Source organism: Falco biarmicus, chromosome 13 (genome assembly GCF_023638135.1).
Source record: "Falco biarmicus isolate bFalBia1 chromosome 13, bFalBia1.pri, whole genome shotgun sequence".
In the NCBI taxonomy this organism is placed as follows: Eukaryota; Metazoa; Chordata; class Aves; order Falconiformes; family Falconidae; genus Falco; species Falco biarmicus.
This window is the reverse complement of record NC_079300.1, coordinates 18,444,047-18,516,135: the sequence shown is the minus strand read 5'-3', so window position 1 is coordinate 18,516,135 and position 72,089 is coordinate 18,444,047.

The following is a 72,089-nucleotide window of genomic DNA, read 5'->3' as shown; positions in this document are numbered from 1 at the left end:
AGTCTCATTTTTTCAACCAAAAATCTCTTCAGTTTAAGCTGTGCTGGCAGAGCTTTTGGTGCAAAGAATCTGATTAAATATGGATAATCAAAAGGAAAAGCCAAACAAAACGGAACATAAAAATACAGTCATAATTGTTTATCCACATTTTAAAATCTTATACGTTTAGCTGTTTTTAAAAATCCCAACCAAAGGCAACACTTCAGACTTTTTGAAAAACTTTCCTGACCCGGAGTTTCCAAGTTTGCCTTTACCTGGCTAACAGGTGCCAGTGGTGCCCAAAAATCACTTAAAAAAGAAAGAAAAAGAAGCCTTTATCACAAAAGCCAAACTCCCACTTAGAAGCAGATTGATAATTTTAAGGAAAATACCAAAACAGGTATCTTTATCTCTGAACTAGAATCCCAACACAAACAAGAAAGAGATAGTTCCTCTCTTGCGGATTTCCCTATTAAAGACACTGGCAGTTTGTCTCCCAGTGAATGCATTAGCCCTTGTGTTCCTGTACCTTCTCACTTAGAAAATTCTTATTTTGTGTGTGTGCAATGAAGCTTGTGTCAGTACGGTTTATAATACATCCCAACCTACATGCCCCCTGTGCGTGTATGGGAACAGAGTCAAACACAGTTTCCCTGGGTCAGCAAACAATCCAGGCTAATCTTTGTGACTCATTCGACAAGAAGATATTACCAGCTAGTCTCAGTGATGGAAAGTTTTAATTATACTAAAATTGATTAAACCAAGCTCTGGAGAAGCTCCTCTGATCCTAGAATAGCAGCTGAACTGCATGAAGGGCTTTGGTTGAATAGATGTTTTCTCTCTCTTTAAAGCCACAGTGACCTGGATGTGGACACCTCTTGCCTGATGGCAAACGCTGTCCTTCCAGGGCTATGGTTTCAGGTATTCACCATAGGCTGTCTTAGCTCCACCAGCTTTGGGGTATTTGAAGCCTCTGGCTCATGTACTCAAGAAAAAGCTTCCGACATTGTCCCTTAAGAATATTTTTAAGGTTTTCTGTACCTTCTTTGGCCCAGTTCATACATGCTGCTACTAAAAGAAGTCTGTTAGATTTTTCTGGGTCTGGCCAGGATGGAAGGAGGTAATGCTGTCTGTACTATGGTGGTGTCTCTCTAAGGGAGGGAGCTGTTTGTCTTCTATTTGTGCTCAAAACATAAGTTATAATGTGCTGTAGATACTCAGGTGTATTTCTGAGGGTGTTCTCCCTGCTAGCTATGGTGGGTGTTCTTCATGTTAGAGAAGATGTCCACAGAACTGAGACTCTGGAGCGCTCTAAGCATGAATTAATGAGCAACTATTCATTTTCTATAGAGACTTTTCCTCTGGCATTATCCTTTCATTTGGTGGACTGTCCATATAACTGATTATGGCCCCACTCCCCTTCATTATGGGCAATCCTTCTAAAAAATGTTAGATAAGAGGCATTAGCATTAGAAAACACTTGAAGATTTAGTACAGTCAAAAGTGTCAAAACAGCTAATTGAATGCTTTCAACTCCATGACTAATGAAAGATTAAGTTACTGCAGAAATATGTCACAGGATTCTACAAACTGTAACTAAAAATAACAACCTTGTTAAATTTAAAGATAGTTAAATGTTAGCGCAGGAAGCGTCTCTGCAGAGAGCTTTGCACCTGCTTGACAGCACCACTGCTGTACATTTTGGTGTCTTAAAACATATAGACTGCTTCTAAGTACGTTCCTCAGAGTGGGACCAGACCCTCTTTGTCTGCAGGTATCCAAGTGGGTTTCCAGTAGGAACAAAGAATCTGTTAGGCATTAGGAGGTTTTATCCAAAGAAAACAATCCAGTGCATGTCAGCTGGTAGTGAGTGTTGTTTAAGAGGCGGCATGCTGCTCTGCTGCTCTGTGTTTATTTGTCCCAAATATTTCTTTCTCAGGTCCTGTAGGGTTCAATATAACCCAAATCAGAAAATGGATGTTGCAGGCATTCTTCAGAGGAATCATACACTAGTTGCAAATCCATGGCTGCAGTGGCAGCTGTGTAAGCATAGGAAAAAAAAAATTAAATCAGGCTTTCTTACGAATCAGCTCAATTCATTCATCCAATCTGGAAATCTGTCACCTTACTTTTACTGACAAATGTCGTCACCTTATCCCAATCCATTGCTCAGCTCTCTTCTCTTCACATGTTCCTCTGTTCTCTTAATTTTGCCAAGTCTCACTTTCCCTCTTTCCTGTCTGCAATGCCCAAAACTTGCAAACCGTATTTGCTTCTTTACTAAAAAAAAAAATAAATAAATAAAAAAAAAAAAATCTTTATCATCTTTTTTCCCTACAGAAATGTCTCCTGATAAAATACTGGAAAATCTCAAATTTTGTATCAGACCAAGCTCACATTCCTTTCTTACCAAGTGAAAGAACCATGAAAGTTGTATCATTCTTGGTTTTGTAGGAAAAATTGAAGTAGATTGTAATCTCTTTGGCTAAATCCAGGTTTCATAGAATGAGTGGTCCTCTTTGGAGGAAGAAGATATTTTAGGGTTCCAGAGGGAGGATGAAACTGGGAAACTATGTGTACCCTCTCCATGTCAACAGAAAACACATAATTCATGCAAATGCTGTATAAATGCAGTGGAAATGTTAAGCTTTTCTAAGAAATGTGCCCATACATGTAAAACAAATAGAAAACCTATGGCATAAGCCTATTTCCTATGCTTAGCTACTGCCTTAGTCTGTGATCCTAAGCCCACTCTGAATAGAACCAATATCCATGGCAAGATGAAATTTGGTAATCTGTTTTTTCACTGTTGGCATCGTTTTAGCTGCCCCTTGGAAAGTCACATTCTGATAATCAAGACATAGGCACAGATTTTAAGTGGAATTCTATTGTTTTCAGTGGATTTTTAATGAAGGCCATTGAGAGATGAAAGCTTTGGTGACATGGAAGATATAAAAGAAGGGTCAGAGGTGGAGATAAGAAGGGAAACCTTTTCCATTCCTGATCTACACAACTTTTCATGTCTTAAAAAAGGTGGAGATTCCTGGTAGGTTTCCTTTGTATTTCCTTTGTGCTGTTCTTCCTTAGGGAGATAAAGAGTGAAAAGTTTGAAAACAATTTTCCAAAAGTAGCTTTTTTAGCTATTGCTTGTTTGCAATAAGTGTACAAGCTTAGTTTCTATTTCTCAGTTATTGTTTAACTTGCCTTTCACCAAGGTACTTTGTCCAGCTGTTCTGGTATGTATGGCAAACACTCGTAATAGTTTTCTCGTAACAAATACGATTTTTTTCCCAGAAATCACTGCTAATTTTAGATCTGTGTTTGATTCCTTTTTATTTGTCATTCTGTGTCTAGTTGTCTCCCAGCTCAGATGTGACATTTCTGGAATTATGTTAATATAGACTGATCTTCTCAAATACACCCATGGCCAGTTTGGTTTCCTCTGCCTGATGGACAAAAATGCCTTCAGATCTGCTGATCTGGCAGAATCGAATTCGGATCATCAAGCAGTTTGGGACCATGTTATTGGGGCTCCACCTTACGGCAGTTCAGAGCAGAATGGCAAAGGCATAACTTCACCAGGTTGCAAGTTAGGGAGAAGAAATAAGATTGATAGTTGATATGAGGGAACAATAGCTTTTTTTGACAATCATATTGCCTACTTTTGTAGGGATATGAGTGCCTTGCATTTACTCTTCTAAATATAACACTCAGAGAAGAACATGGGAACTTAAATGTTTTAAACCTATTACAGAGTGGGGTATTCACCATACCTTATTCTAAAATTCCTTCCTCTTTCTTGGAAGAGGTCTTGTTTACCAGAGTGGATTGTAAAACAGTATAAAGTATTTGTTGCTGAGTAGGAAGTAACTTTAATTTCTGTTTAAAACTACAAGTAGGCATAGTCTCTGAGAGCAGATTGTTTGGATTTATTGAGGGGATGGCTTTAATTTCTGAGTAGAAATCAGAGTCACAGCATGTGGGTGCAGGTGTGTGTGTGTGTGTGTCAATCTACATTCAAAAAAAGAAACAGGTTACTTCTTGAATTTAACTGAGCTTTGGACTTTGGTTTGATGGGTTTAAAAGACCTAATGGATCAAAATTTTTGATGATTGCTGTAAATAAATGATAACATTTAAGTCACAGATAGTAGAGGAGGGCTGTTGGGCTGTCCTAAAAGCCAGAAGATTTCCTGTTGGAATGACAGCAGATCCACTGGCACTGGTGTCAACGCATCCTGTGTGACAGCTAATGACAGGAAAGCCTGAGAATGGGAAGACGCATCCTGCATTCCCAAGCTGTTTACATCTCTTGCCTGTGGTTTTCTGTACCTTAGCTAACACGGAGTTTATAAGGTGCCTCTGAAAATTAGATTCATTTTTAATTCAAGAAAAAAAGTGCGTGTGACACTGGTGAGGTGACTTTGGCCAAATTTTGCTCAGACTTAGTTGTGTGGCAGATGAACTTGCAAGAGCCTGTAATGTTTTCAGTAGTCAGTGATAAATTTTGCCCTTCATAATCTCACTTGGACCAGCAGCCATCAGCGTGGCAAATTCTCCATATAGTTGTACCCCAAGGTAGAAACTAGATTGGTGCATTTGCTTGAAAATCCAGTAGTAAACAATTTTGCTTTTGCAGGATGCAATTTTGCTTACTGCCCTAAGGTCCACAAAAAGTAAGAGTACTTGTAATAGTGCCATTTTAACAGCATCTTACATAATAACAATTTATTTGGCCTGAATATCACTGTGCAGGCAATTACCAAAAACCATCCCTTTTAAAAATAATTTGTAATTTACAGAGGATAGGAATGAGGTCTCGAATATAGCATTAGACACGTAAATGGTGAATAATGAACAAAGAAGATTCCAAATGTGATAGTGATGATAGCTGGGTACTTTTTGCACCATTATTTCCATGCTGGGTTCTTATTGAAGCTAAATCTGAGATTTTCGAAATTTTTCAGGCAATTATCATTATTGTTAATATCTGTAACTTCTCATGGGCTCCAAAGGTCTGTTTCTCCATTCTTCACCTATGACAGCTCTAGCCAGACTCAGAGTAACCAAAACCACTGTATGAGTAGCCAAGGTCACAAGGAGCTTTGCAGTTTTCCTGAAAGCTGTGTGCCAGGGATACAGATCTAAGAATAAAGCCATCAAACAAATGGATAATGGCATAGAAAACTGTAGTTTCTTCTTGAAATATTATTTTTTTTAATTTTCTTGCACTTCATTAATGCAGTTTTGTTCTACTCCTTTAATTGAGAATCATTTCTAGAAGATACATTTCCCTGAGGTTTTTGTGAAGACTAGGAACAAAATTAAATTCCTCTCAAATGCTGAGGTCAAACATAAGCAAGTTAATGAGAATTAGTTTAAAAAGTTGATGGTTGAATTCTGTCTTTAGATTCCCAGATGAGGTTCTTGGGACCTTCTGTGAGAGCAGTACAAATGTGGCTGTGCTCAGAAATGGTTTTGTCTTTTCTGTTCATGTTCTGCAAGCATCTGCCCGAGTTTACATACTTCATATGAAGTACAGGACAATATTTGGTTCAAGTGAAAGGGGCTAATATCACAGTATCACCAGCTCCACCTGAGACCTAATAGTGTTTTGTTGGTTTTTTTTCCTTAAAGCTTTAACTTCATTTTACTAGCTATTAGTATTTTGGGGGTTTTGTCATGTTGATAAAGTAGTATTTAAGAATGATATCCACTGAAAAAACATCCTCTGTTGCCTACTATAATTATTTACTATAATGTTCTGTGTGCACACACCCCCATTTTTTAATTAACTTCTTTTAAATAAATTAAAAGAAGTTGCTCAAGAGACACTGTGTGCTGCTGCAACCTGCTTTATATCGGCCCCAATTTGAGCAGTGGGTCAACCCACGAGACTGCCGTCCTGTATTGTGCTATGGTTTTGTGATTTCCAGTTATGCGATGTTCCTAATATCCCACTTTACAATGCAACTGATTAAATTACACTTGATTTAGTTTACTATAACCTTTAGTTTACTATATTCTGGTAAAAAAACCCCACCACATGCTAATACGAGGCTCAGTCCAGCCTAGAGAAGTCTGCAAGAACAACAGCTATAGAACATTAATTTATTTTTTTATTATTATTATTATACGATTTAGAAAAGAGAGGTCAGCAGTCAGACTATTTCTGGAACCCAAAATGGGGCAGAAAAAACAATTACACAATGAAAGGTTTCTACTATTAATAATTCAAACTGGAAACAGCTGTGCCTAGTCTCTTGCTTACCCTCCAATTTGCTGTTTGCACAGATCAGACATGCCATTTATTCAGTGCTTAGAGTAAATAGAAAAGGTTTCAGTGACTCTAGTCCTGACTAATGCTTGTGCTTTGTCTATTAGAGGAGCTCTCCTGGGTGTTCTAAATTGGAATAACTTTATTGAAATGATTCTGCATGAGGTTCTCCAAGAGTGAGGAAAGACCAGTTTAGTTGTTTTAGTGCTAATCCTGATAACATAGTTTATCACGTGTGCTGTGAATGACACTTTGTGCATATGTAAGCAGTGAAACAGTACAAACCCAAGGGAAAACAAGATTTTCCATCATCTGTGGCTTGCACTTAGGCTGAACTATGTATTTTAATAGTTAAAAACTCCTAAGGAAATAGAGATGCAAAGTTCAAGACGTTTTTCTAGTATTTTATGTTGACTATAAACCCTGGGTGTGAATGCCTGTAATGTTCAGCTTGTTGGTCTATATTTCAGAAATCTGGTAAGTGAATTAACTTCTGACTCAAAAAGCTGTTGAAACACAAAACTTCCCCCCCCCGCCCCCCGCATTTGTAATATAATTGTGTAGACTGACTTTTCCTGGGTGCTTGGGTTTTGCATCACATGATGTGTTTGAAGAAAGACCTTGACTTTCAAAACACTGCACAGGTTAATGCTCTGGGGACTCTGGCTGACTCTGTGGAGTTCCTGCTAAGTACCTAATCAGATTATGAGGTGGTGCTTTTAAATGGGAATATCTCAGATGAGAAATCCAGCTCTCTATTCATGGAATTGAATAGCTGGCTTAGTTTTCACTATTGCTCTGCAACTTCATTGTATTTATAGGATAAGAGTTCTCAATTCAACAGAAACTACTATGTTTCTCAAAGTTATATGCAGGTTTGAAAAATTTCTCATGGAAAGGTATGCCTTGAGAATCTTACTTTTTCACTTTAGGCAGAAGCAAGCAAATAAGATGGTGTTTAATAAGTAGTCTTCTGGACTATGTATGATCAAGCCCACTGTGGAAATGTTAAATCAAGGAGGGCCTGCCAATGACTGGGTATTCATTAGGAAGTGTGGGTACTCATCCATCCTGTTGCTGAAGTGCTGAGGCATGTACTCCCCTGGAGCTGGCTCCTGGGACCGAGAGGGTTTGCCAAAAGACTGGAAACAGCTGACCAAATTGTATTGCAGGCAATTCAGAACATTTTACAGGTGATAGCGTTGCCATATTTGCAGGACACCAGTGCAAAACATCTGGGTTAGTCATCTTTCTTTTCAAATGAAATGATCCTGTTACAAAACACTTGCTGTAGCTGTGTCTGCATATGGACATACTATGTATGTAGGTTGGTTTGCTCACCTGGCAATCTTTTTATTCTATAAATGGAGATAGTTTCAGTTTGAAAGCCTTTTTTTTCACATTAACATACAAAACCAACATCAACTGAGGAAGTGTAATCATGGAAGTCCTGTATGTACCTTTTCAGTATGGTAGCCTTTCTTAAAATACAGAAGCAGATGTTATTTTTTTTTGAAAGGCAGGGTATATGGCAGAAATCAGAGTAGATTCATATCCAGAGGTATAGATTTAGTTTACTTAATAATTTCCTCGTCTTCTTATTCCAGCAGAACTGTAATCTTCACTAGTGTCATTACATGGTGTTTTCCTGGAGTAAACTGTTTACCATCAGTTTCTTCTTATTTGTGCTGAAATACTGTTTTCTTGCTTTGAGGTAGATTCAATGTTTTTCTTGGGATCTGAATAAAAAATACTCTTGTGGAAAGGAAAAATGAGGACATAGCACATAGGTATAAGAAAGACAAAAGTTTTAATGCATTCTGTTAACACTTGCATATGATGCAAGGAAAACAGTGCAGTCCAAGTTGGTTAACATTTTCTCTATTTTTTTTACCACCAAGGTTAGAGTCATCCTTCATACAGGGGTTGAAGTTCACTTAACTATCTCGAATTTGAAAGTACTGTAAAAGTTATTCAGTAAAATATAAGCATTACTTCATATTGCCTAAAGTAATAAAAATTAGATAAATGAGATGTAGCTGTTAAGAGACTGGAATTTGTGTCTCTTGTGACTTCTGGTTGATATTTTTGGCAGCCTCCCTTGTCTTGTTTTCCTGCTGCTTCTGAGTCAACAGGGATTTGCACCTGCTATTGAAAAGGCATATTTATATCTTTCAGTCTTAGCTAACTACAGACGCTGTGACACCTTTGTCACCTACCTCATGGAGCAACCTCCTTTCCAGTTTGCATTCAGCTCTCGGCACAGAGGTACCGTTTGATCTCTCCTCTAGAATGCATGCGGTGCCTTTTAACAGTCGTGTGTGGCAGGGATGAACACGAACGTGCTGCTCACTGAGGACACAATGAGCACCGCAGGAGGGGAGAGGCACTTTGTTTGTATTCTCTTTTTCCTGTCATTCTGGGTTTTGTGTGACTCTAATGTTAGACCAGTGGCAGCTAGGCCATTTATAAACCCTTTTTCTCCCAAGGTTAATCAGGATATCCAATGTCTGTGCAGAATATTAAAAGTGAGTTCAAGTGAGGTCTTAATCTGTTTCCATAAACCACTGATCAGAGGTTCTTCCAAGAGATTGTAACATGCTGGAGAAGCAGTGTATGGGGTAATATGATGTAGTTTCCTGGTGGTGGAAACAATGATATTTTAATTGCTAATCTGACACAAAGTCAGTAAAAAAATCTCTTAGAAACTAAGAAAATATACCTACTTGATACTGACTTGTTCTCCAGAAAAGCTGAAGCGGGAGGAGATCCTTTATTCGTTCCTATTAATTCCTCACAAAAGCAGTCTGAGTTAATGCCACAGCGGTCTGAACAACCCAAACCAGGGTGCCTTCCAGACTACACAGCCCAGCCACAAGCAGAGGTGGCCCCTCCGGTGTGCAGCAGCAGCTGCTGGCACTCCTCTGCATCGCTGCCCCAGCACAGGGTGCCCCGGGTACGTTTGTTCTTCTCTGGGCAGAGATGAACATTTAAGGGGGAAATTGGTGAACCTGGAGCAAGCTGAATGGGAGTTAGGAAGAGCTGACAGGTGAAAAAACTACGTTGTGTGTCTCACCAAGACAGCTATCTGTTGCACAGGGGGACAATCCATTCTCCATAAGTAACAGAGGCAGATACGGTTCCAGGATACTCGGGACCAATATTTTTAATGTGACAAGACTCTCTTTTGCTTATGTTGTAGTTGTCAGCAGCAGATTGGCACATAGAGGATAGGATGAGATGCTTAATACTTTTAACCTATATATAGTTTGAAGTGTTTCTCTAATTTACTAAAGGTTTTGGATACCAGTTTAATGGTATTCCACACCCTAAAGAGAGTAAAGGCCTAAGGTGCTAAACACTTTTAAAAAATTAAATAGGATTTAAATGCTTGGTTCTTCTAGAATTAGAATAGATTATTTAGAAAAGCCTGCCTGTGTCTTAATTTTTCGTAAGCTGCTTTTGCTATGAAATATTTGATAACTGTATCCATTCTTTAATGATATGTGATTTCTGACTGGGAGTCTTCTCGCTGTAAGAAGCTGGGATATTATTTTAGTTCATCCTTAAAAGCTGTTGATAGAGAGATTTGCCCTCTTTATTGTCCTTTTGACTGGTTTTACCTGAGGGTCAACCAAAGCAAATAGGTGATGCATTGTAAGTCTAGCAGGAGCGGGATGTGGCTGAGAGCTGTGGAGCCTGTGGTACCTGCTTTGCAGATACAATAGAGGATTCGTTTTCCAGTTGGCCACTTCCAGCATCCTCCTTTTTTAAGCTACTACAGTTACTGTCATGCATTATATTTAATGCGGTAGATTCTTATGAGAGAAAGTACATCTGCCATTGTAGAACAAGGTAAAAAACCCAAGAAATTATATTTGCACGTCACACTATTTGCTGTATTTGCAAGACCTAAACTTTTTATCTAGCACGTCTTCCTGTGATGTACTACTACTCCCTTTCCTGTTTTCCAGAAAACCTCATAGAAAGAGCTCTTGAAAGGAATTAGAGGAACTAGTCACAAACATGCTCTTGATGTTTCTGCTTTGTAGTTCCTGGATGTTTGTTTGGCTTTTAAATTCCTCATAAAAAGAATAATGGATGTCTTCTATATGCAACATTTTTGCTATTAATCATTCATTGGAATTCAGGGATGTTCACACAGAATTTTAAATGCGATGTCTAGTCAGAGTTATAAAGGCATATAGCCAGGGGATGTAAAGCAAGCATACAATAAGAGTGAAAGATCAGACTGGCCTGATTTATTCTGGGTTTTAGGTTTTTTCTGTTAAGACCTGCTATGCATGCTCTGTTGGCCTACCATATAGGTTTTCGCTAGACATATGTAATACCATGTAAAATACATACATATAGGGTCAGCTGAAAAAAACTGCTAAAAATGAATAAGGGGAAAAATTGTTTTAAAGATCTTTATGGAGTTATCTTTGGCATTTGCAACTCACAGCTGCTTTTTATGTGCAGTTTTATATTGTTGTGATTCTGAAATTCAGTGGTTTCTAGTGAATGAGCCTTGAAAATACAGATTTATTCTTTAAGAATAAATTAGCTTAAGAAGGTGTGTAAATTACCATGTTTAGCAACATCTTCTTCAGAGTGCAGAAGTTCTGCATCTCCAAAGTAATCCCAGCCCTTTCTTCCAAGAAAGCTGTCACCTTTCTCAGAAATAGTGTTGCCATAGTGTAGTCATAGAAGGTATAAGCAAAATAGGGTTTTGTGGAGAGGCAGTATCCTGTATTATATATAGTTAGGGGAAAAAAAAAAAGACCAAAAAAAAAAAAAAAAAAGACAAGCTTTTTGGCACATTGTCTTTCCCTAGTACCAAAAACATCAGTGAAATGTCTTCCATGCAATAAAATCCCTGTTTCCAAAAGTCATCGATTCTAATGTGTTTGCCACTTTTCTGACGGAAAGCTTCTTCAGTAAGTAACCCAATTAAAACTTTTCTCCAGAGAATTTTGAACAATAATGATATATTTGGGGAAGGAGTTCCAAAAATGTAAAGTACAATCCTGGGCAAGCTGTAGGTTGGCTGGTGACACAACAGGTCAAAATCAAGCACTCGGCAGCCAGGGGATGGCAGGAAAGGTCCGTGTCTGGCAGGGACCAGATGAACGGTGCCAGGTGGGGAACATGAACAGAGTGAGCAGGTGGCCAAAGAAGCAGGAAAGCCACATCTGCTGTCAACAGCTGTGTGGGACAGCTGCTGTACCTGTTTGATACGACATTTCCCTGGATACAACATTTTGTGGTACTACAAGTAGTGCTTAAGGCTCAGCATACAGAATGGGGCCAAGGTTTCCAGTTTGAACAGAGGTGCAACCAGCACAAGCAATAATGAAGGCAGGGTCTTTGTGTTGCTGTTGGTGACATTTCATGAGCTCCTTATCAAGCTTTACCCTTTTCTGCTGTAGCATCTCAGAAAAATAAATGTTACCTGTCATTAAGAAGGTAAGACCTCTGCTCTACTTTCGGTTTCTCACTGTAGAACATTGTTAAAGGCAGAAGAGATGGTTTGGAAAAGTAACTGCTACTTTCTTGATGCTTTTAGAAGCCGCCACCTAAAAGTATCCCTCAACCTGTTCACTCAGGTGTTTCTCCCTATTGCTTTCTTTTAATGCCTGCCAGCACTTTGGCTGTCAGTGAATCGCCAGTGCCCACTCTACTGGGTACCTTTTCATAATTCCTCAATGAGGGCTTCTTCCGACAGCCCCAGAGAGTGAACCCATAGCTGTACTTTGAAAGCACTTCCACTTCTATGGTGAATAAATGCAGTAGGCTTTGTTAAAAAATGTTAGATATCTCCCTCCCAGCCCCAAACACAAGAGGAGGCTCTACTGAACGAGAGGCAAACTGGAGAAAATGGAAGGAGGGTCACTAGCCAAAGAGCCCTGCATGAGGTGGCAGTCTTGCTTGTGGAAAACCTGCAGGATGGAGTAGAACTACTAGTTTCTTAGTCATTATGGGTTCACTACATGTACCCTGTTTGTTTGGTTTTTTTGATGAAAGGATTATATTCACAATATTTAACTATAGTTTTCTAGTCTATTATTCAGTATATAGAAATGAAGGAATCTAACAGTGCCTTTATCCTGGTATTTGTATTCGGTTAACTGAAAACGGGCAGCAGAATGACTAATAGTATTATATTTAATTCTATTGTAATAAAAATAAATGGGACTTAGACGTCTGGTAATGTACCTCATTTTTCCTTTTTTCACCAAGTCAGCCAGATAAATATTCAGATATTCCATTCACATAGCTTCAATTTATTGTTCCAACCTTATATCAACACATTTTAACGCTGGAGTACTGGCAGGCTCCTTCTTGGTAATGTTTATCAGCCTTCATTTGCCTGTGCAAAACTTAAAATATTTTGCATTCCGAATCAGTTAGTTTTAGTTTTGGCTATATTTGGTATGCTAGAACAAAGGAACACAGATGATCAGTAATATTCTAAGAACTGTTTATCTGTCAACCAGTGATAGTCTCTGATTTCCTACAGTTGGAAGGGATCGATTAGTATGACAAAATGCTGCACTTCCAATAGGTTTTATCGTATGTGTGTTTCAAAGAGAATCTTTGGGATGAGTCACGCACACATTGTGCACTATTTATCCTTTATTAACTCATCTGGAATACCATAGTGAGTAATTGGGATTTTCAGTGGTTTATGATATTGATATTCAGTGTAATGTGCAAAAGCTTAATTGGTTTTAATTGAGCAGTAGTACAATAACCATTTCCTTTCAATTCAAAAGATCATTTTGGGCTAAAGGCAATCAGAAATCCGAAATGCTTTTTATGATTCATTTTCCTCTGTTTATTTCAGTTTTGAAATTGCAGCCTTTCTCTGTTGACAGGCTCTAAAAGAAAGAATTTTGTTGTTCTACTGTGGATTGTATTTCTTAACTCAGAGGAGGCATATCCTTATGTCATGATATCTATAGAACTAAGTAGCTGTGGTAATACTTTTTAATATATCATTTCAACCACACGCTGTTAAACCTTTACTTTGCACAGTCAAATGAGCTAGCAGAAGAATCAATGCAAATGGTAGAAAAACTGTTTTGCCTGTATAACACTATTAGGTAACAGCTAAATAGTTTATAGATCTTGTGGGATCACCAGCATAAAATATTGAGGAGCAGAATATCAGAAGTTTTATTTCTAGCAAGGTAGCTGGTGCATCAAGGACAGGTAAATATTAATCCTGCAGTTGCTGTAAAGCACAACTGTGTGCAAGGAAACAAAGGGAAAAGAACATTGCACTGAGACGTGCTAAAGGTGGGAGAGAGCATTAGCCTTCAAAGTGAAATATTTTGCAGGTTAGCCAGCCAAGAACAATATTAAATACCAGCACCAGGGCCTTAGGAGAGTGTACAGATGGGGCAGTCATACATGGAAATGGAGGCAAAACAGCAGCGGACTGGTTCTCAGTCAGTGTGCAGAAAGCTCAACAGAATGTTTATGTGCTGTAAGGTGTGCCTAGACAGGCACATATAACTACTCAGTTCAATTAGCTGATAAGCTTTGCCTTTGCTATGCTGCTCATGGCTACCGGAGCCAGTTTAAGCTGATGATGTTGAACTTGCACTAGAGACAGAAAACCAGCAGTTTCCAGGGCACAAAGTCTGAGTTTTGTCTGTTCATATGCTCTCCCTTGTCCTGGGAGGTGGTTTCCCAGGCTAGGTCTTGGTCCATCCCTATGCTGCATGGTCTTGAAGACACAGGCCTGTTCAGGTATTGGCCCATGGGACCCCATCAGGATGCTGCTGTATTGCGTATAAGCCATTTGCTTACGTCTTAAGGCAGGCTGAATAGGCATATTTTGGTCTTGATTGCTATTCCTTTAATTTCTGCTTAAGAAGCCTCACCTTTATAATTGAGAAGTATCCATGGTTCTTAAAAGTATCCACTGTTCTTAAAAACTTTCTGTTTAGAGAAGCGCAATTGCTATCTGGTTTCAATCTAGCCCTTGAGAGGGAAAAATGCATTACTAAATTGTAGTGAAAGCTGTTTGAAAAAGAAATACTGAATCAGGACCATCTGCATACAACATTCAGGAAAACTCATTCCTTCAGTCACATCTGAACAGTTGACTTATTATTTTAACACAATTATTCTTTTTTGAAGTTTGCTCAGTTAATGAGGACTGCTTCTAATTTTATTGGGATGTAAGTGTTCCAGCATTTAAATTTGGACTTTTAGAGTCAGGTCTGGTTTTAATGACTTCTTTTTTATGCTATTCAAGAGATGTGCAGATCTGAACAATAACTCATTTTGCTTTCAACACATGACAATCATTTAAGTTGAGCCCTTTCCCATGGACAAAGAAGGGGTTATTTTGTATTTGAAACTCATTTTTTAAGAAAATGCTAATGGATCTGATGGCAGTGAAAAATATAAACTTCAAACAAACCAAATTTATTCCTTACAGAAGGGGAAGGATGGAGCTTGTTACCATGCCCACAGGTAGAGCACCAGAGACAAGGTGGTTCTGTGCAGAAATACCTACAAAAATATTCATTCCTGTTCTTGGGCTCAGTATCAGGATGTCAGGCAACAGAAGCAGGAGAAAAACACCAGGAAGCAGAAGTGCAGAAGAGGCATGAGGCTGTGGACAGAAATTTGCTCAGCGAGAGGCTGGCTGGCTGAGGATGTTGGTCTCCCCTCCGTTACCTGCTGCTGGAGGCACAGGCTCCCATGGCAGCATGCTATCTAGTAATCCATTTTAAACAAAACTACAGGTCTAATTCAAGAGGGCTGATTAAATTGTTTATATTGTTATACTAATTTATACTGTTACACTAATTGCTGCTGGCTGCTTTGCCTGAAAAGCACTGGGGAGAGAGCACACAGCTGCTCATCTGAGGAAAGCTGGTGACCTCTCACTGGGGAGCAGGGCAGGATGGAGGCAGGCGGCAATGTCTCATCTCATGCCAGGCTACAGCTTTAGACAATGGGGGAAATGATGAATCACTAATTGATACAAAATTATTAATCATGATTATTATTGTAATATCTAAGGGCCTATCAGAATGAGCTCCCTGCTCCACTGCCCACTGACCTAACCAGAGAAGGAGCCAACCTCTCCTGCAACCTGGAAGCCTCACAGAGAGCTGCAGTAGAGGCATGGGCACACACAAGTACAATAAACTGCAAATAAGATATTTATCTGTGGTCTTTTTTCAGAGGTGTAGGTGTCTGAAGAGAGTAATCTGAGTAATACACTTGAATAAGTGAGATAATGGGCTAGTCTGCTTTATGAGGGTAGTTTTCCTTGTGTTGATTATTGCACCTACCTCTACTTTAATGAGGAGAACCGTGGCTTTACAGGAGTAAGAGTTTATTTTAAAAGGAAAGTTACTATTTAGTGTGAAATATTTGTAATGGGGCCAGACTGAAGATTTTTGACTCCAGGCAACTTCCTCAGCTAAGGCATTTTGTACTAGGATATCCAATAAATCCATATAATGCAAAATATCCATATATGTATCCTGTGAGTGGAAGGATATACTGACACAGTTCAATGGGAGTCCCTAATTTGGAGGGCGAGGCAAGTCACTAAAATATCGCAGCTTTTACTTGTATTACCATTTTGTGTTATATCTAATAAGAGAAAAGACCCTATAAAGAAAAGAGTGTAAATGCAGTTTGCCATGGTTGCAAAGTAGGAAGTTTTATTATTTTGGGTGAAGAATATATAATTTGACAATAAAATCAATTAATATTAGAGGAGCAGAGAACTGATAAAGGACACTATTTCATGTGAACTTGTCATGGGCAATGATAACTTGTCTAATTCATGGGCAGGAGAGGATGATGGAGCATCAGATGTTTTTGAACACTTTGTCAGCTGGGATCTTCTTTCACAGCTACACCACAGCTTTGGGTTGCTTCAGTTTCTCAACCAAAGGAGGACTGAGATGTGAGGTTTCAGTTATGGTTTTGTCAGGCTTTCTGGTAGGTTTGAGAGATCATATCAGGTCGGTATTTTTCTGACATCTTTGTAATGTGCTGTTGTAGTTACTCTAGAGAAGTGGCTTATGCTGTCAATTCTGCTAGGTCAGATAATATGGCCTGAATTAATTTATCTTTTTTTTCAAATAGCCAAGTAAGTAAACTGCAACTGAAAAGTTTATTGCTGTGCTTGAATGCTAAAGAGGATGGTGATTTTGGAAAACCCGGTTTATGCAGTATATTGACACAGATTTCAGAGGCAGAATAGCTGGCTTTTGTGCTTCCCAAATATTACAACTGCAAGTTTCTGTGCTCTCAGTGTTAAGAAGGCTGCAGCCTTAGGCTTTTGTGGGTTTCTGTGCAAAGAAACATGAGGAACGTGGAGTGAATTTAATATGGTCAGATGATAAGACAAACTCTGCAGAACAGACTCGTGACCCTCCAAACAGTCCTGAAGGGCACAAAACTGGGCAGGATACTTAGGATTTCAGGTGAGAAACTCATGCTACAGTGTCTCACAAAATCCCTGCTGCTGCAGGTTCCCTCTGAGTGTCACAACAGTTGCACACAGAGCCCTCTCGGAGTTGAAGGGAGCCTGTCAAGTCCTTTGTCTGCCCATACAGGACACAGAAAACAGAGCAGTGTTTCCTTCCCAGGCTGTTTTAGTTCATATTCTGTTTGTTGTGACGGCCATATCACGATATTTCTCCTGGTAGAGTGATGTTACTGTGTACCAAGTGCCACGTGCAATCAATGTTCTGTATTTTCTCATTAGACTAACAACAGGATGCTGTCGGGGGGGCACAGTGGGAACAGGGGGGTGATAGAGGGAAATTTTGTTTCATACTGCTTGTTTCTTTCTCTGAAAACTACATTTCAGCCAGAAAATGGAAATTATATTTGACATTCTGAGAATCATCAGGAAGGAAATGGAAAGGAGAGAACAGTTTGTTTTGTAAGAAAATGAACAAAAACTATTCTGAGCCCTGTTTGTTATAGCCAGAAGTTGATGTAATATCCAATATCATCAACAACAACGCTGTACATGCTCATAAACTTCTGCTGATGATCAGTACTAAGCAATGAGAAATAAAACTTGGCAAGGAAGGTAGCACAAGGAAAATAACTTCTATTTTAACCATGCAAACCCAGTTTTGAAATTACATATATTTTGTGGGAAGAAGCTAAATAATTTCCAAACCAGAGACTGGACTTCTTTCTTCCAAGAACTGAGGGAATAAAGCTACCTTTTTTTTATTTTCCCTCCCTTGAAATAATTAGCTTACCTAAGTTTCTGAATATTTTGTTCAAATGCCTTAAAACTAGATGTACATTTTATTCACAGGAAAAGACCAAGAGCAGGATCTCAGGTCATTTCCTAGCTGATTTGGTTAAAGGAAGCTTCAAAGCTATAATGAGCATACTCAGGACAGAAATCTCAAAAGCTTAGGGGAACCTTACACTGGCTAGGGTGAAAGATTTTTGAAAACTCAGATGCCTTATTTATTCCTCATTATTTATTCCTTTTGCTGGTAGTACCTAGATAACCGTACCAGGTTCTGTGTGTTGTTATTACATGTAGGCTCTGTGCAATAGTGTGGATGAGCAGTGAGTGAAGGCCCGTGTGGCTTGACATCTACACTGGAGAACAGTACGGAAGGCACTACCTGGGCCACATCGCATGCTTCCATACAGATCTCCATGGGAGAAAGTAAACCCTTAGAAAGAAAGTCCTAGAAAAGTCAGTTCCTGTTGTTTCTGTCTCATTGTAGGAAAAGAGAGGGTTATGGGGCTGCGGGGAAGTTGTGGTGAAGTTTCTCTACCCAAGGTCTCCAGGGTTTCCAGAAACAGACATATCCACTCTCCTTTGACCCTCTTCCTTGAGAAGGTCCCACGTTCACTGCAGCATAGTTCCTATTACATCAGTATGTCCAGGAGTTTCCCTTTTCTCCTACAGAGAGTAAGGAACATGCAGCATCAGCCCCGTGTAAGTTCCATCACATTATTAAAGTGATAAACTCAAGTTCTCAGAAGTCAGGCCATCTGCATGGAACTGAACTGGTGCTCCTGCATGTATAATATATTATACTATTCATTACTATAATCAAGCATAATTAGACTATGCTTTCATAGGTCTCCTGCTTCATTAAGTCACAAAATCAACAAAGCTATTAGTACTTTAACTCCTCATTTTTCAATTTGTGGCCCATTTACTAGTGATGATTCCAACCCTGGTGTGAAGGAAAAATTGCTAGTAATTAATGGCCTTTCTGGGGTACTACTCCCTGTCCTGGATACAGATTAGTTTTCTGAATGCTGGATGAAGAATTATGGCATAATCCACCATTTCCAAGTGCAGAACCAATATAAAGAGCGAGTAAAGGCAATGTACGCCTATATGTTCACCATCTAACTGAGATTTATAGGGTCTGGTTTTCACTTGCGCTTTTCAATATACGAACCGCAGGTTCCAGTGATACTAATGACACAAGGGTGTTCAGACATACAACCCAAAAAACAAGAAAAAACCCCACTCTTTCAAGTCAGACTTTCTGTGCCATAAGAGATGCACACAGTTAATGACTAACAGAAAATAAAGGGGTTTAAATGACTTACCAGGTGGATTAATCATGTGATGAAAACTGGCCACCTGGCAAGTCAACCTGGTAAGGAGGACCCAGAGTTTCATCCACAGCGACGAACCTTATGAACAAGATACATAAAAGGGTCAGGGCAGCAGAGGAGGAGCTGAGATCCCGGGGAAGCTCTGAACCACTTCCATGTATGATTTTTATAAGCAAGAGTCAAGTCAGTGGATCTCGTTGTCACAATATATCAGAGAAATAATTCAGAATAAGGGCAAAGACAGTGGAGATGGGCCTGGGGCAGAAGTTCCCTGGAAGAAATTTAAGGCATGCTGGAAAAACAACAGCCAGATAAGAACTGTAGTACACATAACCGATAGTTTACCCTTATATTTAAATGGGGACTGTTTAAAAACTCTTGTGCTTCTAGATTTTTGAGATTGTCATGTCAGGCTTGCTTTTCTATTTATACTGAACTAAAAAACCTTTTCTGCCTTTCTTTGTCGCGCTGCTTTGTGTGACTGAAATACTGTAGCTTTGTAGGCAACATCCTCACAACTATACAGATGTGTAAAAAACCCTGCATGTATCTTTTTTTGTCTTTAAGAAATTTAATTAATTAAATCTATACTCTAAATTTTGCTGCGGAGTGAATTATTAGATTACTTTCAAATATTGAAGCTGAAACAAGCATAAAACTCTTGAGAGTTTTTCAGGGAGTGTCTAGACTTTCAGGCAGTTTTTCAGTCAGACTGACAGCAACAACTCGGGGCTTACTATTGTGAACGCAGGATTCATCATGTGGCTTGTTTGGGATTATCTCTGAACTGTACCTGCTTAACACTGTATTTCAGGTCATTGAACAAAAAATAATTCAAGTAATTTTTTGAAAAGTGATAGTTCTCCCATCACTGGTTTTCTAGTGATGGAGTGTCATTGATTCTTTATTATTCTTTATATGAACTCAGTTAGAAGAAAACTTTTTTATGGCTCCAAATTTGATTCCCTTTTATTTTTAGTATTAAGATGAGAGATGTGTCCATCTGAAATCATAACATATGAAAAGGAAGCATATGGGGAATTTAAAAATGTGAGATTGTTCTGTGCCATGAATCTGAATGACCAAAATACAAAAAACAAATTGTGGGGTTTTTTTCAAAAGAAATTATAGTTTCCTTATGATTCTCCCTCCCATGCACCCACACTTTTCTGTTCCATATAGCCAGTCTTAATTAACTATGGATTATTGTATTTACATGTAAATTTTTTGTATTAAGTCCATAGCAGTTTGCCATTAAATCTAACACAAAATGATAAATGGACAAACAATTCCATTAATTTTTTCCAATGAAGATGTTAGATTATGAAATGGAAACTATTGCTTTGGTCAATGACATTAAATATGGTGGTGCAGATGAACACAGTAGACATTTCCACATTTTCCAAATATATCACAAATTAAATGTAAAAAACCAGAGCATTCATGTCTGTGAGGAAAGACAGATGTGATATAGCATAAGGCAGTAGCAAGAAACTAAGGAGCTGAAAAAGTATATCAGAAAAAATGAGAAGACAGCAGTATGTGCAAGACTTGCATTTCCTACATGCAACAGGACAGAAGAGCCCCTTCTAGGTGGTACCTTCCCATGTGGAGGGGTCTGTCTTCTGCAGTGAAAACACAACTTTACTCAGTAGTCGGGTCCAGCCTCATGTAATTTGTAACTGTGCCAAAGCCCTGGCCTTTCTTCCCTCTGCTCGTGGGTCTGGCCCTGAGACTGGAGCTTCCCCTGGGCGCACACCCACGTGCCACTCTGTGAGCGCTCCCTTTTGCACGGCACCGACCCTAAGTGGACGTGGAGACAGTAGTGAGCTAGCAGCAGCCTTAGCTTTGCGTATTGTCTGGTAGTCTGTACATTTTGAATTCATGTGCTGTCATATGTTGGGATAACAAACTCTCTTAGGAAAACTATATTTTAACGAGATTGTTAAAGTTCAGTCGTTGTTCCCCAGTTTTTAAAGACACAAATACTAGTAAAGCTACTACCTATTTACTTTGGCACCATCTTCCCTGATGATTAATGTATTGCATGCAATGTTTCTGCCATAGGCACAGCACAGCTTTCCAAGCAGCAGCAGGGGGTTGTGGCAAGATGCTAAAGAACATTTGTGCATGCAGCATTTAGTAACTATTTAGAAAAAAACCTGATTTTTTTATTGCTGAAAGTCCACTAAGGAGGAGGCCAGGAAATAAATGAAAGTAGGGACTGATCAATCATTTGTTGAGGGGAGGACTGTTATTCATTACTCTGACAGGATCTCTCCTGTGCATTCGCAGGACTACATTTTAGTATGGTAGGCAATTAAACATGCATTAAACTTGAAAAAAAAATACCTACTCCTTTTTGTAAAGCATTCAGTGCAGGAAGACATTAACTGCAATATTTTTTTGAACAAAAGAGAGGGTGCATGGTGAGTGGGAGAGGGCTGGGAAGCAAGATGTGGCATACAGCTGGGGTAAGCTAGGCAGTGAGTCAGGGCAGCAGCTTGGGGAGAAGCAGCAAAACCCTGCTACAGCCTCAGGACAGGAGCTGGGGACCAGCCTAATTAGCTCCTAATCTCCCCTGGACTCCCTGTATTTGCCATCCTTGCACTGAGCAAGCAGGGAGCTGGGGACAAGAGACTGCAGAAAGCAGAAACTGCAGGCAGCTGCTTGTGGAAGATTTTCATTGATAGTAGTATTCATGGAGTACAACATCTGAATTTAGAACGACGCACTGAAAATACACACAGCATAAAAAAGAAATATGTTTCTAGATCTGCTACTAAAGAACCCTCCACCAAAAAGAAAAAGAAAAAAAAAAAAAAGGAAAACAAAGAAGAAAAGGAGCCTTCATACAGAAGTGCATGTGCTCCAGAACTGTAAGCCTCTCTGGTAGGTGCCTAGCTATAGAATATAAATGCATGCAGGGATAAAATTTACTCAAGCCTTAAATGTGACATTGCAAAGGAGTAAGGGTTTCATGGTGCATGCAGGCCAGAGGAAATTCAGGGCTAGAAGAATGCCAACCCATAGCACTACCATTTTATTACCTCACGTCAACCCAAAAATGCAGGCCAAAAACCAACCAAACAAAACATTGGAGCTAGTTTGTCCGGTGTGAATCGGCTAGCTCCCCAATGTTGCACAAAATAAATACCTTTGCTGCTTAAAGACAAAATTCATCTCTGAGCAGTTACTTTGTGCTGTTTTGGCATCAAAATGAAAATATTTGGAGGAAATACAAACAAAAGGAATCTAGAATAAGAATAAACTTCCAAGCACATCAGGCACAGGAAGCCCACCAGAAAGTCTGTAAGGCCAACAGATGACTGTAGCAGAAAGGCAGTACTTGGAGAAGATAAAGTCACTGCAGAGAAGCTAAATGAATCCTCTCTTTTCACTGTGTAACAAACCAGAAGTTGCCTGTGGTGGAATCCTCGGGTAGGAGATCTTCAGACTGTGATAGTTTAATAAAAACATCCTATTGCTTGGCAATGTTCAAAATTAAACCAAATATTGAGGATCCCGAGACAGGAATAGAGAACATCTTTTCCTCCACTGTATGAAACCAAGGTTTGTCTGTGTCCTGAGCACTGTCTGCTCGTCTTAAAAAGACAGATAAGAACTGGAAAAGTCCAGAGAAAATGGGACACGATTAATCAAATTTATAAAATGGCTTCTGTATGAAGAACAGCTAAATAAGGCAGGACTGGCCTGAAGACATTGCAAAACGATAAACTGTCATCTTTCTATTCTAATAGAAAAACTAGGGAGCATGACACAAAGCTGGCAGCAACCAGCCTCAGACCAACTCGAAAGGGGCTGACTCTGTGCAAAAAGGGGTAGGTAGTAAGTTGTGAACTCCTACTTCCAAAATTACTTAACAGAAGAGGTAACCACTGAGGGTTGCTAAATACATAGTGTCTGTAGCAAGTGCAGAGTACCCTCAGCTAAAATACCTAAAGCCGGAAAAAGTATTAAGAGAAATGTGAATTACACACAGTTCCTGTGCTCTGGGTTAAGCATGTGCTGGTGACTACCACTGGACAAAAAATTCTGTTGTAGACAGTACCATGCTCTAGCCTAGTTCAGCTAATCATAAAAGCTTTGTTAATGCAAACATGCTAAGAATTTACACATCAGCTTTTTCCCTGTGTGCACGAGCTGGGTGCAAATGTAATCAAATGCTATTTAGTGGCTACCCAAACTAACTTGGTCTTGTGGGTTTAGTGTTAGATACGCAAAGTTTGTTGTTACTATTGCTTTTCACCTGTAGCCCCTCTCCTTTTGAGTTTTCTTTCTGTGACCCCTGTCGGCAGGCTGACCTGGGATAGAAACCTCCCCTGACCTACAAGGTGTCCCGTGGGCACGTGGGTGGCACACGAGGGGCTACAGGCAGAGCTGGGGAAGCCCAGTAACGCTGCGTGCTCGGAAGCTTCTCCGTGCAGGTTCCTTGCTTCCTTTCTAAAGCAAGAGTTACAGCTGGGGTCAGATAATGCAGAACGTGGTGGCAGAGGTTTAGATTTTCTTTCTGAGGAGGTGAGTGTGGGGTTGCTTATAACTGGAATCCTTGTTGCATGTTTGGATAGCTGTCTCTCCTCCTGGAGGTACAGGTAGGGCTTGGACTAGGGAAAAAAAGTGAAACTGCTTCAAGTGTGAGGAAAAAATATTTGTCAGTAATTCTTTGTTGCTATTTTCTCTCTAGATGGCTTCTGCTTCGGGTCAAATAGACCCAAAGAGTTGAGTTAGGGTTCTGTCACCCAGGAAGAGAAGGCAGTTGGAGGGGGGAGGGGCACTTTTTTTTTGTGCTGATCAGAAGCTGGGGGGTGAACATGACTTCTGCCTAGCTTTAAAGCATGCCTTTATCAAGTGAAGAGCTCCTAAGCTACAAGCTTCCAGCATATGCATGATACAAATGAGTGGTAGGAAATTACATGATAAGGAGCTGTGAGGATATTGCACTCTTGGTTTTAATTCTGTTTGTTCGTGTGTCTTTTAAAAGTGCCCATGCTGGAAAACCTTTGCCAGGAGGGCAGAAGGGAGCAGTGAGGCGTTGCACTGGTGGCAGCACGGCAGCGTAGCGGCTTTGCCTGGCAGCTTTGCCCTTACCACTGCGACTTGCTCTGCAGTTGCAAAGACGACTGCAAAGCACAAGGTGCCTGTTTCTGGAGGAGCAACTGATGTTGCTGAAGGGCTTTGGCTTCTGTGTACAGCGTATACTAAGGAATGACAGCAGTCTCAAACACGCTGGATAGAAGTGGCCAGAGGGAATTTCCAGAGGTTATTTATGTCTTAACAAGAAAAAAAAAACCAAAGTAATTGAAAGTTCAGTGCAACTAATGCACATTTGTAGGAAGATTTTATTAAATAATGCTTCTGAACAGTATGAAATCAAATGTATTATAATGAAATAACATATTTCACTCTTCAAATTATAGTGCTTGACCTTGATAAGCATTTCATAAAAAAGCACATTAAAAATAAGTATTTGCATGTAAATTACTCCTTCAGAATTAGTGAATTGAAAAATGAGTTAATAGCAGATTTTAGTCCTAAAAGGTTCAGGTTTATAAAAAGACTTGCTGAATAAGAAATCTGTGAATCCCCTTTCTGTTACCGTACACAGTTTGAGAGTATTGGGTTAAAGTTAGTAAATCCATTTCAAATTGTAGATAAGCATTACCGTACCCTTTCATGCCTGCTTAATTGATTAAGCTTGTTCAATGTTATTAAAGGATCTCTCGCTCATATGAACGTTTCTTGTATGTTAACTCTTCTTTAGCTTACTGATATACATACTCAAGGTATTTTAGCAGCAAAGAATGAACCATGGCTGTGTAGATGCAAAGAAATTGGGAATTGTTAATAGCAAGAAAAAATAAAATCCTGTAAATTCAGCAGTAGTCAATCTCCTTTTGCGTGGGTCCTTGTGCAAACACCATCCTCAGCACACATCTCATATTAGAAACTTTTTTTCTAAGACAGATTTGGGGTTCCTGTGATGGAAAAGTATTCCATCAATGAAAAATCTGATACTAGAGACAGACTCTACTTTGCAGAACAAACACAATGTTTTGTATAAACTTTTTATGGCTTTATTTTAAATACAAAATTTTAAGTATCAGCTACGAAAGAGCTTTCCTGGTTTTCCAGTCAGACTGTTTCAAGAGGATGAAACAGAGGAATTGAGCAGCAATTCTACAGCTGTAAATATATTCATATGATGGAGGAGAATTCAGCTTGCTGTCTTGTCTGGATATATTGTGACTGATTCAGATCATGCCTTCAGTGTTTCTCCTTTAAAAAAAAAAAGTATTTTCAAACTAGCTCAAAATGTAACTCTTTAGGAAAAAGTCTGTTTCAAAGGTACATGCTGAGACTTTCTGATATTTTTTTTTTTCATGTTAGAGATATTTTAGAAGTTTCAGAAGTTTCATGAAGGTACTGCACAAATGGAAGTCACAGTTGTAGGGCCTCCAGGACAGACACCTTGGCTTTATTCTTACACACTTGGTAATTCCAACATTTGGCTTTACTCAGACTCTCAAAATAAACTAAGCAGCTGAATTTTATTGTGTTTTATTTTCAACCTAAATTACGCAATGCCAGTAGTAAAGGGATTTCTACCTATGTGAAAAACAGAAATAAATTACTTGAAATGTGGCCTGGTTCTCTGGGTGTATTTAAGAACTTTAGCAAAATGAGTCAGGGATGAATCAGCCACAATTCACTGATTTAATTGGAAAAATGCTCTACAGTACCAGCTGTGACAAGAAAGAGAAAAGTTCCGCATTAAAACGAAACTGTTTAAAATGAAAATAATAAAGATTTAAAAATCAGAATGAAAAGTACTTTCCACAGAAAATACTACTACTTATTTCCAGAAGCAGGTCCCAAATGCAGCCACTGAATTCGAGACAATTTTATATCTTAAAAAAAATTACATTCATACAGGGTTTTGGTGGCTACACAAAAGACAAAGACATAGGACAAACCTAGTCTTTGTCTAGTCTGGGATGGCAGCAGAGCTTTCTGTATCTGTGCCATTTCAGTTGTGTAAGTGCAAGGTCTAAATGCTTTGCATCCAAAGCAAGCTGATGTGAACTAACTCTTATCATTGGCATACACACAGTTGTTATAGCACAACAGTCATGTGGAAACATATTATTGCTAGAGGCTGTTTATTATTTTTTAATAAAATTGAAATGCCAGTACATTCCAGAGGCTTTCTTGCAGAGTCATCCTGGTTTATCATCAGTCTTGTCAAACTTTCTTGTCTGTGGTTGAAAATAATCTAAGCTTGGTCATTGATTCTCTTTCTGTGATGTTGGTTGACATCAGCAGTTTGGTAGTCAAAACAATGCCATAAATAAACTTGAATTATTTTTAGATATGAAAATAACAGTAGTTAGAGATCAGAGCTGATGCTGCAAATGAACTCAAGTTATTTTAATGCACACTGGAAATAGATACAGAAGATGGAAATAGAGCAAGGGAGGATGCTTTGACAAGAGCCCTGCTTGGTAAAAGCTCTCCTTAGTATCTGAGCTGTAAAGTACAAAGGGAAAATAAATACATCTTATTTGCATAATCACTGAGCCATTTGGTGTGAGCCTGCCTCTCATCTTAACCTGTTATTTCTCTTTCTTGTTTGTGCATTTGGGGGTTCTGATGTTCGCTCAGAAGAGTGCAACACAGCTAATAAGTTTGGTCCAGAGAGCTGTGAGCAGAATCACAACTGCTTTTCCCAAACTGGGAGCTTCCACACTGACAGGGGATGGCAGCCCACTGCTCCAGCTTGCCTGCTCCTCTTGCAGTAAAATTAAAAAAGTATGTGATTTTTTCGAAGTTAAAAAAAAAACAAACCCCACACCAAAGTCTCAAGTGTATCTAGTTTAATAGTTTCTACTAGATTTTGACCTGCTGGAGCAGGATGGGCAGCACTCACTTGGAGCTCAAGGGCAGAGGCTTTTTTTGCTCAATCTAGCCAACTAATCAGCTGTTCAGCATGACAGTAAGTGCCTCTTCACTATGTGTCTGCAGAGTCCATCTCATTTATTTCAATAGGTACGGATGTCAGTGACCTTTAATGTTGTAGTTACGATTTCACTGCTTGGCCGTATCGTAAATTACACCTTCAGCTAAGTGGCTTCTCATGTCGTGGAACTGCAAAGGTGGATAACTGGGGACCACTTGATTCAACATCAGTGGAAATAGGCTGAGAGTGTCCTTGGCTGCTGTGCAGTCGATGCTGACAGCTCTCCGGCTGCACAGCCTGGCACCAGGGGCTGCTTTGCTCTGCTGGCTGCAGAGCTGAGAGAAGCTCAGGTCTCACTGCAGTCCTGAGCATAGCTGACTGTTGAGTCCTAGGTTACAAATACCTTTTCATAGAGATACTTACCTAATTCTGCTGGAAAAGTCTGGATTTTCCAATAATGTTCTTAGTACCTTCAATATTATCTTCTGATTTATTTCATTAAACATAGTCCATATGATATTAGAGTCTTCAAAATGTAACAAACCAATTAATTTAGGATATGCTGACAAAGAGTTCTAATTATGCCAATGTCACTTGTGACAAAGTTTCTGGGCATGAAATGTCTATAAATATGTGCATCAGTGTATGGCTCTTGTCTCAGCATGATGAAATTTTCCCCAGTAGACTGCTGGTTCCAAGAGACTTAATAAAAGATAGATGCTCATGTCCTCATAGGGAAAGTATGATGATGCTTTACTTGGTACTTTGAAAAGACCAATAATATGAAGGAAGCAGGATACAATTTATTTTAGTAATAGCTAAAGGAAGAATATTCCTGCACAATTTTTTTCCCCCAGAGTATTGTATCTCTTTCCCGTGATTAGGTGAACTGCTAAAATTAAACCTTTGCTTTTAGTGGTTTCTATTTTAAATGGTTTGGAACCTTTTCTGTTTCCATAGGAAATGACAGTCTTTTCTCAATTACTTTAATTTTCAAGCCATCAAGAAAGTTACTAAAATGTCTTTTGCTTTGTACATTTGTTAATGTGCTCATGTTGACATGTTAGAATATTTACAGCATAAAGGTTAGAGAGTATTCTATCATCAGGATTTTTGTTCTTTGTTTTATAGGTTGGGGTTTTTTTATGTTAGGTGAGCAGAAATAGATAAGTAGAAGGGAGGAGGAAGAATTAATTTCTTACCTACTGAGAAACAATGTTGCAACATCAAGAACCACTGCAAATTGTAATTTCAAAATACTGCCATTCCTCACAGTAGTTGTGGGAAATTGCACATTTAATTACCTTGGTCTAATCTTGCTGACTGAGGCAATGGAACTTCAGACCTGGGAAATTTCTCTTGTGTTTAAATGTCAGATTGGTTTGTTTCTTTCTTACATATAGTTATTGAAGGAAAAGATGAAACTAAATCAGCAATAAAACTGAAAGTTTTCAGAAGCTGCCCATGCCTATCCACTTAATTCTGTGTGGTTTATATTTAGTTACACTTTTTCCCCATTTCATGTGGAACTTAAAAGAATTTGTTCAGTTATGATGGTCATTATTTGCAAGGACAGTAAAAGATTATAAAAAGTAGGGAATAACAAAGAAATGCTAATTGGCGTTGGTCCATATTATTAGGGAACATATTCAATTATCCATTGAACATATATTTTGTAGTCCAGAGATTTTGCTGCCAGCTTTCTCTGAAGGTAAAATGGTAAAGTTAAGCGAGATATGACCACCAGCAGTGAGAAAAAAAAATAAAATTCAGAGCTTGTGTCTCTGCTGCTTTTCATATAAGGACTTTCCTTACAATTTTAAACATCTTTTACTATGTCTGTATCTATCTGTCTACCCATCTGATACCTGTAAATTGTAAATCAGTTCTGAAAAGTTTGTAGCACAGCATAGTTCTTCCCTTGTTTTTGCAAGTGGAGAACATTTTCTTTATACTTAGGAGTTCATTCAGTGTAGGAGATTTTTGGAATATGATGTGTTCTCTGAAGATGTATGAGTTAGTACTGACTTGCTTAAGATCCTCATGATATAAACTCTTCCTGCATAAAAACAGTGTGTTTGAAAAACGAAACGGAGCAATCACTGGCTGTTTTTAGGTGGGATGGATGGGTATCTGAACTGAAACTCAAGGGTTTTTGTAAGACCCACTCAGAGTATCACAACAGGTTCCCCTGGAGGATGCTGTTCAGGGAAGTGAATTGGTGTTCATGTATCTGTTTAATACGCTTTATGTTTGCAAGAGGTATTCAGCTGATGCTATTTTAAAAATGCCTATATATGAGGAAGACAAGTGGCATGGCAGGCATGTCATACAAATCTTTAAATTTCACACTAGAGAAAGGAATATTGCTCATTGTATTTGAACTCAATTCCACCTACCTGAGAGTTGAAAATAAATAGTCTGTTTTCTTTTTTGTGTATCTTTTCCATGGTAAGGTTAAGCACAGGGCTAAAGTGAAAAATGTGAATTGTCATGGGGAAAGCTGATTATGTGGTAAATCTGGCACAACTAAAAGAAAACCTGGAGGATGAGGATTTTTTTTTTAGTTTTTGCTGTCCTTTCAGAACATAGTTTGTCTCTTATTCTCACCCCAGAACAGCCCCACAGGTAAAACCTCCTGCCACCTCCTGAAGCACAGAGTGAGCAATGTGTTGGGTGTTTGCTGTGTCCAGGGAGCAACCTGAAGCCATGGTTATCCTGGCAGGGATGCACCTTTGGCTCAGCCTCTTCCCTTCCCACCTGCAAAGGTGTCTTCCCACCACCTGCCCCTGCTGCAGGCCAGACTGAGTGGGCAGGGAGGCTGTGTCCGAAGGGTTGTACTAAAATGTCTACTTTAAAAAAAAACGAAAAAAAGAAAAGAAACCCCTATCATTTCTCTGAGTTTCTGAATGATAGTTGTAAAACAGACTGTTTAGCTGAAATGCCCTAAATAGGTTTCTCCCCAGTGGGTATGATATAGAGCTTCCAGATGAGAAACTGCATAAATAAATGGGTGGGAATTTTATCTACCAGTCTCTGTAGAAGTTTTAATGTGTAATAGTTGCTGGCTGTACTGTTTGCTGTATATTACTAACTGTAATATCTGTAGGTTTATATCTGGAACTGGAAGTCTGTTTTATTTTATGATTTTATTTTTGGATTAGAGTTTCAGTCATCCAAAATCTGATTTTTTCAGATTAGCTATTGAGTTCAGTGAGTAACAAGTCAAGGAAGGGAACAGTTCATTACGAGCTCATTGCCTGAAACTCCTTCAAATAAATTGCATGGTGAATATTTATGAATTAGCTATTCATTTGATTTACTCAACAAAATATAGGTTCTGATCTTGAGTGAGATTTTTGTAGATTCTGCTGAAATATGGTTAACGTAAGCTATCACTGAAATCACCATTTCCAAGAAAGGTCAAAATCCCTAACGCTTTATTTGAAAGACTTAATGAACAAGGTTCATATTTAAGAATCTAAAGGAGAAATAAAATCTGTGCAGGTACAGAGAATGATTTATTATTTAGTTCCATTCTTTTTTTTTGACAAGGCACAGGCCTTCAATTCTTTACTCATATGAACATTAAAGAGTAAGATCACCTTCTTCAAAGAGCTTAAAGTGAATGCATGCAGATTTCAGAAATGTATAATGATCTCCATAACATTTAAATTCATTATTAATGAAGTGCTTCATGCTTCTGTAATAGCAGTAAGGATTTTGAATATGAATTTTTTTTAAAGTTTTCACCTTGTCTTAGACCATAATATGCTTAATAATTTTGGCTAAGTCTTTCGGTTTCCTTGAAATTAGCTTCTTATATGAGGATATTTTCCCAATCCATAACTTTTAGTTTACTGTAATAAATAACAGTGAAAATCTTTAATCACTTTGACACATGATAACTCCATTGACAGAGTGTTTTAGACCGTTAAGAAATTTATTAAAGGGATTAAATTATTGCCTCTAGTAATTGCTGAGGATAACAATACTTTTTTGACCCAGCAGTTCCAAAAGCACATAATTCAGTTTCCTTGGGCACTGTGGGTATGTTCAGTGCTGTCTTTTAAATGTATTTTTTGAATAATTATACTACTGGGTGATCATTCTGTGCAATTTTACTTGTCTACTAATAATCTTTCAAACTTCCAAAGCTTTCCTTTCACTTCTAGAAATCCTTTCTCATCATATTATTACAGAAAGGAGGATAATGTAGAAAATTCAGCAAAACAGTACTTTGCTTTTTTAGTGTTGGAATCATTTAGTGATTGAAGACCAAGTTGCAGAATAATTTGAGAGTCCTGAATTTTGACTTGCATAAAACATGACAGTGTTAATGCTAGTTCAAACATCTGTGGTTTACAGATGAATCAATCATTCAATTTACTGCTGAGGCTGTGACTGCAGAACATCTGAGCTCTGACCAGCAGTTACAGGGTAGAAGCTTATATTTGCATGCAACTGGCTGCTCTTCTTCCATTTCCCTTTCTTTAATGTGAACCTTCCTAATATTTTTTTTGAAACTTATGAAATTGACATATCTTTCTTTGTCTTTCTTTGCCTGCCCTTCGTTCTGTCTTTCCATCTCTGTCTCTCATAAATCTCTCCCATCTGCCAGTTCATAAGGAACATCATAGGAACACACACCTATAATCAAGAGAAGCAGAAATCCTTTACTCCTACTTGGTCACTCCCAAAAAAAAGAAATTTGTAGTGACTTTCAGAAGAAAATGTGTTTCCTGCAGATAAAAGAGATGTTTTTTTCTCCATTGTGTCATCTGTCTTTAATCATTAGAGACTGCCTTAAGGCTGAAGCATGTAACTTAATATCCCTATCAAAATTGCTATTCATTACTTTTTTTTCTGTGTCATCAAGATTGAGACATAAGAAAGGCACAGCATGCAAAGGGATCTTACCCTGCAAGCAGAAATCTAAAGGCAACAGAAGAATGTTGTTACTACATATATAAATCGGGCTAGAAGAGTTGAAAATGTTCTTGTCCTTTTGAATCAAGCTTAGTATTTGTTATAACCAATCTTTCTTTAATTCACTACTGCACTCTCTAGAAAATGAGATGTGTATTTCTTTCAACATCTTCGTTCTGTTTAGTTTGCTAAGGTGAATAGCAGAAATTCATATGATATTCTGATAATGTTGAAATCGAATGAAAATATGACATACGATAGCACCAACACAAAACCCTAATTGCACATTACATTCTATTTTTCCAGTTAAAAAATTACGCTTTCTTCATATCAAGGCATTTACAGGTTGCTTTGTCATTTCCAAATGCTATTGACCACATTGCTGAATTCCTTGGTGTTGCATGACTACACCTGTGCTTCTTCTTGTCTAGACTGGAGCCACCTATGATGGATTTTCAAACAGATTTCATCTGTGCTCCATCAAAGGACATAAATATTTACCTGTAATGTCAAGCCTAAATTAAGGATACATTTCTCCTTTCACCATGAGTTGAGCAGAGTTTAAAAAAAAAAAAAAGAAAAAAAAGAAAGAAAAAAAAAAAAGATAGGCTGATATTCCTAGAATTTGTATATTTGTAAAGACAGTGCCTTTCCTCAAGGGACCAGTGCCCCTTCTCTACCCAGTCTTGCCTATCTGTGTGCCAGGCTGCTGTTGTGATAAGCAGTATGTGGATTTTAAAGAAAAACCGCCACCGTGCATGCCCCCAAATACCTGACAAGCTAACTGCAAATCTGAGAGAGACCTGCTGAATCCCTCAAAATGCCAAACAAATTAGTGAAGAGTAAACCAGCTGCTTTTAAAAAGGTGCTGATGACTTTCAGTGTGCTTCTAACTCATGGACACTGTAATTCAGAGGATGCGAGGTGGAGTCCAGGGGAGCCTTTCCAGATCTGGTGAGACTCTTCAGCCTTCATGTCTCTCCTGTTAATGTCTCCTGCCCATGGAGCAGTAAGAAATAGGTCAAAAACTTTAAGGAGTATATTGGAAGAGAAGTAGCAGTAAATGGCCCATGAGGATCCCTCCTGTTAGGGAGGAGTGGTTGAAGCAAGGAGAGAGAGAAGGTTCCCTGTTACGCTCATTGCCAGCTCCCATCTTTTCTGCTCATGTTTCTTTTCTAGAGAGTGGGCGCTGTGCCATTGCATGCAGCAATTTTGCAGGGCTGTTGTAAACATTAATCCACTATATTCTTCTGCTTGTGAATGGGAAAAATTGTAAGTGAGAAGAAATTTTATTTTTTTTTTAAGTAATATAACATTGATAAAGGCTGGGGCAATGATCAAATGCTTACAACCCAGTCAAACATCCTTAGGAAAAGCTACTCATTCAGATATCTTTAAGGGAGAAAGCATGTCTCTGGTCTCCTGTTGAGTATTTCTTAAAGGTTGGCATGTCTCAGAGGAGACTTGCCTTGCTCTTGCACTTGTTGCTTTTAATAACAGTTTCCTTTGACTCCAGTGATATAAAACCAGTCTTTCAAATTTCCTCCACTAAACCCATTCCAGATCAATAAACTACAAATGATAATGTATTAGATGTGGCAATGTAGCAATTCCTCAACAAGTAAACACTAACAAAAAGTTTAGGGTTTCACAGTACTGGGGATGAGTGAGTGAAGAATAGATAATAAAAAAGGCTAAATTTTACAGTCTTTAGCATGTAATATTCCCATTGAGATAAATACAAATTCTTCAAAACAGTAAAATTTGGCTTAGTGAGGCAAATTGATTTCTGATTCTTCTCGGAGAGCAGTGAAATGAGAAATCCCATTTATATCTACTATATGGCTTTTCTATCGATGTTGAGAGCACAAACCATTTTTAAAAGTGGTCTGCAATTGCCCTTGGCTAGATGAAATAGTCTTTAAAAGCAAAAAAGGTCTGTGTCCCGCTTGTATATTGTTAGTGTCTTGTACTGGCAGAAACAGGTTCATGAAAGCATCTGATGAATTATGTTTAATGACTGAAATGAAGAAGTTCTTGTGCTTATTTACCTGCAGTCTATCTAAATAGAAATATGGCTTTATAAGTTACAGAGAGTTGCAAGGAACAACATCATGTTGAGAAAATTGCAGAAACCTCAAGCTCTGTAGTTAGAGAAACTTAATCATAGAGTGTTAATCTTGCGTATGTTTATCTTCTGGGTTTGGTTTTATTTTGAGATTTTTTTCTCTTTCTTTAAATAACTACTTTTTACTTGGCACTTTTTAAAAATAGGGGTATATAAATATTATATACATTATATATATTTATATATAATATATAAAGTATATGTATTATATATATAAATATATGAATTTTAAAATCAGAAATATCCTGTTATATGGAATGTTAAAATAAGCCTTGTGCTATTTCTATCAGTCATTTTTGTATTTATGGCCATACTGATCTAAGGAACAAGAATGTTATTTTCAAGACTCCTTGAAGCTATTGCGGAAATTTCAGTGTGTTTGAGAGGCAGCATATTGAAGAAATAAATGTTTTGACAAAGCATTTCCAACTGAAGGGTCAGCACAGACCACGGAGCCCTGCTGAAGTTTATTGTTCCCACTGCTAAAAATTGGAGAGAATGACCGATACAAATGAGTGCAGATAGGGGCCTTTCAGTGGAGCAGAAAGATGCTAGTTTATAAAGGCTACTGATTTATATCTGGAACAGACTATTAGTAAGCCTGTGTTGATTGAGAGGCTTCGGGTTGTTACTGCCACGAGGAAGGCACCGGTGATGCGGATTTGTTTGTGCTGACCGCTGATGTGGTTTGCCATATTCAGAGAAGCACCTGTGGACTAAATGGGTTCTTAAGCCTAGTATTACTCAAATGAAAAATTTCCAGCATTCCACCTGCTTTCAGCCTCCCACGACTCTTAGCTTTTACTTTATTTCAGGCCTGCCACCCCCTTTTGGCCATGACTGAGAGAGGGTGGGAGGCTGAAAGGTCATGGGAGACCAGGAATAAGTAGGTCTGAAGGGGGTAGAGGCCTAGAAATAGAGTCTAAAGCAGATGGTAGGTCAAAATGGGGCTGGAGCCTTGAAATAGAGGCCAGAAAGTTATGGTAGTCTGAAAGGAGAGTGGGAGGTGGGAGGTCTCTAATAAAGTGGAGGCTGCAAGGAGGCCCAAAATTAAGTAGAGGCTGAGAGGAGCAGGGAGTCCAGGAAAAAAGTAGTGGTCAAAAGGGATGTGAGGCTGGACGTAAAGTAGAGATGAAAGGGGGTGGTAGGCCAAAAGATCCTTAAAGTCGCAGAGTAGTAGAGGCTGAAAGGGGCTGGAGGACAAGAGTGGTTCAGAGGCAGAAGAAAAGTAGAGAACAAAAGTGGATTAGGGTCCCCAAAGGGATGGGAGGCTGGAAATAAAATTAGAGGCCAAAAGGGGTTGGAGGCTGTAAACAGAGGCTGGAGGGGGTGGGAGGCCGACAGTGGATGGGAGGCTCAGTGTTGGCAGAAACCTGTTTCTGCAAAAACTTCCCCCTGGGTAGTCTCCCGGCATGGGATGGCAGCTTGTCTCTACTTCATTCCTTTTTCTGAATAACTGCGGGAAACTAATCTATATTAATTCATTGGTTGCAACTATTGCTCACTTCATCCTTCACGCTCCTAATTTGGAAAGCATGCTGGGGGTGGCTTTGCTTGCAAACTACTAGTATTTTCATGTAGCTAGAGAAAAATAATTCCACTTACTCTTTAGCTTTGAAACAGAGCTATAGCAGTATTCTTGATTTATTGAAAAGGTTTTTAATGTATATATTTTGCTGTTGTAGAAGTAGTGAACCTGACCTTCCTCTAAGCACAGAAATTGTGGATCTGAGCAGCCAGTGTAAAAGCCATGCAGCCTGAGTGTGCTGGGACTGGCTGGGATCGAGTTAGCTTTTGCGGTAACTGCCCACGTGGTGCTGTGTTTTGGATTTGTGGCTAAAATTGCTGATAAAGCACCAGTGTTTTGTGTATGGCTGCACAGTGCTTGCATGGTATTGAGGCTTTTTCAGCACCAGCTGGGGTATCATGGTAGAGACTTGCATGCCATACATAACAACAAGATTATAGATAAAGCTCATGATGACACTGGCCCTTACCTCAAGTTTATAGTTTCAGTGCCCTGGACAGAGCCTGCAGCAGTGGTACCCACCACTCAGAGCAGTACTTGTGAGTTATTTCATATCCAAGTTTTAGACTATAGTGGATAACCACTCTTCTGCACAGCAGAAGGGGAAAGGATGAGAATACAGCTTGGGGCAGTTTGCAGATGACTGAAAGCACTGTATCTTGAAGCAGATGTACAGAAGTGGACATACCCAGCATTTAGTAGTGAAGGATCTTGCACTGTTAATTCCATCCAAAGAATAAATACGATTGCTAATCCACTGCTGCTGCCACTTCATATAAAGCCCAATGATCCCCATTTATTAAATGACTAATATGTTCTTGAGAGTCCAGAGAAAATGGAATGAGAAACAAACAAGAGGGCATCTCAGGTAAGCAGTCTCCCTTGTGCCTATGAAAAAGATGAGAGAGCAGAGTGTTTCAGGAGAGCATGCGAGGTTGTCATGATACCTTCCTCTCTGAATTGTTAAAACTTAGAGCATCTGTACCAAAGGAAGGATGCAGATTTTCCGAATTTAGAAGCCCATATAGAGCACATTTTCCTCTTGATGCTTTCCTGTGGCAATCAATTTTATTTCAGCTGACAGCAGGAAGAAATGATGTGTGCTAAATAAACCGTATTAAATGAGAAGTTTTCTCTTAATCTGCAATATCTGCATTTGGGGGAAGAAAAAACAACAAACGAACCAAATTTAAAATACACTATAAAATTGTAATTTTTTGCAAGAAGTAATGCCATGCAAAAACATTCAGAACCTTCCACATTATATATAAAGGTGTAGAAAGTTAGTTTTATTTTAGAGAATTAAAGACAGACTAATCAGCTTCTGCTTTTAATAGGTCGCTTTTTTAAAAAAACTCTTATTTTCTGCTGTGGAGAGGACACACAAAATGTTTTGTTTAACATTTTTAAGGGATGCACACTAAGTCCCTCAGCTCTACCAGAACTGCCACTTCCATTCAAACAAATGACAGATGTGAGAAAGAAACAAAGGATAACAGTGACAGATTTAACGCATTTCCAAGCCATCTTGCTTGTCAAATCAACAGTGGATCAGTGTTTCCATGTTTAAAATGTGTTAAAAATATGCAAGGCTACAAGTAAAAATAGTCCTTATCATATGCCCAAAGCGTATTTGTATCCTATTAGTCTCTCCCTCCTTAGGCTCAGGAAACCAAGGGACAGAAACGTAACTAGTTGTCCGCTATAAACACGTGAGCTGTGCACTCAGCATCCTTGGGCAAGAATAGCTGTACATCCACATTAGCCCATAAAAATAACACCACAGGCCAACGAGCCAGAGAGCTGAAGAGTGGCTAGATAAACACTGTTAAGAACCTGAAAACTCTTTAACTGTGGTGATTGTGAACAGCGAACCCATTTATGGAGGTTTTCAAGAGATTTGTAAAGAGAAGGAAGGACGAAGTTAACAATACATGTTATTGCTAAGATATTTTGACTGGGCCAGTCCTTGAAGTAATAGCCAGACCCATGCAAAGCAAAATGCTGTGAAGTATGCAGGGCAACCTTGAAATGCAAAAGTGAGTAGGGGGCTGAAGCATATTCCTTGACTTTCTAGAAGCAAGTATTTCATGTTTTCTTGTATTGAAAGGTTTCTCTCTGTGCCAGTTATTTCACTTGACTGTTCAAGAGGCTCTGGTCCTGAGAAGCACAGAGGCACACTGAAAACTGGCTATGTTTTAGATAGGAACTTGAGAAGCATAAACAACTTTACAAATAATGTCCATTGTTATTAAGCTTACAGGCAAAGGCTGTGCTGATTATTGTCATAATAAATATACAGAAGCTAATCTTAGCAGTGAAGAGCTCAGATCAAGGATGATCTTCTTGTTACTCTGTATTTTAACTGGAATAGGAGACTGATGAAGGGGAAAAAAGGACTTGGCTGGCATCATCAATTTTCTCTTTAATATATATTGGCTTGGCATGTGGATGGTACACACTATTCTATAAAAACCTTGCACAGGGCTGACTGGCTCTAAACCAGCTTGGATTCACAGTACATCCTATAGATGCTTATCTGTTCTTCCAGTGAAATCTTATTGTGTATAGAGAAAAGAGTGCAATGCTTTTTTTATTTCAAAAGTATTCTTTGTTACAGACATGGCTGCCAAACTGTGAGTGGAATTTATTGGCCCAAAGGTAAAGATTTAGCTCCATTTTATCTCACTTAGATTTTATTCATTAAGATTCAGTATTTATCTTAGAAAAAGTCAACAACTGCTTATGTTCGGTAGCTTACAGAATAGTAGGGAATGGAGATGGATGGGACTAATTTGTTGGTTTGCTGTTTTCCACCACTTTGAAGATATCAAGATTCCATGTGCTGTTGTAGGTCCAGCGTCCCTGTGTTCTTAGAAAAAACACCTACCTCAACCAGAACATTTTTCTTGAGAATTCAATAAAACCCATGCAATAGAGGCATCATGAACAAAACCAATTAAGAGTACTGCAAGTATTGGAGGTATCTTTGGATATATGAAATGACAGTAATTTTGTTTCATACTATAGATTTCTCTTTATTGCTAGGTTACCTTGAGTAATGTCACAGAGCTTCCTAACTTGATGTCTTTCTACACTCAAAAGCCATTAACCTGAATACTATGTCCATGGCTAGCCAAAGGCAGACACTAGTTGAATGTCTTTAATCCTCCACTGCTTCCTACAGTTCCTCTTCTACCATTCTCATAAAGCACCAGGCAGTTCTCTAACAAATAAAAGGGGAAAGGGTATACAATAGCAATTTTTTCTAGAGTCTAAAGAAAGATGTAGCCCTTGAATTGTCACAAGAGGTATAAGTAATTAGCATACTAACACTGACCTTTATGTCACCTTACTGTAAGGCCTTTTACTGAAGTTAAGCTTACTGAAGAGAAATAGCCTAAGTATCTGGCCTCATTGAACTATGTAGTGAAAAGAAATATTATGAAATTGCCCCATTCCAAGGCTAGGCACTGCAAGAAAATCTATCCCCTAGACGTTCTGAAGTATTCAATTAGCAAAAATGGTATCCTCAGACCTTAAACAGATATCCAGCCTTCAGAAAACTGTGTTATAAAACATGTCTAATGGCAAAGCTTGCAAAAAAAGGAAAGATGTGTTAGGTTAGACCTTTTATGATGCAATACCATATTTTGTTAGCTATTCTTTCCTTTAATTCAGTCAAAAGATATTGATCACATTAAATAGCTGTAATTACATCCTTAATACTCCATACCATATACGTATTTTTATGCAGCTCAAAGATCTGTAATAGTTTTCAGGCCTGAAGTGTAGCTCTGTAGGAAGTGTCCTTCTGAGTTTTCTTTCAATTGTGAAAATAAATTCCAGTAAAAGACAGCATACCAGAAAGTAACTAGCTTTGCCCATTTTGGTCTGTGTTGGGTCTGGCTGAGCCCTATAGCATCCCTCACCGTGCTGTGCTTGTATCGGTAGCTGGGACGGTGGTGATGACACACCAGGGGTTTGGCTGCTGCTGAGCAGCACTCGCACAGCATCAGGGCTGCTCACCAGTAGGCTGGGGGTGGGCAAGGTCTTGGGAGGGGACACAGCCAGGGCAGCTGGCCCAAACTGACCAAAGGGATATTCCATATCGGATGACATCTGCTCAGATATAACAGCTAAGAGAAAGGAGGAGGAAGGGCGGGTGTTCGTTATTTATGATGTTTGTCTTGCGGAGCAACCGCTAAACATACTGAAGCTACTGAAGCGCCGCTTCCCAGGAAGTGGCTAAACATCACCTGCTGATGGGAAAGAGAGGAAATAATATCTTTTGTTTTCCTTCACTTCTCTGCACACAACTTTTGCTGTTGCTTTGTTAAACTGCCTTTATCTTGACCTACAAGTTTATTTTCATCTTATTTTCTCCCCGCTCTGTTCTGCTGAGGAGGGGGGTGATAGAGCAGCTTGGTGGGTAGCTGGCATCCAGCCAAGGTCAAACCACCACGTGGTCTTATGTGGATTTTATTTCATAGCAATTTTCTAATGCTACAGTTTAAACATTCATTTGCTTTTTCCTACAATTCTGACTCTCTCTCAAATAAAAAGTGGAATACAAATGAGCCTAAAACAACCACACAGTAGGTTAAAGCCAACCATAATGGAAACTGAAGCCAAAGCATATTTCCAACTATCACTCCTCATGGATTTACAGCTCATCACCCAGCTCTGTTGCACAGTCAGTTATTATGCAATCACTTACATAGGTCTGTATGGTTTTGGTTTTTTAAAAGTCACTGGTCCTTTTCTGCATTAATTCACTCAAAAACATTGATCTTCCACCTGCAAAGTTACTACTGTGCCATATAGCTCCTGAAGCTTCAAGAAAATATTAAAGGCTTGGTCATAGGCTTCTGAATATGGATTCTGAATAGTTGCCCGTATAAGAAGCACATTGTCTACTGCAAAACAGCAGTGGGAAAATACAGAGCAAGAAACACATGGATCTATATAAAAGGAATATCTGGTGTTGGTGTAATCTGCAGGCATTCAATATAAATAATTTCTTTTGAAGTTGTATATCTGTCTCCCTATTGTACAGACTTTTTTAGTTTCAAATTCAATGAAAGTCAGAGGAGGAGGACAATGAGGATGATGATTTCCCAGCAGGCAAAGGGCAGGATCTGTCTTATTTGAATGAATTATCATTTTGCTACTACTAGTTTGTTTTTTTCTAGCAGGGGACACAGCTAAAACTCTCCACTGGAAACACTGGGGTAGAACTGGGTCTGTATAAAACACCATGCTGAACTCACCTCGTTTTAATTCCTGCAGCACCAAATAGTCCAAAGATCGATACCGTGTTCTTTATGTTACAGTCTGCTCCTGAGCCATATTATCCAAGTCACTACCTGAGCAGTGTCAGATTAACTTGAGGGTGAAAAGATTCCATTGCAATATCTGGTAAAAACAGCAACTGGGCAGCCCTGTATCCAAATAGAGAGTGTGTTCAGGGCCTATGCTGGGTTAATACATTAATGCCCTTTTGCCTGCAGTGTAAAAATATATTTAATTACTCTACTGAACATCTAGATGCTGTGACAAGGGCTCTTACAGACATATATAGAGACAACATATATCTCTAGATTGTGAAGGAAATATTCCAGTGAAAGGAAATATGTCTGTACCCAAATCACAGACTATAAAGACAAACCAACATATGAAAAACAAAGAAAAAATTATCAGATGTAAAAACTGTTCACTTTCCACTTACTGTTCCAAGAAATATAAATAAAATCGTTCATGCTAAGTTCAGCTTAAGGTAGGAAATGTGTATAAGTGATAATCAGCCTTTCTGTTCCCTGTTGTTTCTTGTTGCTTAGGATCGAGCTCTTTCATCTTGGCTTCCACTGTTTAGGAACTTTTTCTGGTTTAGCAGCCTAGAGGTGCCTCCAGTAATGTGTTTGCAGAGTTAGAAACAAAACAGGAACAATAGATAGGTATAAGGATTTGACAATGATTTTGACTAGTTTCACTTAGAAAAGCAATATAGATTGTATTGAGACAAAGGAGGGGACATACAATTGGAAAGATGCTGCTTGCCTGGGAGCTTGACAGACTTCAGCAACTGTGGTCATGGTGGTCTGATCTTAGAATAGAACTAAAGAAATACCTGATTTGTTGTATGATTGAATTTCCAGCACCTTCTTCTCATTCACAGTAATTGAGCTTCTCAATTATGCAGATGTATTTTTCCCTGGGTTTGCAGTATCTCATTAGTTGACTTTTGTTTGCTTTAATTATTAAGAAGTGTCTTCTTCGTGAGTGACCTTACATGGATATGAACTAGAAACTACTGCTATCTGAGCTGTGATTTACCAGCAGAACTTTGCCTGCTGGGTTCTGTAATTCAGGAAGCAGAAACTTTCCAAATACAAAATTTGAGTTCTTGAGCAACAGCTTGTAGAATTTCCCAGCTATATCCTTTCCAACACATAAATGTATATTTCTATGTTAAAAGAAAAAAAAAAAAGAAAAAACCCCACAAAAAACAAACAAAACCCAGAAAGAAAACCCTAGAAAATGAGATGGAGCAGAAATTAAGCATTTCAGTAATTGGTTTTTTTATATTATCAGATTTTACTTGCTTATGGCTGTTCAATAGTGATTAAAAAGTATACCCAAATAACAACAGGCTGGAAATAGTACCAAAGCCTTAATGCTTTGTTAATGTCTCTATAGTTGTATATTTGTGTAGAGCTCAACAGTAGAGGTCTTTGTTCAAACCAGCAGTACTAAACTTCATGGGTCTGTAAGCAGAAAAAAAAACCCACTTCTTTATATATAAAAATAAATTTTGCTCCTAACGCATACATTATCATTAACTTATTCTAGGTTCCAAAAGTCAGTGATGATAAAAAGATTGTGACAGTTTCAAACAGAACTTCAGTGAATCTATATAATTCATAGCAGGAAGAGTTTTGACAAGCTAAGAGTAAATTCCTTTGATTTAGAATAACTTTTTGTTCCCCCCCCAGCTTTTAAGGAGTAAAGGAAATTGAGTCTCTTCTATCATCTTCTGTGTAGAAATTGTTACTCAGATTCCGAGTTTCTTATCAAGGGGCTGAAGTAAGTGGGACTCTGTAAAGTTAAGCAAAGACAGGGCTTATGCCATCACGTTTTCTTGGGTCAGGGCTCTGCTGTAAAATGGAACTCTTCTAAAACAAAACTTTTCTCACTGAGATCAGGTAACAATTATTCTAAGACTTGCATGAAAGAAAAACTTCCTGCACCATGCTACAGACAGATTAAATGTACGGCCTTTCAGATTAACAGTGTAGCCGAACCCCAGAATTCATGGCAAAAGTTCAGATAACCCACAGAATCTACCCTAATTAAAAAAAAATAAAAATAAAAGAGAGAGAGAGAAGAAAATAACCGCATCTTGTCTGTTTCTGTGGGAGGCCTTTTGAAAACATTTTAACCAAGTATAATTTAAATATTCTTAGTGACAGTTTTAATTTTGTTGTGACATTCATTAAAACTAATTTTATCTGGTGACATAAAATACTGTGAAACTATTAATGCAGATATCAGTAGCAAATTTATAGGAAAATCAGATAAAATATACATCACACTTATATTGATAAATACTCTTTCAGAACTCTTATTCCAGGATATTATTACATCTGCATCTTAAATTAATTTCTGTTGCTACAGAAACACATTTTTGTGCTGCACTGCATGAATCATACAGTGCTCTGTCTTACACATATATTGAGCTGTGGGTCTCACTGACACTGACTTAGCTATTACCTCAGGAGATAATACTACAAATCCTGAGAGTTTCCTTTTACTTAATGCAATTTTTTAAATATACATAGATTAAGGGTTTGATTCATCCAGGGATTTAAACACAAGAGTAGTCTCACTTGAAGCCAGCAGGACTATCTAAATTTTTAAAATAAAGCAAAGTAATTAACATCTGAAATTGAAACCTAAAATTGGAATGTGCAAGTAGATTTGTAACTGCAGTCCTTGAAACCTGTCTGCTATAGCATTTAAATTAACCTTATTTAGAAAATAACATTGTTATTTGAAGCTGAGAATTTCTAGTTGCCTTTTTTTTTTTTTTTGGTAGTTGGTGCAGGTTTTGCTGTGCATATTTTAAAATGGAAATCAAAATCAAATTTTAGGTAGAAGAAATGCCAGCTCAACGCATCTCCCAGTGCCAACTGCACAGAGCCCAGGGGAAAGGGCAAAGCAAAGACCCACTGGCTGTGGAGAGGAATTTGAGCTGTAGAACATATGGTTTCTGTTTATACCCTTTTTCTACAAAATTGCAGATTACTTTCAGATGGTAAATGATCCAATTACTGATTTTTGTCTCTCAGAGTCTCTAGAATGGACAAGCAATCAAATAAAAAGGATAACTCTTGTTAAAAAATGGTGTGTTTGTAGAAAGAAATACCATAATACTAGATTTAGAGCATTTGATTTCTTGGTTTTAATCTAAAAAATAAAAAAAGAAATCTTCACCACCCTGTCAATCTGCCTGAAACACTGCTGAGTAGTTGGACCTTTAAGTTTTCCTTTCTCCATGGTCTGATTTGGAGTGTATCTGCTCTGGGAAATCAGTGAACCATAGTATGAATCTCCAGTATTTACACAGTGCAGTTTAAGCTCTCTTAGACGTGGATGAACCCAATTGGACACTGGGGACCCATCATGAAAGACAAATGAAACTGCTCATGAAATCCATGCAGAATAGCTGATGTACTCTTTTTATTCACTTCACAGTTTATTTACATTAATTATCCTTTATCCCAGTGCTTTTCTGTGCACATCAACAGTTCCCATGATGGTACAGTGGGAGGCATAACTCCCACTTGTTTGAATTGTTGATTTTGTTGAAAACGAAAAAAAAAATAAATTTGCTTTCCAACGCATCATGAGATAATCCGGCAGAATCTGACAGAGCATTCAACACCATGGTGCCCTCACATCCACCCCAATGTATGCAGCTTTTTTGAGAGCTTAAAAATCCTTACAAAACAGAAGTGCGCTGTTCCATTTTAGAGGATCATTTTGTGTGACTGGGAAGTCTCAGCATGCAGTAAGTACATCAAACCTGGTTTTCCCTGGGCAGGCTCCCTTGTTGTGACTTTTTCTTCCATTCCCAAAGTGATTGAGACCCCTATGTCTTCTGAGGACCTGATCTCAGTGGATAAGGCAATGGTTTTTTTAATCTTTGTTAGAGTCCCTCTAAGGTTGCAGCCATCATACTACATTTATATTCATTTTCTGAGGATTTAAAACTTTATTGCCATTGATACAGCACCAGAGAAACTGCCAAATTCATTTAGTTGCAGAGTCCTTAATGAGTAAAACCACGTAAAGGCTGTCAACATCTTCTCTACATCCTTGAGGCATCAATTTGAGAATTGTAATTTACTCCATCAAGAAAGTTGGTTGTTTCCAGGACATAAAATCACATCTAAAAGGCTATGATCCATCTTCTGATACAATGCGCATTAGTAAAATTTCACATAAACACTTTTTCTCTATTAAACATTAAGTTATTAAATAGATAGTTCAAATAAAAAGATCATGGATGAACTGAACAAACATCAGAAGTATCCCAGGCATTCAGGAACCACCAAGTGGATATTCTGCTTCTGTGAAACCTGAATTCCTTTTAGATATTTTTATTTGTAAGCACACTGAGATTCAGTAATCTCAGATTCTATATGTTTTGTAAACATTTTATTCTTCAGAATTACTGGTGGTTTTGGAAAAAAAAGTAATCCAGAAACTACAAATAGCAGTGAGGCAAATCAGCCAAGCCACTGATTAAATCTGTGTTTCTATACAGCCAGATAACCCTTTAATTCTGTAATAATTTATTAAGGATATTCACAAGCAATATTACAGCGTATGGCAGAACATACGGCCATCAGACTTCACCATATGGCTGAGCCCTGACTTTACCCTATTAGCCATCTATCCAGAGGCTAAATCTGGGCTGGAGTAACTTGTCATGCTCAGTGTTGGAAAGTTCGCAATCCAGACCAGGTGTCTTTATGTTGTTCTGCAATTGTTCAGCTGAAGTTTACCTCCTGCCCCAGCCATGCTGCAATTATCGGCTGTTCTAGTAGGGATAACTGCTGGTTAGGGAAGCAGCTGAGCCCTACCTAGCCTGTGAAAGAAACTGCATTTTGTTTTCTAGCAATTACTTAGGGAATACCTTTGATAATTTTCTGAGAGGAAGAAATGCAAATGGAGGAGTTGAACCATCTCAGGTTTAATAAATTTGGAACTCGTGAAAGCACAAACAGAGCTGATGGTTCTGGTTGATTTGCGCAACTATTCTTGCAAAAGTTAAATGTGCAGAGACTTCTCCCCCCCCACCCCCCCCCCACCCCCCCCCCAAACAAATAGGCTGGAGCTGGGAGTTCTAAAAAACTCCATTTAACCTCAGCCTAGCTTCTATCCCTGTCTGTGACAATGAGAAATAGTTATTGGGCTATCTCTGAAAAGCAGTATCTTCCCTCATCCCAAACTAATCAGATCAGTCCTAGACACTGAAGGCATTTGTAAGGGAGAATTGGTCACAGCTGAGGAGTGCAGACTGTTTTTGCAGTCTTAATATTGCTATGTGTGCTCAGGGTACCAATTTCTCCTGCTGCTTAAAGCACAAAATGCAGCCTGTTCAGCTATTAGTGCTATTGTAACAAACCATTCTTAGATTGAGTGAAGGTCCTCATTCTGGATTCCCTGAAAACCTTTTCTGTTCAAATACAGACAGAACTGGATAGAAAAATAAGTGAGAACATTTGTTTTGTGAAGATATAACAAAACTAAAATAGGAAGTATAAGGGCAGCAAATGAGAAGAAAGCATTCCTTGAGTTAAAGCTGTCAAAGCACCTTTTGTGGACTTGTGAATGAAAGCTTATTCAGCTGTTTCTTCTCCAATTAAATATATGAAGTCACCATAGCAACAGGCATTTTGTAAGATGCATATATTTCATGATGTTCCAGATATTGAGCAGCTAACTAAAGAGGAAAGGGAAATGCCATAACCATAAGAGGATTTTTTAGAATACTTTCTAGGGAAAGGAGCAGTACTTACTGCCACAGACTAACAATTTACCCGACAGTAATGCTAATTTAAAAAGTGGGGTTTTTTTCTAAACAAACTATGCATTTGCTTATCAGTGTTTTATTATGCTGTGTTGTGTGATGCTATGTAAATTTAATTTTATGATTTGCAAGTCATGATGTTGCAAAGCTCTAGATTTGCAGCAGGTCAAAGTCCCTTTTAAATCACTGAAGTCACTGCAGAGATGCTATAGGTTGTAAGAGCTGAGGGTCTGCAGTCAGTCTGTTATCAACACCCTGGTAACAGCAATTGAAAAATACAGTTTCTGTAGCACAGCTCTTTGTCACAGTCACACTGTCAAGATTTGTCTAGACAAGGTGCTGGGCCATCTTGTCTAAACTGTACTTTTGCCAAGAAAGGTTGGACCGGAGGATGCTTGAGGTCCCTTCCAACCTGGTATTCTATGATTCCAGTGCTGCTCTTCAAGGCCACCCAAGTATTTTGAAATACTGGTGCCCCCCACACATTCCTGACCACCCAAATTAGAGAGCAATGGATACAAGCTGAAACAGGTGCAAAATGTTTCTGAGATGGCCAGGAAAGGGAGAGCTGATTTGGCAGGAAGATCAGGATAAGCTTCATTTGTGTAGCCTGCCAAAACAGAGGCTAAGGGAGGACAGGCTTGCTTGCTATAAATGTTGGAGATACGTGGCAGGCTGGGGGAACGGCTGCTTAAGCAGGAGGGCGATGCTGAGTACAGAAGCAGATTGGATTTAGGTTCAAGTTTACCATAAAACTGAAGCTCTGGAGTTGCTGTACAGCAGGAATATCAGATAAAAGTAAAAATCTGATCAGCTTTAAGGTGCAGCTGGCTAAGCTGATGACAGGTACCAGAAAATAAAACAGTGACAAAAATTTATTTATAAAGAGATTATGTAAACCCAGTGGTCTGATACCTTTTAGTGTCTACAAAAGCAGCCCTCTCCCCTTACTCCTGGTGCCAGGTGATTGGGGTGCATTTGGAAGGTCGCCCTTACAGCCAGGGTGAAGCTGATGCTAAGGTGTGTTACTAGCAGGTGTTTGTGTGTGTGTGTGAAGTTGCCTTAGAAGTTGGCAGAATCAGTGCCTGCACCCTTGGGGTATGAAGCAGTACTCAGCCACTGCTGTACGCATTCCTCAACGTGTTTACAAAGGAGCACTTTCAGATGAATTCCCCACTGCTTTTTTTATTCTCACAGCAAAAAACATGAGGTCCTGCACACTTTTTTTTTTTCCACCCTCATACTATTATTTTTTTTTCATAGAGAGCCAAGGTAGCAGCCTTTATTGCTCAACTGGAGTAGCAGGTAGCTCTGTGTATTTCTCCATGGTACATTGTGTTCTCCATAACACCACTGGGCCCTTTTTCTTCTCTTGCACCAACAGCAAGACATCTTCTGCCCTATTTTGACTACAATGTCAACAACAAAGTTGAACCAGGGAGAGACCTGTTCAGCATCAGTAAGACAACTGAAGCACAACTTTCTTTGAAATGAAACAATTTTAATTGTGTCTTCCCTAGGGGAGCTCTCTCATTTTATTTTTCCTTAAGCTAATTTGAGGTTTGTTTTTCTTTGTCTCAGCATGACAGTTTGCATGCTCGTCCTATCACATAGGTCCCGTAAACTCCAAGAAGAACATAGCATCCCTGAAAACACCAAGTGCTGTCAGTGATATTTCTGTTGGAATTTGTGCTTAGCCCAACAAACCAGCTAACTACAGGGGGGTTAAACAGAGGATTAAAATGTCCTATCTGCCAGGAATTGTCACAGGCACTTGTATTAACTGGATTATTAATCTCTGTAAAGTACTTAATAGCTAAATGGAGTTTTCTATATTTTCAGATATAGTATTCTCAAAGATGCCTGTGTTTAATTCTCCAAAGGGAACATAAAATGTCACCAAAGCATTTCTGTTAAGGGGAAGCTGAGAACCCCAGGGTGTTAACCCAGCTCTTTGAGGGGCTGAAATCCTCAGGACACAAGCAGACCATGAACGACTTCCAAACTTCTGGAAATTCATTTTCTTTTCTCTCTGTTGCTGAATGTTGAGGCTGGGTGTGAAGGGCAGGCAATAGTCCGGTCTCAGACAGCACAGGGTGAAGTCGTGGATCTCACACCTTCTCCTGGCTAGAAAAAGACCTTTTTATTAACAGCTCTTTACTCCTGAGAAAGCAAGCAAGCCTGAGCTGGATGACAGGCAGTACTCAGCTTACATCTAGTGCTGAAAGTTTTTGGCTTACTGAAATTCTAATGTGTGGTAGTATTTTATTCTTTATAATATGGGGTCCTTTGATAATTTCACTAACATTTTACACATCCTTCTTTATTTCATAGGCCCTGTACTTCCAGATATTCTTGAGGAAATCTTCCTCAAACAACTTTTCTGCTTTGGCTAACACCTTTAATCTTAAATTGTAACCACTCTTCTTTTTCTTACCCTGTTCCTTCACTGCTTGGAAAAATAAAATACCACTATATGTCTCCCCACAGTTTAGGATATTTGGACATGACACATAGTTTCTGACTAATTTCTGCTTTGTGGTACTTCAGACTGTGACTACATCTTTCTTTCTAAGAAGGAGTCTGTTCATTACTTAGGCAAATGTGTCAATGCAGAAGAGTGGAGGTTTCTTGAACTTCACTTGAGAGAACCAGCATCATCTTAATTATTATACAGCAAGACTACTTTAGTAAAAGATCATTTAATAACACAGCAGGATGTAGAGCAAACCATGGTCAGAAGTGTCAGGCTAATTTAGACAACTAGAAACAACACTCATTTTCTCTAGAGAAAATTACATCAGACTACCCTCTTCCTGAATCAGTTCTGATGCTAAAATTCTTTAACATATAACTGTAACCATGGCAATTTTTATGGACTTACAAGGTACTACTCTTGGGAGAATTCTATTGCTGTGTTCTATAATGGAATGAAATATGACATGTTTGGATCACATTAATTTCACTGTTATATAGAATAGAGACACCCCTTTGATGTGTAGTTATGTTACTGTGTTTTGTAACATGACCAACTGCTCCAAGCCTGTCCCTGTGTACCATCAGTCTATACAGTATGGGAATAATAGTTACTAGTTTCATAAAGAATGACAGAACTGCATATTTCTTGTTTCCGAGAATGGGCACATTCCCCTTTTCTAAGCTCACAGCATAATACATTCCATTTCAATGAAAACACATTATTAGCAAAAAAAATCACAATTGCTTTTGCAGTCTTTCTCCCTGGTATTACTGCCCTTCAATTTGGTCATTTGTGACAACTGGCTCGTAAGTGGAGTCTTGTTAGCAAGCATTAACAGATGGGCCCTATTTTACTGTCCTAATCTCTCCTAAGTAAGCCAAGTGAAACGAAAGGCATGTTTCCTGTACAGATACACTGTGCCTTTATTGTTAACTTGATCTTTACATGAGTTGCACCACCATCTACTGTGCCAAAGCCTTTAAGGGAAACAGCTGTTCTTGCTTGATTATCACTTTGGTAGAGCTGTATTCCATAGCCTGTTCTACAATTGAGACAATAATATATAAAAGTTGTGATTTTTGACATGTCAGTACCCTGCCAGGTCTGGAATAGACCCTTCTTAAGGTACGTTTTATGGGTATCTTAAAAATAATAGTGTTCTTCAACTTAAACACCATAAGGTTGGGTCCACAACTTGTAAAGACCGTGAACAAAAGAGATGAGTGGTGAGATGGTAACCACATATTTATTTGGATTCTGTACAGACAATAATCTATACTTATGTCTGTATTGATTTTATGATTGATTTTTTTTTTCCATTTTAATGTCCCAGCTATCGACAACATGAATATTATTTTAATGGTCATCTGCAAAACAAAAAAATGACCATGAACTATATGTGGGTTATAGTCTTTACTGTTTATGAATAGGTTCTACAATCTTACCTTTAAAAGTGATTTATCTATTCAAATACTTTCAGTGATTTTGAGGCTATCTTTAGATGTTAGGCCACTATATTTGTAACTATAACATAAAAAAAAGAGTGACACTAGCTCATGAATTCACATCTAGACTAAGTTTTTAAGAAGAATTCCTACAATGCCTGTCATCATGAAGCATCCTCCAGACTAGAGCTGCTTGACCTACCTTTGCAATGTTTCCTTAGCTGGGTTTTGTTTATGGAATATGATTACTCACCAGTTTGAAAGATTTGCTTGAATAAGGATTGTAAGATCTGGATGCTTAACCATGGAAGCTGCCTTATTTATAGCATTGTTGCTTCTTCAGATTGTCAAAAAGAGTTCTTACAATGACAAATATTCCCATTCTGTAACTATTAACATTTAGGTTAAATAAAGCAGCCTGCAAAACCACCTGTACAGGAGCTATTGATGCAAGCTGATGCCCAGATCAGCAATCTGGGTGCGTACAGGCTGTGCCACGTACTTAATGGGTACGTGATTTAGAAACATTTGCACAGTGTGGTCAGCATTTCAAAAGGATTTCCAGTTATCCAGCAGCATCTGTCTGATAATCTCTGAGAGCATCTCTAAAAGCAGAACGGCACTTTGTTGCTACTGAAAGCTACTCACAACAGTAGAGTCACTTGTGCAGGAGATCAAAGCTCCCAACGTTGGGATAACAGCGCTTCCATTTATAAATGAAACATAATAAACTTTCCTTATTTTTACTTTATTGGGAATTATTTTTGAGCAAATATATGATTCTCCATCCCTATGCTTTTGTTCTGCTCAGACACCGTGGGAAAGAACAAGGGAACATTATTAAGCTTTACTTCTGAAGGTCTTATCTGCCTTGTGAGGAGCAGTCCGTCACCAAATCCAGTAAGATTTGCTCAGGTGGAGAACTGATATTCTAAACGGGAAGACAACTATGGCAGCTACAGGCAAAGAAAGCACAGCAATGGGGTTCTACCATGCATACAAAGATGCTTGCTTCAAAGGGCAGGTCATGCAAAGTAATTGAGTATGAATGGACACAGAACAACTTAGTAAAATTAGATTAGTGCAAAGGCTGTCAATAAACAAGACCTGAGGACAGGAAAAGGAGGAGAAATAACAAGAGGAAACAAAGTATTCTTAAAACCAAAAAGGTATGGTATTGTGAGCAAAACGAAACAATGATCAAATCAATGCTTTTAGAAAAAGTTCTGGTGCTTTTAAAATATGCAGCATATATCCTATATGACAGCAGTACCTTCTGGACCCACAGACTCTACTATAATTTCTCATTAAAATATCATCTTAGATTATTTACTTCTTCAGTAATATTATTAGAAATAACAATAAAAGCAATAACATGTATCCTCAAGGTTGCTGCAGGTTTCAGACTTTTAAAGATATATTTGTTTGGTGCATTTTTAATTCCTATCAAAGTATTCACACTCCTTTCAAATAACCAAAGTTACAAGAATATTGCTTTTTTCCATTCTAGCTATGGTTTGGTCACCTTGTGGCAGATTTGACATCTTGTAGGCAATGTAAAGAAAGCTTGATCGCTCCATCTTCTACAATCCTGATCCCCTGGACTGAAACTCCAAGCATTGCATGCATTATGAAAGAGGTGTACCTCCGCCTACATGTTGCCTCCTTGCTGCTTTTTTTTTCTATCTTCCCTGATTCCAAGTTATCAGCTACAACTCCAACTTGTCAATAGAAATGCGCTCAGTAAGCTGGATCACAGTGAAGTCAATAAGATACTGTAGCTAAGGATAGATCTAGGCAAATCCTGTTATCAGGATTTTAATCTGGCAACTCAAGAGTATGAACCTCCATGACTCTGGCTTTATTAAGGAAAATAAAATTAAAAAGTTACATATTGTTGCACTACCTTGAATCTATGTAAGAGAAACTTCCCAAAGAGCTGCTCATGGCTGGCTGGGGATCAGCTCTCAGTCCCACCCAGGCCATCTCACCGAGGGCAGTGCAGTCAGGAGCACCAAAGCTAGGAAAACAGAAGGAAACAGTTCAGGCTGTTTTATTTCTCCTTAACATTTTGTGACTGTACTTCTATGTTTTGTCCCCTCATTTTATTATTGCATAAACATTTATTTTGTGCACCTAGGCCTCACAACACTGGGATCTTTGCAAACAACTACCAAAGATGTCATGCTTGCTTCAAACTGCTTGTAGGTGAAACCACAGCTGGATAAGAAGTACAATAAAGAGGTAAACAGCATGATAAATAATAAGGAGATTATCTTTCATGTAGTAAGCAACAGTCACAGCCATGTGAGTCCTTTGTTAAAGGAAGAGAGCAGTGCTTTACAATAAACATATCTTTGTATTACAAACTCTAGCCACACCTCTGTGTCAACAAATCTGATTTCTTTCTCTCAGGGTGCCTGGGGACAGAAGCTGAATGACACCTCAGCTAGCAGGTACATGGGGTAAGCCATGATCACCTTTTTTATTTTGCTCTGACTCTCATTTTCATCAGTTTCTTGCCTGGGTCAATATACCTCTTCAGTTTTATTGCTGGGCCTCAATGCTTTCTCTTCTACAGTACGGAACAGTTTGACCTGTTCGCTTCTCCTTTCAATAGATGTTTACGTGGAAACCTCAAAACATTAGCTGTACAGCACTCTGAGATAAAATATCCCCTCCATGAAAAAGGGGTATAATAATTATGCCTGATAAGGTATAATCAGTTCCAGTATAAGGAACATCAGCTTTGGTATGCATCCTATTCTCTGTGAAGCCATATCTTTATCTAGATTTTGTTATCTGGCTGCAGACTGACCTAATTTTTGTTTTAAAGTAGAAAGAAGGAAAGGAGAATAAAGTGATTGTGCCAGTGCTAATTTGCAACCCAGGCCAATTCACCAGTCCTTTGGAGTTGTTGCTTTTATTGTAGATAAGGGAGAATGTTGTAGGTGATGGAGCAGGTTTTTCTGCTCCTGTGGTTTTTGGTTCATTTGATGTAAATTGACTGTTGGCCCCTTCATATCTTCAGTCCATCTACAGCCTGTCTGTCCCAGTGGGGAGCAGTGACAGTGCAAAGATCTGTTTTTAACATATTTTTTTTGTAATTCATTAAAGTTGAGAAATGGAGCCTCAATGAATTAAATCATGTGATGCTGAATGCTCTCCAGCAATTTATAAACCTGTCCCCTAGGGTTTGAAAGAACCAAAAGAGAACACACATTTGCTTTTATGTTGATTTTGTAGATTCCCAGAAAAAAAAAAAAAAAAAAAAAAAAAAAAAAAAAAACCACAACAAATATATTCTTTCTTTCTGCATCATGGTATTTCAAAGAAGAAAATATCCATGCCATTTGGACCGATATACAGACAATGATCTGATTGCCTATTGAGGTGGGATGATTATTTAGTAATTGCCCTTGTCTGCATGCTGCTGAGTAATTAAAATCACCTTTCTTGATGGATGGTGTCAAGGCCTGAGAAAAATATCATTGTGCTAGACCTGCATTTTTTATAAAAGAATAACAGAAAGTGTGTTTCTTACAGTGATTACATCAACTAAAATAATGAAACACTGTGGGAACTTCATATCTAAAGTTCTTTTTTTAGAAATTCATGGTAGGTCTCAGGCTCTTTCCCAAATGGTTTACATAAGCTTGTAGTTATGCAATAGTAATTAGATATCTAATTACTCTTTTCTGTTAGATCCTGTTAAATGCACTTTATAAGGGGAGTGTTCTTCATAACTCATACACATGATGGTATTAAACCAAAACAACAAATTTAAAAAAGAAAAATGCAAAGATATACCTACATTGTTATTTGTAATCTATTCATTGGTATTTCATTACTCTTTGTTAGAACCATGATCTCAGCTGTATTTTAACAGCAGAATAGTTACGATTCTCTCCAGATTAAAGAAGTGGCTTACAAAATAAAACTTAAAAAGAGATACTGGCTAGATACTTGTAGGCTTACTCTATGTGAAGGACCTGAGTCAAAATCTTAAAGCGTTTCAAAGCTTCTGTCATGCAATTCATGAGATGTTATAATCTAACAATTACAACCCGCAACCTAATCCAATTCTTAATTGAAGACAAATGAACTGTTTTGGTGCCCAAAAATAAAATCTCTATCCTGGGCTACAAAGGCAGGAAACTCAAACCAAGCCAGATCAAGCAACTTGCTTAGGCAGATGTCATTAACTGTAGCAATGACCCTCTGTAGTATATACATGTAAGTAATATATATATGCTATAGTAATGATCCCCTAAGAAAAGATGGGGGTGTTGGGTCCTCTGCAGCCCTAAGCACAAGTGCAGTTTCACAAGGCGCTGCAGCTTATCATTTCTTACACACATTAAATTTTGATTTCCTGATAGTTAGGCAAGTGGCCCTGTCAGGCTTCCAGAAGGGGCTGCATAGGTGGACTATGCTACTTATAAAAATAACCTCTGACTTTGGAGACCTCACCTGACACACATCACCTTTGCTTCTGCAGGATGAACTCTTAACCTTTAGCCAAGCTCTAACATAGTTTTTCACTTGAGACCGGTAACAATGTGGCTCTCAAAAGTTAATACATTTATGTGAACCACAAACTAAATTTTTAATTGAGTATTAACTGGAATCTGGAAGACTGTGTTCAGCAAATGAGGTTTGTATTGAATAAAATGGCTGACATGGGAGTAGCATGAATTTCTTAGTGGGTTTGCTTTAAATGTGCCTTAGGAGCTCATAACATAAATCACAGTACTTCCACTATTTAATTTTTAATCTCAGCTCGTAATAGTCTCATAATTCACTGTTGTTTTTAATTACCATTCATATCTCCAACAACAAAAAAGTAGGTTCAAAGAAAAAAAACTATCAAATGTCAGAACCGGGGTTTGATTTAGAAACATTCATAGTATTAAAATAGAAACATTGCTCCTAGCTATGCTGTTTGAATTATACATTAACTCATTTCATCTTGTTTCTGTGGTGCTATTTTGGATTATTTTTTCAACCGCTGATTTACATATCATGTGCAAGCTGAAATTCCACTTTTAATATTCAAAGATATTAGGTCAGCTGTATAATTCATGAGTTCATCAAAGTAAACTCCCTATTCTACTGAAAGCGTCTTGTGTTGTACTGGCTGCTCACTGACTAGCAAGTGCCACAGGGACAGTGAATGCGAATATTTCCAAGGGGGCTGCAGAAACCTAAGATTCAGAAAAGCAAATGTAAACCCTTGTGCACTGTGGGTGACAGTCAGCCAGAAGGAACGTGAAAGTCCAAGTGGCATCTTGAGGCAAATATGCACGCTGTTAACTATGCCACTCCAGTTTATAGGAAGAAGTAAACTCATAATAATAATGCTTTGTCAGTCATTCATTTTTCCTAATCTAACCTGCAATCAATGTATCTTGCATTGCTGTAGAATCTGGAATGCATTGGAAAAATTTCCAATCCACTTCAGTGTGAGTACAGCTCAGACAAACTGTTCTCTGTAGAGGAACAGTTTGATTTAAACTTTGAATTTCTTTGAGTCTAGTAGTAATACACCTGCTTTCAGTTCACCCTTTTATATTTTACAAGTAGCAAGAGGCAAGGAAGAGCCTGCTTGTAATTTGTTGTCATAGCCAGATTTCCCTTCAGCCTGCCTCCCTGCTTTCCTGCTCTGGAGCTGGCTGGAAACCAGCACGGAGAATGACGAGGGGCAGAAAGGCACCCCATGCACCCAGGGAGTCCCCAGTGCAAAAGCACCTGAGCACCATCTCCACCCAGCCTGACCCAGTCCTCCCTTGCAACACGGACTGCAGTTCTCTTAGGATCAGACACGCAGCAGAGACTAAACACAACTCCTTCAACGTCAAGAGTTCATCATGATGGATTAATTAATTAGAAATTAAACTGCCGTCATCACTCTTTTTTTCCTTCTCATCAGGACATCTTCTTTATTCATTTGCGAAGGAGTTCTGCCTTGGCAGAGCAGAGCAGAGCAGAATGCAAATATGTAGGTTTCACAACTACGGTGAGAAGTAGATGTAAGTATCTATGTATATACACAAATACATATGTTTTTAAATATATGTATATACATAGACATATATACATGCTGAATAGTTGTCACTATAAATAAATACTGTGATGAAATGCAACGTTTGCATATGAATTTATATCATAAGCTCTTGCTGTCCAGAAACTAAAGCAACAGCTTTTCTGTCAAATTCAAAGGATAAAATACAGCAAAATACGGATTTATCGCCATCTGGAGGGTGTGTTCTTTACCTGCCCGTAGTCATTCTACGAGCCATTCCCTATGAGTATGAAATCGAGCAAAGGGGGCAGGAGGCATGGGTGAGCAGGGGGCTTCTAGCCTCAGCCAGTCTGGGGGTGGTGCGGAACTGGGAGGAGTGGCTGGTGCACCGGGAGGCCGCGCTGCCATTCAGCCAGACCTGGGCAGGCCAGAGGGTTGGGCGGAGAGGAACCTGGTGAAGTTCAGCAAAGGCGAGTGTAGGGTCCTGCCCCTGGGGAGGAGCAGCCCCACGCACCAGCACGGGCTGGGGCTGACCTGCTGGGGGGCAGCTCTGCGGGGAAGGACCTGGGAGTGCTGGTGGGCAGCAAGGTGCCCATGGGCCAGCAGCGTGCCCGTGTGGCCAAGGTGGCCAGTGGGACCCTGGGGTGCACTGGGAGGGCCGTGGCCAGCAGGTGGAGGGAGGTGATCCCCCCTCTGCTCTGCCCTGGTGAGGCACATCTGGAGTGCTGTGCCCAGTGCTGGGCTGCCCAGGTCAAGAGAGACAGGGAGCTACTGGAGAGGGTCCGGCAGAGGGCTACGGAGATGGTGAGGGGACTGGAGCATCTCCCATGTGAGGAGAGGCTGAGAGAGCTGGGAATGTTTGGCCTGAAGAAGAGAAGACTAAGAAGGGATCTTATCAATGCACACAAATATTTTAAGGGCCAGAGTCAGGAGGATGGGGCTGGGCTCTTTACAGTGGTGCCCCACAACAGGACAAGAGGCAACAGGCACAAACTGCCACACAGGAAGTTCCATCAGAATACGAGGAAAAACCTCTTTACCTTGAGGGTGATGGAGCACTGGAACAGGCTGCCCAGAGAGGCTGTGGGGTCTCCTTCTCTAGAGTAATTCAAAACCCACCTTGACTCGATTCTGTGCAACCCGCTCTAGGTGAACCTGCTTTAGCATGCAGGCTGGACTAGATGATCTCCAGAGATCTCTTCCAACCCTGACCATTTCGTGATTCTGTGTTCCACAGTACAGATGTATGGTGTCCCCAAGGAGAAGGCTTTAATCAGAGTCATGAAGTTTCTGGCATTATTGTTACCATTGGGGTAAGTTGTATCAGCTAACTGTATAGTTACGATTTTTTATCAGTCTTTGGACCAGAATGAACAACTCCAAAGCCTGGATGCTTATTATTTAGTACTGTGCTCTACAGATAACATATTTGTACTTTCAGAAGAGACCCTTCTATGTCTTCTCTTGCTTAAGGAAGGAGGCAGGAGAGATGATGCTGGCAGCAGAAGGGGTCAGAATTCATCGCTTGTTTTCAGCTTTTTTTCTTTAAATTTGTCTTGCAGTTTTAGGACTCTTCTAGGGCTTAGAATCAGGGAGATGGGAAAGAAGCTTAATTTCAAAACCAAAAATTAATTCTAAAATTGGATCTGTTTCATTCACCCTGAGGAGATATAAAAACCTGAAATAAAATCCAGCCAAAGCCATTAAGTATCCTCACTTAGGCTGACAGCTCTTCCCCCTTCTCCCTTCTGCCAGGGAACCAAGGGAAGAAAGGGTTCCTGCAAGAGAAATTATCTAAGTATGAGGTGTAATATTCCTTGGAATAAAGCAAGCATGATCATCCCAGCATGGGCTGCATACAGTGGACTCCCAATTATATATTTACAGGGACCTCACCAGCGCTGCCCTATGTGTGCACCAGGATGCTGCAGCCATAGCATCACTGCGGTCTCCAGGATGTCTGGAAGGGACACAGCCCTCATCACGCTGTCCTCCCTCCCTGAATAAAACACCTTTTTCATTTCCTCCGACACCTGATGAAGACATGCCCTGAGGATGGTTTCACTGAGCACCAAGGACCACCAGTGAGGACCTGCAGACATCCTCTTCTTACCAGGTCTGAAATGGGTATTTTGTGTCAAGGACCCTGGTTAATAGAGGCAATACTAGAAAAGCTTGTAAATGCAGTACATGGTGCACTATGAGCTGTTCCCAGTCAAGGAAAGAAATTACCGTCATTTCCCAGAGCAGGCATTAGGCTTTGCAGGCCTGCCAAAACTGTTGCAATGTACCACTCACCCAGCAAGAAACACATTAGCAGAAGTACTCAGTCATGCAAGTCAGACAGGTATGCCTGTGTGAGCAGTTGCTGTCTGGCCAGAGGCTCAAATATCAGCAGCTGAGGGCAAATAATTCTTATAGGAGCCATAGAGAAGCATACCATAAATAACGCTGCCTATCAGCTATGCGCAGGGGAAGAGAAAGAGAAATGAAGGGCAGCAGCTCTGAGAGCTGTGCACCCCTCTGCGTCTCACCCGGTGAGAACAGCACACCCGGCCAGTGGTTTGCTGGAACTGGGCTGCTGTGGCAGTCAGAGCCTCTGAGTCCATCGGGTCAGGGTGTGCAGCATGGGCTGTTGTGGTAATATGTATCAGTCCAAGCATTAAGATACACGGTAATTAATTTGTCAGTCTCCTAACCCTCACACCTGAGCAAAGTCCTACCTCAAAATCACCAAATGTGTTGTGCAATTCTACAGTGATTTCTGGTCTCCCGTGCCACTGCATGGCCACACGAAGAAATGCAGGTTTAAGGAGTAACTGTCTTTTGTGCCCTTTCCCTGATAATCATCAGGAAAAATAATAAAATTAAGCAGGCTGCAATAGCGACAGTAAAATGGTGCACTGGCACAGCTTAAATTTATTTCTAAAAATTTCTAAACACATGCATGTGCTCAAGTGCATGTGCAGGTCCTCATACTGCAGCCTTTTGTACCATGATATGCTCTTGCTTAGGGAAATCAGACTTCTTATAACCTAAATCTCTTTCACAAAGAGTAGTAGCTTTTATTCCTGATCATTAGTGAAGCCTTTATTTTATTTGTTGTTATGTCTGGACATGTGGAAGCCATTCCTAAATATGTCTTTACAGTACTAAAAATAGTATTTTAAAAATAATGTTAGCTGAAGATAATACTAGGTAAAGCAATATTACATATTGTTGCATTTTAATTCCCCGGAAAAGAGATCACATTAGCTGCAGTACAGTAGCTGAAGCACAGCATTTCTCCTTGTGTGAACCTAGACATTGCAAGGGGGCAGTTAGCCACAAAAGATGCTTCCCTGCAGTTACAGTACTTCTCTAGGAAATAATGTGAAAAGAGCCACCTGACAGACAGGATGCCATCTTTCTATTCCTAAGCAACCCTTGATACCTCTTTTCAGGAGGACTGAACAGCTTCCTGAATAGCAGACAGCTGAATTTAAAAAAGTCTTTTTACCCCTACATTTTTCTTCTTTTTTTTAACTACAGAACACAGCTAATTATGGCCCTATAAAGACAAAAACTGGGACTGTGAAGAGCCTACAAGGAAAAAAAAACTGCAAAAGCTGGCCTGTATGCTGCAATCAATAAGGTAATGCTCGTAATGATGACACAAATGACCTCCCAATGTAGCTGATTGATGATGGTAATGAAAATTAAATACACCATTCTATGCAGAAAATTTGTGTTGCAGAGAAAAAGTGAGAGAAAAGTGGAAGGAAGATTACATCTTATTTATGCTTTCCTCTCCCTATTCTTCTAGCTCTTAATTGGCAACAATTCAACAGCATATGTGTTATGGTTCAACAGGTAATTTATCCCACTAAATTCAAAGGGACTCTTGTGGCCCCTGCTTTAGTTGCTTGCTGAGGTAAGGCCATTAGTGCTGCCTTTTAATGGGTTCCCTGTTTTGCTTACTCGTTGTCTCGAGGGTTACAGGTTTCTGCCATTGACTTCTCTTCCAACAGTTCTCACTTAACTAAGCAAGTATATTTTAAATTAACAGTATATCTATACTGGTGTCTTAAGACAATTGTTTATACAGTGGTATTCCACAGTGTGAGAAAAGTACCTACTGTTGTCCATCTCATGTTGGCTGCCCTTTGCTTTCACTAGATGCTTCCTTGAACCTTTTTGTTATGACGTGAAGAAAGAAGAGGTTTCTTGTGGACATGGGAGTTGCCTTTTTCTTTTTTTCTAATCAGAGAGGAATGATGAGCAATGAAAGGGTCTTAGCTCTCTTTCCCATGGGTAGTGCCCATGCTCATGTCTCCAGTTGGTGCAGATAACTAAGGATTCGGTCAAAATTTTCTATGAATAGGTCTGAATCTTAGATCAAGTTGGGGCACAACAACCCCATGCAATGACATAGACTGGGGGAAGAGTGGCTGGAAAGCTGCCTGGTGGAAAAGGACCTCGGGGTGCTGATTGATAGCTGGCTGAACATGAGCCAGCAGTGTGCCAAGAAAGGCCAACAGCATCCTGGCTTGTATCCGAAACAGTGTGGCCAGCGGGACCAGAGCAGTGACTGTCCCCCTGCACTGGGCACTGGTGAGGCCGCACCTGGAATCCTGGGTTCAGTTCTGGGCCCCTCGCTGCAGGAGGGACGTAGAGGGGCTGGAGCGTGTCCAGAGACGGGCAGCGGGGCTGGGGAAGGGGCTGGAGCACAAGTCTGGTGGGGAGCGGCTGAGGGAACTGGGGGTGCTTAGTCTGGAGAAAAGGAAGCTCAGAGGGGACCTTATTGCTCTCTACAATTACCTGTCAGGGGCTGTAGGCAGGTGGGAGTTGGTCTCCTCTTCCAAGTAACAAGTGACAGGACAAGAGGAATTTGTTTCAAGTTGTGCAAGGGGAGGTTCAGATTGGATAATAGGAACAATTTCTTCACTGGAAGGGTGCTGAAGCACTGGAACAGGCTGCCCAGGGAGGTGGTTGAGTCACCATCCCTGAAGGTATTTACAAAACATGTAGATGTGGTGCTCAGGGACATGGTTTAGTGGAGGACTTGGCAGCCCTGGGTTAACAGTTGGGCTTGTGATCTCAAAGGTCTTTTCCAACCTGAATGGTTCTATGATTCTAAGTTCTCTCACCAGTGAATAAAGGTGATAGCAGAAGATTCCTTTTCCTGCTTGCCCACTACCTTCTCTGTCTGAATACTACTAGGCCAATATCTAACCAAGAAGCTCAGTTTAATCTCTTGAGCTCATGGCCACTTAGCAGACATCATGCTATAAATAAGAATATTGATTCCCACTCTCGCAGCATGAAGCACATAGAGAGGATACAATCTAGCTCAAACATACTAGTGCTTAATCAAATTAATTGTCTCACATTTATTAGTACCAACACAGGAATTTTCAGATATCCATGTAAGTGTTGTGTAGAAACAATTTCACTGAACAAGGCCATAGCTGGAAAGAAAAAGTGCCCACAGAGGATGTATTCACAGGTATCTTCTCAGGTGCAATGAGTATCTGGAGTGAGTATGGCTTGAGTTTTACTGCACTTTCTCTTTGGTGTGAATGATGGTAGCAAAAGCACTGGTCAGTATAGGGGTGAATATCAGCATGGCGGGCAAAGTCGCTACTGAAATTATGGTCGGTTTGTGGACAGTTCGAAAGTATGTAACTGAAATTAACTCATCAGGTCAATTAGGCAAAGAAATAATTAACACATCAGAGAATGGCACAAGGGGAAATTCCTGGCAGGGAGGAGTCTGTAAGGAACCAGAGGGTTTCACTGCACAGGGCTCTCCCCTATAGCTATTTGCCTTTATGGAACCACAACTTTCTCAACAAGGGCCTCCCACAGGGGAAAAAAAAAAATCTTCCTTTTGTAACAGACCTCAAAATAATTCAAGCTGTCTGCCAGTAATTAAATCCATTACATTAGCAACAGGTGGTGAAGCTGTAATTTTTTCACATCTGTTATCATTTTCATGAGTCAGTATGCATTCATCACAAGAGCTGTGTAAAACCACAGAGCACAGAGAGCTGGGCTGATGGCTGTCATCCAGCCAGCCGCTGTGCTCACTCCTGTAGTTATCTGAAGAGCGGAGCAGAGGGGATGTGAGAATATGTGGTAGGCAGGAAGGGGTTTGGGCAGGATCCCAAAGGGTAGGAAGGCGGGGATTTAAAAGAGTGAAGAGTTTCATACATTCTTATTAGACTGAAAGAGGAAGGGGAGGATGAGAAAGAAAAAGGAAACCTGGGTTTTATCCAGAGCATTACCTTGATATCTGTTTCAATTCCCTGCTATACCACAGACTTTCTCTGTGGCATAGAGCATGTTTCTTGGTCAGTCTGGTTTATTAAATTTAAAAACTAAAATCCCTGGGAAATTTTATAGTCACTGAGGACCACAAACATAGAACAGTTCACATGCCTGTTAATGAATTTTTCCCAGTCTCCAAAACACAATGCATTTGTGCAAACTGGCTGTTGGGAATGGTGTACCATGGTGAAGGGGGCTGTGTAGGTTTCAAGATGAATTCTGGATAATGAAGAGAATGAAAAGAAAGCTTCTTTTAATGCAAAGAACATGGGTAGTGGCTGCAGTTCTGGGTTGATCTGGACTACAGCTGGTTGTACATACTGCTCCTGTATGAGAGTAGAAAGGCATCCTGCTGCCAATATATGCTGTGTCCTCACGTAAGCTTTGAAGAGTAGCTACAGCTCATTTTGCTGGACTTCCAGATGCTGGACTTCCCAAGAACATTTTCCATGTCTTTTCCACCTTCCTCCAAACCTCACTTTTTCTTTGACTCAGAAGAGAAAAGTTCTGTAATTTCACAGAGCTGTCTTTTCCCTTTCTGAATATTGAGAATAAGTATGTAAGGAGAAGTGAGAGAAGTTCATGATCGATTTACTTTCATCAACAGTGACACAAGGTTTCAATTTATGTTTAGGACGTGCTGCCTTTATACCTCTCCTCAAAGACTAGTATCTTCTCCAGTAACTCCTTGCATGGCAGTATTGAGGATACTATTATTGCATTGAGCTACTCTTTTGTGGTCAGTAAATTCAGTTCACTTAATCCTTAAAAAAAGTTTAGAACAAAAAGTATATAACATTGAGTCATTTTTGGAGGAATTTCTTTAACTGTGTCTTGTTCCATGACAATGAATAGATTACTGTGATTCTTTTCAAAGAATCATCATTTTACTCTGCCAGACTTTGAACTAACAAAATTTTGCAGGTTGTTTAATGTTAATGACTATCATTAAACTGAGGTTATTTGGTTGAGATCCATTGTGAGGGGCAGGGTTTACCCAGCAGGTCTTGGCCTTGCTAGAAATTTTCCCATGGGCAGAGCCACACATCATTCTATTCCTACCTGCGTCCTGGTGGAGTTCTGTCACTAGAGACTCTCATGTGGCCAAAAGACCATCAGGGACCACATCTCCTTCTCAATGAATAGAATTAAACATACACATGAAATTAATAACATTTGAACTGTCTAAACCTCAAAACAACTATTGCAGAGTTCTGGATAGGGATAGAAATGGATGCTGATGCCGTTAGATCAGGCATCCTTCCTGCCCTCCTCCTCCTCTATTTCACATCTTTGATTTTGCCTGGTCTTGGAGCCAAGCTTGCAGGAGAGTGTTATGCTTGCGGACGACTGTGGAGACACTGTCACAGTCTCCTCTTCTGAACTTGAGAAGGCCCCACCGTGCATAAAAATCCCTGTGTCTGCTGTCATCCTGCTCAGCTCTTTCAGATACACCAACAACCCAGTCAGCCCCTGCCATCAGTGCAGTCAGGCTCACAGCTCAGCCATTCCTGCCCAAAGGCATCTGAGATCTGCCTGAGGCTCCCATGGACACCAGAGCATCACCCCAGCTCCTGGTGTGAGTGCCATCTCCAGCAGCGGCTCACACTGACTCATCTGCCAGGGCAGCAGCAGGGCCCCTAGGCAGCCACCTCCTGGTATGCCAAGCAGAAAATGACCAACAGAAAGGCAGGACTCCCTGATACCCTGTTCCCTCTTTCCTAGAAACTGGATAACTAGCCCTTAATTTGTGGGACAGAGTTTGCCCACAGGAGGCTGGTCATGATTCAGGTACTGTTCTTCACTGAAATCATTAATGTCAGTGCTTCGTGTGATGCCATTGACTGATACAGAGCGTCTCTAGCTTTGCAAGGGAATGAACCAAAGCAGATTCACTGGTCTTTGGGAAGGGTAATTTATTTGTGAGGTTTAGCAGTGTTATCTGATTATTTGTCTTCAAAGGCTGTATGGTGGAGGCAGTCTTCCTGGGAAATCATTACATGTTGTTCAGTGATTCACTGACTGCTGGCCAGAGCACTGTTTGTAACTGATTTACCTGAATCCTTTTCAAATCTTTCCCTCTATTAATGTTTCAGCAGTTCCTTTCCTTTGTAAATTTGTGGTAGTTATGTGTTACTCAAGATGATTGTATGAAAATGGTTTCAAACACAATGATTACATATTGAGCAGATGAGCTGTCTCGGGTTTATGTCACAGCCCATCTGCCTGTTTTAAACAGGCTTCCTGCATCGTGCCATTTCCTCTTCATCCGGCAGGCAGTAAAAAAGACTGCTCGCATGTAGCATCTTCATTCCGTGTGACCTTTCCAGAGTGTTATTTCACATGCATACTTCAAAGTTTGCATTTCCTTCTGCAAATGTAATTTGAATCTCATTCTATTTTGGCAGCAGGTGCCATTGCAAGAAAAGCTTTTCCTTCTTTATTCCACTACCGTTAGTGTGAAGGCTGAAGTATGACTTGTCAGCTGGAGATGCTGCAACCTGAGGTAAGATCAGGGCACATACTTCAAGGCTGGATCCCACAGAGATCTGAATTGTAGCGAAAGTGGGAAACGTATAGATTTTGGCCCTCTGCTCAGCACTGAAGGACATATATAGTTGAATTTGGACTGGGGTCGGACTAAAAGTTAAAACAGAGTTTGATCTAGGTACCTTTTATCAGGCTTCCATCCACTGTGAGTACTTAAAATTAAAGTATTTTCCCTACAGGTTTTTTATTAAAATCCCTCCTATTCAGCCTAGTCTGCATGAACGCGTTGCATTATGATGAACAAGCCACAAGGTGTCAATACAGCGCAGCAGATTCCTGGTAAGGTATTGCTACTACACCCTCGTTTGACTGTTAATACAATTAAAACCTGCCTTCTGGTGGATTATTTGAATAGCTAATCGCAAAAATTCCAGTTAGATCCCATCATTTGTACCTGATTTCTTTAATCAATGAAGTCCTCTCATGCTGTGAATGGGGGTGGGGGGGGTGGGGATTAGTATAAATGCCTGAAGTAACAAATGTGTGTGACAAGCCGCAAGCTACAGGCTACAAATACTGTAGCACTGTGGTTTAGAAGGAAAAGATGACAAAGTGACATGTTAGACTGGTGGAGGTGAATTAAATTTTGTCAAAATATGAGAAGTGACCATAAGCAAGAGATGCAACGTGAATTAATTAACTCTTCACAGTTAAGTGTCAAAATATCTAGATGAACTGGTGCCTGCGCTCATTTTTAAGAGGCGTAATGACTAGTGAGACAAGGTAAAGATGGAAAAGCAATGTTAAAGGGTTCCATTCTGTCTCTTTTGGACACAGATCTTTTCGTGTCATTAGATATAAAAACAAATGCCTCAAAAGAGTCGGAGCTAAAGCCGAGGTCTGAATTACAAAGGACATGGAAGCAATTTGGTTTTGTACCCCAACAGGGGGTTAGGATCTAGGGAAAAAGGGCCTGTTAGAAATGAGAATGAAAAGCTGTTAGGAAAATGACTCCTGGAATTGTGAATATTATCTCTTTGAAGTATGCGTTAATGGGTTTTGGTTAAGAATTTTCAAAGGAGTTAAGAACTTGGCTCCCATTGAATGTCAGTGGCTTTTGGACACTTCACTGCCATAGTCTGCTTTGAAAATCCCAGCTTAGAATATTAATTTTAATGTATCTTTTCCACTGCAGTAGGAGGGAGCAGATCCATGACAGAGAGATGAACAGAGAAGCTACAAAAGAAAATAAGTTTCTTTGTATTAAAATCTTTCTTTATAAACTATTGTACTTTACCTAATCTACTCAGTCAAGTACAGAAGTATATATAAAAAGTGGCTGAGCAGAGGGTATTACATTACATGACATCTTTCACTTGTGTTAATGACTCTCTGTATTGTGCTTTGCACAAAGTGGAGGGCACTGGCTAGCAGATAAAACTGAAAAAAAAAAATATCCTTGGCTATATGTCTTAAAAGGACAAAGGGAAGATGGAGCCTGTTTATGCAAAGAGCTGGTTTTCTCAGGTTCTAAACCAGCTGTGACACCATGCCGTCCTTTGAGAGATATTTTATTGGGCAACAGATCAGTGTTGGAGGTCAAAAGAGCAACAGCAATAGATGCATCATGTTCCCAGGAGCTCCCTGGGGGCAGGTTGGGACAATAGTTAGAAAAACTGCAAAGTCTGTGGGAATAAAACTCTTGCTGTTCCTGTGCTTCTCTTTCTGCATTTCTTTTTCATATCATATATCTTAACGTGAGGAAAGACCAGTGCATGATACCAGTGTGATGGTGAATAAAATGCTACGGGACGGCTTTAAGCTCGTTGGAATGAAAATATGTTGAAAAGGTAATTTTGCATATCAATGGTAGCAACTAAAAGCAATGGATGGAAAAACCAGCAGAGAAACACAACTGCTAGTCCCATGTCAGACCTTACTGTGAGAGATTTGATCTTCAAGTGGAGACAAGAGAATATCCTTGCTCCCCTTCGGTGGTCTAGTGGCATTGTGGGTTTTAAACAGTCATTTTATCTCTCCTCAAAGGAAAACAAATCTGAGCATTTTCATTCTTGGAATAAACTGGGGAAAAACTAAAATAGATTACCAGTGATGTTGATACAATGCTGTAGTTGCTTCATGAACCTTTGTTCTAGCATATAAAAAAGCCCTAGCTTTTAGTTGGAGGTCTGTTCCTGAATTTTGGTGACAATGTGGTGGTCTTAAGTTTATCGTGCAGTGTTTGGTACTGTTTTTTTTTAAATTGCTGTTATGCTGAAGACAGGATAATTGGGTGTGCTGTTAGGAGGATTTAAGTAAAGAAGTGAGGTTGACCGGCAGCTCATTTTAGGAATGGGAGAATTAATGTTAAAAAAAGAACCACGTACAAGAGCTGGGATACAAGAAAGTCCCAGTGAATATGTGATTTCCAACAGAAGTTTGTCACTTCCAGATTTTCACCATTTCTACCAATCTAAATATCAAAAGGCGTTTTTTAAATAAAAAAATCTCAAGCCCACAATAACCCATACTATGAGTGAGGTGCTTGTTCCCAGACAAGAGCCCAAATCAAAGGCTTAGATCTGTGTAAATCCAAAATGATGGTCTGTACATACCCAACAAATTCCTCTCCTGACAGATGCACAGGTTTCCCTGTGTGTATCCCAGTCAACCTGTCACCAACCCCATCTGTTCTCTCTGCCTCGTGAAAAATTAATACTGCTTCACAGCAGAGAAAGCATTGAGCACATAGCACCACTTGTTTGGGTTTTGACTACTTTTTATCCAGCCTGGACCAAGGAAGCCATTTTGTGAGACGATGAGGCTGAGCTTCCTTCTAAGCAGTTACTAAGACTGTAACATGACCAAGAGACAGAAACTGTAAGTATTACCTGAGTATCAGTAAGGGGGTTACAACCCAGCAGAAGTAAGTGAGAACAGTTCCTAACTAAAAAAAAAAAACCCAAAAAACCCAAAAAAAAGCCACCACCAAAAAAAAAAAAACCCACAACACAGGTAAGAATCTGGTGGTGTATCTTAATTACCTGCTGTAGCCAACCTGGTCTGTGTTTTGTCACTTGAAGCATACCTAAAATTTGTTCATGTTTGTCCACAAAAAAGATTTACCCTGCAGGATGTTGATCAGTCTCCTCCATATTTTCCAGGGCTGCTCAGTATATTCTTAACCTTGATAACTAATACGTGAGCATTAGTAGTTTTATTACTATTATGCCTGGGAGCCATTTCCTGGACTCTGATTTTATTTTCTGGGCTGTGAACAGAAAGTGGGAGCTCCTGCCATGCTGCATTTACAGTCTCAGAGATAACACATGGGTCCATGCAGCTGGGGGATCACGTGGAAATCATAAGCCAATGTTTGATCAACATAGATAGTAACAGCCCTAGTGTATAAGCAATCTTAACTGCCATCAAACCTCTGGTTGGGAAAGCAGAGCTTCAGGGAAGGAAGATGTTGTTACGGCTTTGTTGCTTCATTGAGCCACATCGGCCATATGGAAGCAAAGCACAAGGCTACTTGTGAGGAAACCTCACAGCTAGGTAACCAGAAGGCACGCTGGATCTACCATCCATGAGGTGTGTTAGTGGCTTTCCTGGCTCAGTGCTCAGGTCCCTTGCAGCTTGATAGAACAGACTTTCTATTGAAACAATAGATTATGAAGTGGAGAATTTCCCAACTTGCTACTACAGATACTATCTTGGTGCCCTTCAGTATTTAACAGGAGTTAGCAACGAGGAAATGATTTAACTCCCACCATAACTAGCCACTCCAGACTCCGAATCATCCTAGGCTTCCCCCAGCTTGGAGTGTTTGTCCTAAGAACGTGCTCTCTCAAAGCAAGGCACTTTAAATTCTGTAGGCTGCTTTCTTCCCAGATTTTAATGTTTTGGCAATTCAGCCAAGCATAGATTGGATGTGGGTGGCACTATTCACTGTGTGAATCATAGAAGGAGGTTCAGAAGCACATTGTCTTCTGCTTAATGATGTTACCCAAATTGTAACCTTAAGATCCTAGAGGTTTTCTTGCAGCAAAGCCATTTGTATGACTTTGTGTTTGTCTGCGTCTGTAGACAAACTTCACGAGAAAGGGGCTGCTTATGATTTCTTTCCATTCATACTCTTTCACAGGCATTTTCTACAATGCCTGACTTACAGCATATTTTATAGCTTCAGTGCGGAGTAGTCTTCAGACACACCTGTGAATCATCCCTGTGGCTAGTAAAGATAACTAAATATAGAACCAGATTTAGGGAATGAGTATTTGCTGTTGGTTGCATCTCAGCGCAGCCTTTGATACCACTGCATATAGCATAACTCCTCTCAAATTGGCAAGAGGACTGTGAAGGTAACTCACTTACTTAATTTGTCTATATTATGAATAGTTAGTTCACTTACCATCTTCCTCTTAGCCTGAGGTTCCTCCAAGGTGTATTCTGAGTACCTACAGTTAGAACTGATTATTCCTTAATTTCCTTGCTTTAAAATGGCATTTTTCTTGAGTTTATTTCTTCTTCCTGTTAAAACAGTGTTTCCTGTAAGAAACTTGAATCCCCACTGCTTTACTACTGGTGCAGTCGTTGCTGGCTGTGCAGCATAGATCTGAAGCACTATCGACTTGCCATTCCTGCCAGTCACACAACACTGAAGCGTATGGGGATATGAGCCAGTCTAGCAAGCAGGGATATAGACCAAGGTGATGCTGCAAAGGGTAGGAGAAGTAAACAGAGGGATAAAAAGCATTTTTACTGTTATCTGCAATTATATATAGACAATATAGCATATACACAATATTTTGAGGGTATATAATTTTAAAATTCTTGCTACAGTTTGGAACAGCTAGTTAAAGTTGGGGAGAATAGCTCTTTGCAAGTGCTTTTGAAACACAGCACTTACTTTGCAACCTGCTGGTTGTACATAGCACTGTGACCTGAGCGCATGGCACCTTGGCCTCCTGGCCACAAGTAAAATGATCAAAAATTGTTGTTCCTGAAGGCATCCTTCAGAACTCTGCCAGACTTGGTGTCATTGACCATGAGTCACAAATCTGATAATGCAATTTAAGATATTGAATCATATCCTCAACTTGTGATTCATTGTGGGATTTAAATGCCATAAGCGGTGTCCTGGACTCTATTTCAATATATATGAGTTCAGATACCCTTCCAAAATAAGCAAGTGACTAAGAGCCATAAATTCAGTTCACCTCAACCACTAATAGTGCCCAGAAAGATTATCTTTTATCTTTTCTGGCAAGGACAAGGTAATAAACATTCCAGTACATACTAGCCCGCCCCCCTCAGTTCTCCTCCCTAGTTTGCTCTGAGGGTGCCAAAATGAAATTTTCAGCATCTCCAGGGGAGTTAATTCTGTTTCAGGCAAAGAGAGGTAAAGTGACCTTACAGCTTTCATTAACCAGTGTGATGACTCCATTTCTTGAGGCACAACCTGTGGATAATTGTGTTTGTGGCAAAGCGCATGGAAGAATCAGGTGATGTGCAGCACCTGAAGAAAAGAGGACATCTCCAGAGCAGATCTGACAAAGCACGCTGCACATATACATGGACGAAGAACTGCCTTCATCTTCTGGGAGTATAATGCTATTTGCTGGAAAGCAACTGTTGCCTGTTAGATGCAGTGCCTCTTTCAGAGAAATACTTTTTAAGTTTTCTTCATCAGTGCACACCAACTCTGCCTCCCACCACAAAGAGTCTTTCATGGTTTGGCATTGATACAACCATCGTTTTGAATGGATGATCTCTTACTAAAGTTCAACAACTCTGGGGCTTGTGGTCAACAATATATAAACTAAAAATCATGGCTTGTTGAGTCTGCCACTGTCACTGAATACCTTCTGCTGGATAAACTGTGTAGCTGCTCCGCGTAGTTCCTGTGAGTTGTTTTTATGTAAGCTTGTTTATTTTCAATAGACTCTCAGAATACTGTATGCCCTCAGGACAGAGATTCCCACATTGCTATTTCCTCTTCTAACAGTTCCAGTAATGGCTCCCAATCACTCAACTCTGTATGCAGATGCTGAGTACAAGCGTTCTGCTAATTTCAGCAAGTCACTTTGACAGAGGACCCATTTCTCAAACAGCAAACAAGCCGAAGGTCAAAGGTGGACACTCGCATCCAAAATGAGTTCACCTGTACATACCAGTAAGTCTCAGAGAACATTCATAAGCCAGGGAGAAGCCATTACTTGACTTCCCACACAATACTGTGAACTTGATAGTTGCAGAGTTGTTTCAAGTGCCCTCAGCACTATTGCATTATAACAATGTGGGGTTTTTTTTAGAATTGAAAATTGATCTTGACCATATTCCAACACTGACATATAAATGTAGAGATTTTTTGGAAGAAATCTGAGCAAAATCATGTGGCACCTGGATTGTGAAGTAAAGGAATATCCTTGCTAAAAGAAAATTTATTTTTTTATTCAATGACTTATATTTGTAACCTGTTCTTGCATCTGCTTACATAATTGTTTTATATTAATTGGTTATTAAGACCCATTAATGAAATACAGTAGTTGATACAAGGAGCCAAATCTGCTGGATGTGAATGTGATTAAAGACTAAACATTGAAGCTGCAGTTACTCCTTCTTTTATAAGTGATCTAAGGTATAATTTCATTGGCTTTACAACAGTTACTCTCAATTTACACATGTGGCTGTGAATGGAGAGTCAAGCACAGCAAACATTAAGCATGACTTAAACAAACAAAACCAAATAAACCTAACAGACATCTCCAAAACACAGTATGAAGATTAATAAGAACTGCCTGAATGAAA